Genomic DNA, 69,745 nt, shown 5'->3' on the forward strand with positions numbered 1-69,745 from the left:
AACATCCACGGCCGGTTTCCAGTTTTCATCCTACTTCTTGTTCATTCATTCATTCATTCATTTCATTCATCCTCTCTTCTCTGCCCAGTGAGCATCAGGGTGGCCAGCTGTCTGCTTGGACCTGGGATGCAGAGGGTGTCAGATGGACACAGCTCACTGCTCCCTCCTACACAGGCTCACAGGTCAGCAGGGACCCAGACAGGGCAAGAACACTTTGTGAGCCAAGCCGAGCACCCAGTGACCGGGATGATGGGAAGCCCTGGGTGTGCGCCAGACCCCACATGCATGCTCTCTGCAAATCCCCTTGCCCTCGACGCCGCCGTCAACACTGTCACCTGGTTTCACTTCCTTCTCTCTGGAGACTCCTTCCTGGTCTCTTCCACAGAGACTTCTCCCTGACTCCTTTTTATAAATTGAAATAAAATTCACATAACATAGTATTCACCATTTTAACCATTTTAAAGTGCTATTCTTTGGGTTTTTGTATTTCACATTTGTACAACCATCACCACTCTCTAACTGCAGAACTTTTTCATCATCCCCCAAAACACTCCGTGCCCATCACAGTCACACACCCCCCAGTCCTGGCGACCATGTTCTCATCTCTTCTATGGTAATGAGATGCTCACGTCATCTACTTTGTCTTAGGTCAATTTTACCCACTTATATTTATATTTTAGTATATGTTATATATTTAATTCATATTTTTCTAGGAAGTCATCTCTTTTTTTCTTGGTGTTCAACTTTATTGAAGAGTTATATAAAGAGTTCTATGAAGTTTCCTTAAAAAATATTTTAAATTTCTTGCCATTTTTTAGTCACAACTCTTGTTTTTCATTGTGTCTCTTTTGCTTTCTTTATTTCTTAATCAGGTTTATGACAGATGTGTCTATTTTGTGGTGTCTTTAAAGAACCAACTCGGGGACTTCTGAGTAGTTTCTACCATTTTCGTTTGCTTTCTATTTGTTTTATTTCATCTTTTCTCTCTGTCACTTTCATCTCTTTTTCTAATACTTTCTTTTTTTTTTTTTTTTTTTTTTGTTGAGATTGAGTCTCACTCTATAGCCCAGGCTGGAGTGCAGTGGCATGATCGTGGCTCGCTGCAACCTCCGCCTCCCCGTGCTCAAGAGATTCTCGTGTCTCAGCCTCCCAAGTAGCTGGGATTACAGGCACCCACCATCACGCCCAGCTAATTTTTGTATTTTTGGTAGAGATGGGGTTTCACCATGTTGGCCAGGCTGGTCTCAAACTCCTGACCTCAAGTGATCTGGCCACCTCAGCCTCCCAAAGTGCTGGGATTACAGGCGTGAGCCACCGGGGGTGATGCCTGGCCTCTAATACTTTCTTAAAGTGATACATCGATTCCTTTCTTGTAGTCCTTCTTCTTCAATACTGAATGTATTCAAGGCTTTCTTGCTTCTCACCGAGGAGCTTCCCTTTTCGTGGCTGTCAGATTAGTTTCTAATTCCAGCTTTCATTCTCTTTTAATTCCAAGAATGTCATACAGAGTGATTCCCTTCCCAAATCTCCTCTCCCCCCTGTAGTAACAGCAGCCTTGGTGTTTACTGGGTCCACTTCCACCCAGGATAAAAGCTGCATCTCCCAGCATCCCCTGAGTCAGGCATGGCCATGTGACCATGTCTGGCCAATGGGGTATGAGCAGAAGTGATGGCACCCTCCATGTGTTTCTGCTGGGGTATAGGTGTGGTGGTGAGCCACCTGGGACCATATGGAGGAGGACACCCCGTGAGACTGTGGACCAGCAGCATGGTGAAGCCTAGGTGCTCAGAGGGCACCCAGCTCCCCACCCACCACATAGCCCAGACTTTTGTGTTAGAAATAACAAAAAAGTTATTTTTATTTCCATCGTGGTGATCCACTCTTCTGGTTGTTCTCAGCCATGCAGCTAAACGTATTCTGTAACATAAAAAGTGCCGTTTAAGAGTATATTGCTTACTTTCCATGTAGTGAGGGTTTCTGGGGGTAGAGGAGCAAAAATTAATTATTTCTAATTTTTCTAGAAAAAAATCTACCTTTTCAATTTTCTTAAGGTTTTCTTTGCAACTACAAACATCATCAATGTTTATAAATGCTCAATGGGACTTTGACAAACTGTCTCTATGGGAAGTAGGGGATGTTTTACACATCTATTAAATCGAGATTGCTGATTATGTGGCTCAATTCTCTAAAATCTAATTTATTTATTTATCGTCTACGAAATTAGTCTGATTCTGAAGATGGTACCCAGCATGGGACCATCTGGGATCCTGCTTTTATTAAGTTCTTATATTTCTAAATAACTTGGCTTTTATAGAGTTAGCTGCTGAATTGATTCATGTATAATACAGATTTATTTTTTATCTTAACTCACTACTTGTTCACAATGTCTTTCCCACTTCACGCTTTGCTCTTCACCTTGCCTCCTCTGTACTAAAGCGTGACTTGCTGTCCCACCTGCCTGCTGCTTGGCACCACCATTTTTTTTTTTTTTTTTAGACAGAATCTCGCTCTGTCGGCCATGCTGGAGTGCAGTGGCGTGATCTCGGCTCGCTGCAACCTCTGCCTCCCGGGTTCAAGCGATTATCCTACCTCAGCCTCCCGAGTAGCTGGGATTACAGGTGCCCGCCACCACGCCCAGCTAATTTTTGTATTTTCAGTAGAGACGTGGTTTCACCATGTTGGCCAGGCTGGTCTCAATTTCCTGACCTCGTGATCCGCCCGCCTTGGCCTCCCAGAGCGCTGGGATTACAGGTGTGAGCCACTGAGCCCAGCCGGCATCACTTTATTCGAAGCCCTATCACCGGCCCGTAATCACGCTTCTTTAAAACGCATGCAACGTGTTTTCAGCCCAGTCGGGTGGTCTTTGAACGAGGAGTGCAGCCTGCATCCGATTCCCGCTCTGCCGGTTCCTGCTCCTCCCCATTCTTCCTCCTGCGGCCCTTCTGCGGTTGCCTGGGTTTGCAGCTGGCTCAGGCTTCTCTCCCGGTTTCCACCGAGGGCTCTCTCCTGCTCAGGCTCCCCGCGTGCTCCCGGTGTTCCGATGCCACCAGGCGGCGCTGTTCCCTCGCAGCCTCAGCATCAGATTCCCAGTCCTGCGGGACAGGAACCGGAACACCACCCTCCCCCAGGGACTGGGGGCACCTTCTCCCCACCGCGCCTGAGCCCCCGGGGGCTTCCGGCCACTTACACCCCCAGGCCTGGGAGGTCCGCCGTGGGATGCTTCTCTATCGCATGCTCCTGATTCCACACTCAAACCTCACTTTCCGGTGGCTCTCACGTGGCCTGGAATGTCTCACGGAGGTGGGTAGCCCTGCTTCCTCTTGCTCCTGCCGGCTCTGTGCTAAGTCCATGCTCGTCTGCTCAGAGGAGGGTCGGGAGGTCATCTTCCCTTCCTCCTTGCCAATCCGGACGTGTCTTCCTGTGTGACCCATGAATTCTATCTGCAGAGGCAGTGAGAGAGTGGCTGAGAACACAGACCCATCCCAAAGCCAGGTCTTCTGGTTTCCTTTTTTTTTTTTTTTTTTTTTTGAGGCGGAGTCTTGCTCTGTCGCCCAGGCTGGAGTGCAGTGGCGCGATCTCAGCTCACTGCAAGCTCTGCCTCCCGGGTTCACACCGTTCTCCTGCCTCAGCCTCCCGAGTAGCTGGGACTACAGGCGCCCGCCACCACGCCCGGCTAATTTTTTGTATTTTTTTTTAGTAGAGACGGGGTTTCACCGTGTTAGCCAGGATGGTCTCGATATCCTGACCTCGATCAGCCCGCCTCGGCCTCCCAAAGTGCTGGGATTACAGGCGTGAGCCACTGCGCCCGGCCCGGTTTTCTGGTTTCTACCCCTAGTTGTGTGATGGTGCACAAGTCACTTGACCTGTCTGTGCTTGTGAGATGGGCATAATTCTAATATGTTTCTCCTCGAGGAGAGGAAACAAATTAAACAAGCTCAGACGACATTTAAGCTGTGCCTGGATAGGGAAAACTGTCCATGGGCATCGGCTATTATTATATCATTTGTTATTATTATTATTATTATCCATGCTGGGGTATAGAGTGTCAGGGCAGAGCCCTTTCCTCTGAATGCTTTGTAAACATCAGTCTGTCTTATTTATTTGTTTATTTATTTATTTTGGAGACAGGGTCTCACTATGTTGCCCAGGCTGGAGTGCAGTGGCACAATCTCGGCTCACTGCAACCTCTGCCTCCTGGGTTCAAGCGATTCTCCTGCCTCAGCCTCCTGAGTGTAGCTGGGATTACAGGTGCCTGCCACCACGCCCGGCTAATTTTTTGTATTTTCTTTTTTTAGCAGAGGTGGGATTTCTCCATGTTAGCCAGGCTGGTCTCGAACTCCTGACCTCAAGTGATCTGCCCGCCTCGACGTCCCAAAATGTGAGGACTACAGGCTTGAGCCATCGTGCCCGGCCTTTTTTCTATTATATTTTATTTCCCTATTATTTGCATATGGGGCTACTGGATCTGTTCTCAAAATCTCTTTTCCCACATAACTTCCTCGAGGCAGTATTTTTGCTTTATGTTTCAGGTAATTCCTCCATTTTTTCCTCCCCAACATGAATTCAGAACTCAGAGACACAAGCCTCTCCTCTGATTCAACTCGTAAATGGGCTTTTCCTTTACAAATAATGATTTCTAGTTCCAGAAATTGTTCATGCTGCTGTTGAACGTATCCATCTGTCTGTCTGTCTGTCTGTCTGTCATGTTTTAAGAGGCAGCACCTCTCTGGCCTGAGACCAGTCCCTTGGGGACCCACTCCTCAGGATCTCAGCTCTGGCTACACAGCCCCCTGGCCAGGTGCAGTTTCTGGAAGGCCTGTGGCTCTTCACGGCACCTTGGTCTTCTCAGCTGCCAGGAATATTAAAAGCCAATCATCGGAGCTTATATATAGCCCTAGTGGGTTATATCCCAGAACCAATGGAACTTGAGGAAACAACTGGAGCTGTTTGCAGTGATTGCACTGTGGGTGGCAGGTTGGCACTGGGCTGTGAGACTGTCGTGTATGCTTTGGATAAAGCAGGCACAGTTGTGTGACTTTCTACTTTGTCCTTCCCCTCCTTTGCCCTGAAATATGGGATTCTCTGCACAGGAGAAGGTCATTCTGGTTTGGAATTGGAAGTAGCAACATGAACCCTTTGTGTTTTTTATTTTTCTTTTTGTTTTTGAGATAGAGTCTTGCTCTGTCGCCCAGGCTGTAGTCCAATGGTGTGATCTCAGCTCACTGCAACCTCCGCCTTCTGAGTTCAAGCCATTCTCCTGCCTCAGCCTCCAGAGTAGCCTGCCACCATGCCCAGCTTTTTTTTTTTTTTTTTTTTTTTTTTTTTTTGCATTTTTAGTAGAGATGGGGTTTCACCATATTGGCCAGGCTGGTCTTGAACTCCTGACCTCAGGTGATCCACCAGCCTCGGCCTCCCAAAGTGCTGGGATTTCAGGTGTGAGCCACCACGCCCGGCCTTGTGTTTTCCCTTTAAAAACAATTGGATATCTAGCTCTGTCCATGGACCGGCCTGGAAGCAGTGAGTACCCCTGGAGCAACAGGCAGCGCTGGTGCCCGGGCAGCGTTTTCCCAATGCCATGTCCACACTAGCGTCCAACCGAACCACTGCCAGAGACGCTCTCCAGATGAAAATGAGGTTCGTTCAGGAGTCAGGCATTGCAGTGGAAATACATATGCTGGAGTCCGCTGTGCGTATTCAGGGAGGTAAAAGCACAGAAGCTTTAATGGGGAAGTGAGGAGAATCACATGATTGTTTTGGGATAATTATCGTTGCCACAGGAATCGAAAACATGGGAAAACATGGGTGGTAACAGCCTGAGGCTGGGCAGGCGTCCTCGCAGAAGTGTTTTTCGTGTGAGGTGGTGATGGGCTTTGCTCACGATTGTGGTGTTTGCCGTCTTCTGTGATGGTTTTTTGGGGAATACCATCAGGGCTGTTCCCAGCTGTATTGGTTGGGGTTTTGTTTTGTTTTGTTTTTTAACACAAGTGTCTCCATTTTGATTCTGACAGCTTTCACACTGGAAACCAGGGACTGCAGAAAGTGAGAGGGGGCAGCAGGGCCCAGGCAGGGGGTCCTGCCAGAGGCAAGGACATCACTAAGGACTGCGCAGGTTCTAGCAAAATGACAAGGGGCCGGGTGTGGTGGCTCACTCCTGTAATCCCAGCATTTTGGGAGGCCGAGGCGGGTGGGTCACCTGAGGTCAGGAGTTTGAGACCAGCCTAGTCAACATGTTGAAACTCTATCTCTACTAAAAAAAAAAATACAAAAATTAGCCGGGCGTGGTGGCAGGTACCTGTAATCTCAGCTACTTGGGTGGCTGAGGCACGAGAATCGCTTGAACTCAGGAGGTGGAGGTTGCAGTGAGCCAAGATCGTGCCACTGCACTCCAGCCTGGGTGACAGAGTGAGACTCGGTCTCAAAACAAACAAAAAAGGACATGGAAGTGCGGAAGCGCCCCCGCTGGCTGGATCCGGGGTGGTGTGTGAAGAGAATGCTATCTCCTCGTCTCCCCCTCCCCAGCCCCCACTCTTGCCATAGCCCCCACTGCAAAGCCTTCCCCAAGGCTCCCTGACTGACTCCTTATCCCAGTTTCTACACCGGGGGCCTGGCCCTTGGCCCCTGACATGAACTGGGCTCTGGAATGAGTCCTTCCACCCCACACACCCACTGCAGCAGGCTCTTCCCTAGGCAACGTGAATGGGTGGGGACAGAACGAAGTGCAGGGAAGGCCTTGTGCAGGTGCCCCAAGGGGGGACTGAGACTGAGCGGCCACCTGCACACCCCAAGTCCTGGGCAACTTGCGCCCGCTTTTTCCACACCCACATCAGCAAAGCAGGAAGCAGAGGTCTGCTCCACGGGCCTCCCGGGGTTTCAGAGGACCCCTGCACGGTGCCCTGTATGCACTGGAGCCAAATAAATGTAAACCTTCAAGTCACTAGGCGCATGGGTGAATGTAGGGTTCAGGGGCTCAGGAGGCTGTGAGATGTTCCCCCAAACACTCCAGATCATTCTTGCTCCGCAAACCAAGCGCTGCTGTGCCAGTGCAAGACTTGAGGGCTGTAGGCTGCCTGAGCCCTTCCCATGCCTTCCCCCTAGAGCACACCACACAGCGTCGGGGTGTGCCCACTCCTCTGGGCTTCAGCTGGGAACCCCAAGGCCTTCACCTCAGGTCATAGCTGCCAGGAGGCAATGGAACGAGGCTGAGGATGCTGGTGGGGACCATGCTGTCATTCAGTTGAGGTCAAGGCACTGCTCAGAGTGGATGCCCAGTTCCATGGAGGGACCTGCCCAGGCCTGGAGCTCTGGAAACCAGGGCGGCCGACAGCACAGCCAGGAGCACGTGAAGAGCCACTGCATGGAGATGCTGCCCTCTCCTAGGGGCTGAACCGTGTCCCTCCCACAAAATTCATCTGCTGAAGTCCTAGCCCCAGGTCCTCAGTGTGATCTTATTTGGAGGTAGCATCTTTGTAAAGGTAACTAAATTAAAATGAGGGTCGCTAGGGTCTTATATTAGGCCCTAGCTCAATATAAGAAGAGGAAATGGGGACAGAGACACACATAGCGGGACGATGATGGGAAGAGTGGGGGAAAGATGACTGCCAACGAGCCAGGGAGCATGCCAGAAGGAGCCCACTCTGCTGACATGGCTCTGACGTCAGCCCCCAGGGCTGCGGGAGGACACACTTCTGCTGTTGAAGCGCCAGGTCTCTGCTGCTTTTTGACGCAGCCCTGGCCGGCTCAGGCGCCTTCTCTGCTGCATTCTCTGCTCAGGCTATGGGACCCCTTCCTGGAAGATCCCGGGGATGACAGACTTTCTCGATGGTGAGAGAAGGGACAGGAGAGGGTCCCTGGACCCAAGTAGCATGATCAGGATGAGGGAGGGCCCAGGAATATCCGTGCCCATGGAGCCAGGCCCCCCTGGAAGCCTGTAAGCCTGAGTGTGGTCCCCCTGACCATGCCATGAGGCCCCAGGCTCTGGCCAGCTCTCCTGCCCTCGAGCTCTTGACCCTACCTTGGGGTCACCTGCTGCCCACCCCCATCCTCCCATTCAGCACCCCCGCTTCTCCTCTGCACTCCAGGACACATGAGCTTCAGCTGCAGGATCCAGAGCTCAGCTCCTACAGAGGCTCACACCCTTGGCCCACCTCAGTTTCCCATCTGAAGTCAGTTCAAGGCTTGGTGGTCTGGGAAAAGCCAGCTAGTCCACCTGGCCCAGTACAGATAGGCTGGAGTCTCGGGCCTGCATTCTGGACCTGTGGGCAGCAGGATAGCTGCCCAGGGTTGCCCCGTGGGGCCCAGGCCACAGCTGCCCTCAGGCAACAAGGGTCGGTCCCCAGCCTTCCCTGGAAAGTGCCTTACACAGATCCTCTCATTCCAGTGGAAAGTGGATAAAAACACTTTAATAAAACGGCAGCGGCTTTGTGGGATGTCTGTGGCAGACAAAATCAAGAGCCAGGAGCCCGGGACATGGAGGTGGGCCTGGGTCTCCACATCCGGGCGGGTGCTGGGTTAGGGGCTAGTACTTGAGCAGCCAGCGTGGCCTGTGCGTGCTCAGCGATGTGAAGTAGGACCACCACCAGGGCTTGCTCCCGTCGGCCGAGGGCTGCCTGCGCGCCCGGAGCGGGTCGGGCTCCGTGGCCTCCCCCAAAGAGCTGGCACCTCCCAGCGGGTCGTGGGGCCCAGTCCTCTGCAGCCCATGAAGAAAGTTCTTGGGTCCCATCCCCAGAGGCTGCAGGATGAAGTCCACACGGCCAGCCCTCTTCATCCGGGTGGGGATGATGACTTTCTTGATGACCTTGGCGTAGCCAGGGGCTTGGGCAATGACAATGTGGACACCTGGGGGCAGCAGTCTCCAGTAGTCGCCATCTGGGGCTGTGGACAAATAGATTAAAAATGATTCTCACGAGGACTGCAGACCCAGCCACAGGGTGATGGGCGATGGATATGAGTGGGGAGAGGTTAGCGTGGGAGGCAGGCGCCAAATGTGCACTTGCCTCTGCGTGGGCCTGGAATATCCTTCCCACCCCTTTTCTCTGTCAAACTCTTATTTATCCCTCAAAACCCTGCGTAGGCACCCCCTCTTCTCTGAAACCTTCGATGAGCACTCCCACCCCCCATACCCAACCCACAGTTAGCAAAAGTCCCCCTCTTCTCTGGACCACATCTCTGCCAGGTAACACATATCACAGCATACTGTCATTTTTCATCGGCTGTGAAATCCCTGTAAGGACAGCCAGAGCCCACACAGGGCTGGACACCCCAGCTTATCAATGGGGTATGAGCTTTGGGATAGAAACAAACAGGCTTATGGGTGGAGGTGGCTCTCCCCGGCAATCTTGGAGAAGGAGGCATTTTCCTAGGAATACAGAGCACGCATCCACTGTCATTCAGTAGCCACGGCTGGGCAAGCTCTTCCCTCACCAAATGCTGTAAGGGGACACAGGCTGCAGCAGACGCAGACCCCGGTTCCTGCCCACCCTCCCCGACCCAGCCAGCCTGGGAGGAATGGAGCCAGCCTGCTGAGGGCTGGGCACACTGTGAGTGCCTGAGGGCGCCGGCTGCCACTGTGTGGCATTCTCTTGGCAGACGTGGGCCCCAGGGGACAGCCAGGGACGTGCTCACCGGTGGTGATGTCGTGGCGAATGCCTTTGACTAAGATCCGGGCGTTTTTGACTGGCTTGCCGAATTTGTCCGTCACCACACCTTTGATGCCCCGGTGCACCTGAAGAGACCAAGGAGAGGCCACGGAGATGGCGCGAGCTCTCCCGATGAGCGTGGAGGCCATCAGCTCGTTCCCCATATGCTCCTCAGAGCTCGGTATCTCAGGGGAACCACCCCACAGAGCCCCACTCCGCCAGCCCTCGCTCTGCCATCTTTAACGAGTCAGTCACTCCCCTCTCTGGGCCTCAGTTTCCTCCCTGGCAATTGACCCGAGCACGTTCTGGGCTTTCGAATGACCCTGCATCTCGCCCGAGGCCTGGCTGACTCCATCTCGACGGGCATTGAGCAGAGAACCCTTTCCTGCCACTCTTCCGACTGATCAGCATTCCTTCCCGCCTTCCCAGACACAGCGGGACTCGCTGGTTCCCTCTGAGCTGAGGCTCCCAAAGGCAGCGTGGGCATCGGAGAGGACGAGGACTGAGTGCTCGGACCCTCGCTAGAGCATCGCAGTTTCTTCATCGTACACGCGGATACCACACCCTGCCTTGGTATCGCTCGCCTGGCCTTGGCACGAACTGGCCCTGAACACACAAGCTCCCTGCACGCCCACAGCTCCAGTGTTTTCACCCTGGAAAGCCCTCGCAGAGCTGCCTGATCCTGTCCACATTTCTTCTAAAACAGTTGATGACAAACCACCCACATGTCCCCTGCTCTAGTCAGCAGAAAACAACTTGGGGTACAAGGATGCTGAAGGTCACGTTGAGCGGGACTGGGATGCCTGTGGGGAGAGGAGTCCGTCCAGCGAGGCTGTCCCCTGCCCGGGCCCTGCACGGGGCTCAGCAGCAACAGATCCGCCAGGGAAAGGGCTCCCAGCCAGACCCTGCTGTGCTTCCAGAAACTATGAAAATGATCTTGCTCCTCTTAAAATCAGGATAAAAGCAAAACATTTTAGGTTGGAGAGACTATTTTCCTCTATATTCATCTTTACGTCGACAGTTGTAAAAGTATAACTTTAAATACTCTATATGGAGGGAGGAGTCCACAGAAGCAAAGAGCCTGGGCTCACAGTGTCAGGACGCAGCCCTGGCAACAGGAGCGTCCTCCTTCCCCGGCCCAGGGACGTGAGCCCGAGAGGGGCTGGTTTTTCTCTGGACCAGAGAACCAGCTCTGCCCCAGTGACTCCTCACTTCAGATGAAGCTTTGCTTCTGGGTGCCTCAGTTTCCTCAGCTGTAAAATGTTCATGAGGCCAAAGCAGCTCTGGCTTCTGCAGGACCGATGATTTTAGCAAGCATGTGAACTCTAATCCCACCACAGCTACCCGCACCGTGACCGATGCAGAAACCGACTCGCCTGACACACTCGGCCGGTGAGCTCAGGCCCTGCGGCTCCTAACTGCTGTTCCAGGCTCATGCCCAGCCCTCAGTGGCGCAGGCGGCTTAAAGAGGGGGGTGGGCACCCAGTTTAGCTCCACAAAGCACATGCTAGCACTTATCTCTGTGCCGCAGGGATTTCGGGAACCCAGAGCACATGGAATCCATGATGAGCACATCACAGGGTCCCAGCCCTCCTGACGCGGTGGAGAGGGACTGATGGCCACTGCCCACTGCCCTCTGGGGCTCGTGACCCCCACCCTGGATGCTCTTGTCCACACTTTGCTGCTTAATGGAACCGCACTCCTGAAACAATGTCTCATGGACTCGCATTTAGCGGGAGGGAGAGCGTAAAAAGCAAGGTTTTCCTGTGTGAGAGGTGATGAGGAGAAACTGGACAGCTTGAGAAGCCACCGTGCCCCTCAGCCACCCCACCCTGTGGCTCCTCCTCACCCCCAGATAGCATCTGAGCCCTCTCTGCTTAGAATACCCTCACCAGCCCCTCACCGGGACAATTCCTTCCCTCCCTTCAAAACACAGCTCACACTCCTCCTCCTCCAGGAAGCCCTCCCTGATGACCAGCCACACTGGGGGCCTACCCCAGGGTCCCACAGCCCCAGGCTTCCTCTCTGCCAGCCCTGGTCTCACTTCTGCCTCCCCCAACCCCACCTGAGAGCAGGGGCTCTCCCAGGAGGGTCTCTTACAGGAGGCCCTCACTCAACATCGGCCTGCATTGGATGGATTTTTTTTTTCTGTCCCTGCTCTTGGGCCCAAGGGTCACCTTCACGAAACACGGGGCACATGCGGTTCTCTGGTGAGGAAGGAGAGCTGCCACGCCGCCCCTCCCCTCACCCCGGGTGATGTAGACTCCCACCCGAGGCCTGGCCAGGATCACTATGAAAAAAGCCTCAATTGGCCACGACAGGCTTGATCCTTATCAGGAGGCCGCGCCCGGCTCTCCTGAAAGACGTCCGTCTCAAGAGCCGGCCAGCGAGCTGCCCAGCCTTCCAAGGTCCACGCTTGCTGTAAATCTTCATATCCCAAGACTTCATGTGTAATATCCAGGAGCAATGCCAGCCACATTCGAGGCTCCTTCAACCTCATGTTCACCAGACAGCCACAAAACGCAGTGTGCACAGGCCTGGTGCAAGAGCTCATAGAAGAATGGGACTCGCCAGCAGCACAGCCATCAGAAAGAAACTCAAATGGCAGAATGTTCCATTATTACTTTGTGTGGGGCTTTGTTTCTTACCTATCTCGGCGGCTGCTGCCCCAGGGAGTTCGCTCGATTCTTACTTGGAGGAAGGTTCCTGATTTTTCTAGAAAGGAGGGTGCTCATGGACAGAGGGCTTGGGAACAAGCAGATCTGGGCGACACCAGACAGGCCATGTCACTCTCTGACCCTCTGTCTCCTCCTCTGGCTGTCTCACAGACACTGGGAGCCTGGAGCACGAGCCTATGTGTGGCCCAGAGACCCCAGGCCAGAACCTCAACTCTATCTATAAAATGGGACGGCCCCGTCTGCCGCCCGGCCTGGTGTCGGAACCGTCTGCCCTGTGTGGGTGGGCGCCAACTGTACGGTGCTGCGCCCTCACCCCTCCTTGCTGCTACAGCTCAACCCTCCTTCTGAGGCCTGCTTCTCACTGGGCATCTGTGCTCATATGCAATTTACATGATTCTTGAAAACTCTTGGGAAAAAAATAGCAGAAGTTTCTTCAGAACGCAGACTCTCTTCCGTGTGACGTCCCAGGCCCTTCTTGGGGTCCCCAGCACCCTCGGTGTGAGCCGTGCTGGAAGGGGAGCAGACACGGGCACAGAGTCCCCACTCTGACACTGAGTGCTAGGGAGACCTTGGCTCTCTGGGGCAGCGAGGGGGTCGTTTTAGACACGTTCTCGGCCATCCCCGCTCACCTCCCACTCTGCCTGCTTCTGGGTGACCTCAGCCTCATGATAGTAGTCACCCCTCCGTCAGGATGCCCTGCCCCGCCCCCAGCCTCTGCCAGCCACTTCCTGCCTGTACCCTTCCCTCTGAGGCCCCAAAGCCCTGCCTGAGCCACACAGCTACCCCACTGCCCAGAGCCCTCACTCCCGCGCCTCCTGGAGCACAGAGCCCGCCCCATCCCACAGCTCGAGTCCTCACCACAGCCCCAGCAGCTCTCGAGGGTTTCGAAGGCCCCTTGGGGTTCTAGCATGCTCCCCTCTGCTGGGAGCTCTCCCTGTCCTGTGGTTTGATTTCTCCTACCCTTCTTCAAGATGAAGCCCTGCAGCCGCCTCCTCCAGGAAGCCCCCCGGCTTCCGAGGCTGGGTCAGACGCCTCGCCGGGATGCCCAGGCCCGTGCTCCCTTGTTTAATTGTGGTGCTTTAGGCCCTGACGTCCTTGCTAACAGGGACTCCAACACATGGCACTGCCGCCCCAGCACCCACAGGGCACGCAGAGGAGAGCCGGCTGCTGTATCTCAAGTTGCGCATGGTGGACAGTTAACCCCAAAACAAGTGGTGGCAAGAGGAGCATGTGTGTATGGGGCAGTGAGGCTGCGGGGGCTGCCCTGGGGGCCTGAATTGACCCACCCCACCCAGGCCACAGCTGGACCAGAGCCCTGGACCTTCGGAACTCACCATCTCCACGAAATTCAGGAGTGACTCCTTGTTGTGCTGCCAGAGCGTGTACAGGGCCTCCTCGGGGGGGAACTTCACACAACCCAGCTCTACCGTGATCTCAAAGCAGTTGGTGTGCAGGTAGTTGAAGTCGGACATGCCTGCGGCACAGAGACAGCCAGGACATCAGGGGTGTCAGTGGCACAGAGACAGCCAGGACTTCAGGGGTGTCAGTGGCACAGAGACAGCCAGGACTTCAGGGGCGTCAGCCAAGCGCCCAGCAGGCAGGTGAGTGCAGCAGGTACTCGCCACAGACGCCCCTCCTGCAGCTGAGGAGCTGAACAACTGCGAGGTGGGCCGTATGATCCCCACTTTGCAGATGCACAGATGGAGGCATGAGGCATTTTTAAGGGTCCCGCGACGGGAAGAGGCAGAGCTGCATCTTGAGCTCAGGCCGCTTGGTGGCAAAGTCCACAGGCTTCCCCACCCCCATGCTGTCTCTGGTGAGGTCAGGGATGAATCGGTTTCTAACAGAGAAGCCCACAGCACGGGGCAGCTGCACAGGCCCCTGGCATCCCAGCTGCTGGCCTGGAGACCCCATGGTGACAATGTCCATTTACCCAGACGCTGTCCTGACCAGAGTCTAGGAGGGTGGTCCTATTAGCTCCATCTCCCAGGGAGACCATGGGCCGGGCTAGGGTGGACAACCAGCCACCTGGCCAGCCGAGAAGGCCTCAAAGCAAGCTGGGTAGACCCCAGCCATACCCACTTCTGCCCTCTGTGCCATCTGCTCTTGGAGCTTCTTGTTCAGCAGAAGCCATGACCATCTCCAAGGCAGGCCTAGGACGATGGCACCCACAGGGCTGGCTGTGTCGGGGGTCGCAGGGAGCCCACGCCCTTCTGAAGTTCAAGGCTCCTGAGCCGCAGAGCCTGCAGCTGCTGTTGACAGTCCCTGCCCAGACCCCAGTGTAGCCACAGTCACTGTCTCTCTGGTCCAGCTAGCTCTGGTCCCCGGCGTCATGCTTTCGCAGGGCCGTGTCACGTACAAGAGGGACAGAGGCCAGTCGCAGTGGCTCACGCCTATAATCCCAGCACTCTGGGAGGCCGAGGCGGGCGGATCATGAGGTCAGGAGATCGAGACCATCCTGGCCAACACGGTGAAACCCCGTCTCTACTAAAAATACAAAAATTAGCTGGGTGTGGTGGTGGGTGCCTGTAATCCCAGCTACTCGGGAGGCTGAGGCAGGAGAATCGCTTGAACCCGGGAGGCAGAGATTGCAGTGAGCTGAGATCGTGCCACTGCAATTCAGCCTGGTGACAGAGCGAGACTCCATCTCAAAAAAAAAAAAAAAAAAAGAACAGAGAGGGGCCTCTCCCAGCTCTGCTCCTGGGTGTCTGTTGCAGACCCCAGTCACAGGGCTATGACCGGGGCTGAGGGCCCTCTGCCTGGGTTCTGGAAGGGAGAGAGGCTGCGCCGCACCAGGGAAAGACCACAGGTGCCAACCGTTGTGCAGGAGAGAAAAGTTTTCAGAGCGGGCTGCGAAGGTGGCTTCAGAGTGTGCAAGAAGTGCCACCTTCTCTGCCCACCTGCACGGGAGGAGGGGTCAGAAGGGGATGCCATGTGGGTCCTGGCTCTGCCACCTGTGGCCCTGGGCCTCCAGCAAGTCCTTCTCTCAGCTGAGCCCAGCGCTCTCATCTGTGTTGTGCCAGCATGGAGGGGTGCAGGCAGGGCCCAGAGCGTGTGTGCCCGGTCTGGCGGGTGCCCCTGAGGACACACAGTGGCATGTGCCCATTATATTGCTCCTGTGCAGCCTCCCCAGGGCAAATTTAGCAGATAAAGATGTACACGCTTAAAGTTGGGCTCCAGAGAAACCACAGATACAATTGTAGTATCAGTCCACCCCATGCGGGTTCTCGTAAGCATATCCCACACATTGGAACATCCTTACGTTGCCCTAAAAACAATTCCTCACTGTCTCTCTGGAATTCCGATTTAACTGGAAGTCCAGCATTTCATCTGGCAACTCCACTTCCCTAAATGTCACAAAAGGATTGGTCATGGGTAGAACCATCAAATGTAAGTGTTCATAAAATAAACTACAGAAGCCATAGGCCTGGGTCCTCCACAACAGTCACACAACAGCTTTTCATCAAGACAGAAACCAAAACTCAAGCCAGCCTCCTCTCCACCAGGTGAGGCATTGCCCTGTCTTCTGATCTCTCCAGCTGGATCCCAGCAGCAGACTGTGGAGTTACGCCTTGCCCCTGCCCCACCCAGCCCCCGTACCCCCCACCCCTACCCCAGTCCCGCCCTGCAGAACCCGCACCTCCCGTGAAGCTGTACCAGTCCGCCCCGTTGATGATGCTCCCCCTCTTCAGGAAATTGCCTCCACACCTATTCTCCGACCTGTCCATCATCATGGGGTGGACGTCAGCGTAGGCTCTGGACAGCAGCTTGAACATCTGGAAAGAGACCTGGCTCAGATAAGGAAAGGGTCCCCTGCAGGACGTCCTGTGAGCTGGGGTCAATGAGGGGAGGAGCTGTGCGTGCAAACACCTGCATTGCAGATAGGAGAGGGGAATGGTGTCTGCAGGTAGGAGAGGGGAACGGTGTCCTGCAGAGGACACAGTGTATGTGAAGGCCCGAAGGGTCACAGGCAGTCTGGCACTGCTGGAGTTCGGGGCCAGGTCCCGTGGGTACCTGGGGTAATCACTGAGCCTCTGCACAGCTGGCCGGGTAGTGTGGGCTTTCTCTCCTGAGGTTACACACAGACATGGTGTCCACAGGGTGTGTGTAGCTTGGCTTGACAGTTTATAAAGCCCAGGCTGTTGGAGCAGTGAAGGCAAGGGTGGGCTGCATTTTCCCCGACTTCATCTCCAAAGCCGACTTCTTCTATGAATAATCACTGCTTCATTCCCCACCCCGCTCCACCTCCAGGCTGACCAGCATCATCAGAGGCTGGGACTCAGCCTGCAGGAAGCCCCTCCCTGACCGGCCCACCCTCCAGCTTCCACTGCAGTTGGTAGAGGGATAGAACACAGCTCACGGGATCTGCCACCCTTGACATCTTTGGATGTGTGGCTGGGATACTGGGTCCCTCCCCACAGGCTTCCCTCCCCAGCCCAGAGCTTTCCTGCATTGTGCCCATCCCCCAGGCAGAGTCCACAGGTCCTCCTTTGTGGGGGTTCTCGGCCATCTGTAAGTCCCAGGCTGACCCTGGGCAGAGGCTCCTGGTGGGTCAGGCAGGCGAAGGGCTCCCCCTGCATGGAGTTCATCAGGGCCCCACCAAGCAGGACAAGTCTGTGCTGAGGAGGGGGCTCCCTCTGTCTGAAAGGAGGAGTGGAGGACACTGGAGGGTGGACAGGTGGGGCCCAGTGAATGAGTGAGTGAATGAATGAGTGAATGAGCAAGTAAATGAGTGAATGAGTGAGTGAATTAGTGAGTGGATGAGTGAGCAATTGAAAGAGTGAGGGACTGAGTGAATGAGTGAAAGAGTGAGTGAGTGAAAGAGTGAGGGAATGAGTGAGTGAGTGAAAGAGTGAGGGAATGAGTGAGTGAGTGAAAGAGTGAGTGAGTGAATGAGTGAGTGAGTGAGTGAAAGAGTGAGGGAATGAGTGAGTGAGTGAAAGAGTGAGGGAATGAGTGAATGAGTGAAAGAGTGAGTGACTGAGTGAATGAGTGAGTGAATGAGTGAATAAGTGAGTGAATGAGTGACTGAGTGAATAAGTGAATGAATGAGTGAGTGAATCAGTGAGTGAATGAGTGAGTGAATAAGTGAGTGAAGGAGTGAGTGAATGAGTGAGTGAATAAGTGAGTGAAGGAGTGAGTGAATGAGTGAAGGAGTGAGTGACTGAGTGAGTGAATAAGTGAGTGAATGAGTGAGTGACTGAGTGAATGAGTGAATGAATGAGTGAGTGAATGAGTGAGTGAATGAGTGAGTGAGTGAGTGAGTGAATGAGTGAGTGAATAAGTGAGTGAAGGAGTGAGTGACTGAGTGAGTGAATAAGTGAGTGAATGAGTGAGTGAGTGAGTGAATGAGTGAGTGAATAAGTGAGTGAAGGAGTGAGTGACTGAGTGAGTGAACAAGCGAATGAGTGAATGAGTGAGTGCTCCAGGCCAGAGTGAAGATCTCTCCCTGGTGGGGGTCATGAGACTCGGACTCCCAGACATGAGGTTTGGGGTTGGTGAGGAATGGGTCCAGCTCAGAAGTGAGGCTGTACCATCTGGACTCAGTCCCACAGACACAAACCACGGGCCCAAACACAACCCCACTCAGGCCCTGTGGTTCCACTATCTTGTGGACCACTATCTTGCCAGCAGCCCCTGCACCTGTGGGTGGGGCAGCATCAGCTCAGGAGTGGCCTGCCCCACCTCATAGCAGGAAGCCTCACCGGACTTTCCCATCAAGAATGAATCATGCCCAACAAAGGGTCCATCTGCCCAGGTCACATCTGCTACATTCTACCTGTGTTCTACCTCCGACCTGCCTTTATCCATCAGCTTGACAGGGTGTAGGCTTGGAGGATAGGAAGGTGGGACCAGACTGTCTCCAAAGTTTGCTCCTGACCCAACACACCATGTCACCCTTTCTACCCACAAGGCTTCCCTGCCCTACAGTCCCTCCTCCCCGCCCTACAGTCCCTCCTCCCTGCCCTTGCCCTGGGGCCTCCCTCCCATCACTGGTCAGTCTCTAGGGCTAAGGCATGGAAGGTGGCTGCCGACCACCAGTCCCCAAAACCCTGGGGTGCAGGAGCCCAGGTCTGGCTAAGACAGGCCTGACCTGGGAGGACAGGTGCAGGACAAGGACATCAGAGGAGCTGTCGGTCCAGAGGCTGGGCACACATGGGCAAGGAAGAGACACAGATAAATGAAACCAGGCGGGAGCAGGGAAGCTGGGACTGAATGGGGACCCAGGAACACAGGCTGAGGACCGTGGGAAACCCAGCCCACCCAGCTCCTGCCCCAGGAAGCCCTTGGGAAACTGGCTATGCTCATTCCCACAGCGAGCGTGGGCAGAGCCAGAAAGGGCTTGGCAGGCAGCACAGAGCATGAGCAGGATTCGGGCAGAGGGGCAGATGTGGAGCAGCGAGAGGCAGCCATGGCCAGCCTGCAGGGCCTTGAACACTGCCCCCAGGCACTGGCTCTCATCTGTAGGGCACCATGGAAGTTTGGCAAGAGGGTACCTTGGCACACCCCAGCCAGCCCCTCTCATGCTCCCCCACCAACCCCAGGCCCCTCCTGGGACCCCGATTTCCAGAGATCACTGCCGGCCACAGGGCTGCATGATCACTGCCAGATGATTGATGGCTTGGGAACAGTGTTATTTTCTCTGGCTCTGATGGGACTCATTGGGGTAAACATCCCCCTTGGGGACATCTTCTCACATCTGGTTCTGAGGCTGAGAGACACTGGGCCAGTGCAGAGGGGACGCCTGCCCTACCCTGACAGCTCTGAGGCTGAGACACACTGGGCCTGTGCAGAGGGGGACACCTGCCCTGTCCAGCCATTGCCCCCAAGAGCACAGGGGTGCAAGGCCAGGCCAGAAGTGGAGGCCACCCAGTCACCTCTGGGGGCACTTGCAGAGGTCTGAGCAGAGAACCAGACACCTCACTCCTTGCACCCTTGGTGTGCACTACCTGTAAGAGTCAATGAATGAATGAGTGAGGGAGGGAGTGCAGGGATAAACAAATGAGTGAAAGAATAAGAGTGAGTGAATGAGTGTGTGAGTGAATGAATGAGAGAATGAGTGAGTGACGAGTGAATAAATGCGTGAATGAGTGATGAGTAAATGAGTGAGTGAATGAGTGAATAAGTGAGTAAATGAGTGCATGAGTGAATGAGTGAATAAATGAGTGACAGAATGAGTGAGTGAATGAGAAAATTAGTGAGTGTGTGAATGAGTGAATGAATAAGAGAATGAATGAGTGATAAGTAAATAAGTGAATAAGTGAGTGAATGAGTGAGTGACTGAATGAATGAGAGAGAATGAGTAAGTGAATGAGTGAGTGAATGAATGAATGAGTGAATGAGTAAATGAGTGAGGGAGTGAGTCAGTGGGTGAGTGAATGAGTGAGTTAATGAGTGAATGAGTGAGTGAATGAGTGAATAAGTAAGTGAATGAGTGAGGGAGTGAGTGAGCAAATGGGTGAGTGAGTGAATGGGTGAGTTAATGAGTGAGTGAATTAATGAGAAAGTAAGTGAGTGAATGGGTGAGTGAATGAGTGAGTGAATGAGGGAGTGAGTGAATGGGTGAGTGAGTGAGTGAATGGGTGAGTGAATGAGTGAGTGAGTGAATGAATGGGTGAGTGAATGAGTGAGGGAATGAGTAAGTGAGTGAATGGGTGAATGAATGAGTGAGTAATGAGTGAGTGAGTGAATGAGGGAGTGAGGGAGTGAGTGAATAGGTGAGTGAATGAGTGAGGGAATGAGTGAGTGAGTGAATGGGTGAAGGAGTGAGTGAGTAATGAGTGAGTGAGTGAGTGAGGGAGTGAGTGAATAGGTGAGTGAATGAGTGAGTGAATGAGTGAGGGAGTGAGGGAGTGAGTGAGTGAATGGGTGAGTGAATGAGTGAGTGAGTGAGGGAGTGAGTGAATGGGTGAATGAATGGGTGAGTGAATGAGTGAGGGAGTGAGGGAGTGAGTGAGTGAATGGGTGAGGGAATGGGTGAGTGAGTGAGGGAGTGAGGGAGGGAGTGAGTGCGTGAGTGAATGGGTGAGTGTATGAGTGAGTGAGTGAATGGGTGAGTGAATGGGTGAGTGAATGAGTGAGGGAGTGAGTGAGGGAGTGAGTGAATGGGTGAGTGAATGAGTGAGGGAGTGAGTGAGTGAATGGGTGAGTGAATGAGTGAGTGAGGGAGTGAGTGAATGGGTGAGGGAATGGGTGAGTGAGTGAGGGAGTGAGGGACGGAGTGAGTGCGTGAGTGAATGGGTGAGTGTATGAGTGAGTGAGTGAATGGGTGAGTGAATGAGTGAGGGAGTGAGCGCGTGAGTGAATGAGTGAGTGAGTGAGTGAATGGGTGAGTGAAGGAGTTAGTGAACGATGAACAAGTGAAGGAGTGAATGGGTGGAAGAATGAGCAAATGCAGGACGAATGCACCGGTGGCCCAGGTGTTGCTGTCACCACCCCTGGTCAAGCAGGGTGCTCAGCTTGCTCTCCCCATTCCCGCTGGGCCACAGCACCCGGCTCCCTGGGGCTCCTCTGGGTCTCTGCCTCCACTTTCTCATCCATAGTGTGGGAAGGGACCAACTCCACGCCGTCCCCCAGGAGGTCGTCCTTAGGTTAGGGTGGGTTGGGAGGGTCCCAGCATCATCACGGGTCTCATCGCCGGCTGCTCTACGAACAGTAGGAGAAACTGAGGCCCGGAAAAGGGAGGGCCTCACCTAAGGGCCCAGTGGACGGTGGAGCCAGAACTCCTTCCCCATCCGGAGGAGCCCAGCACGTGAGAAGCAAGCACTACCCCCGGGAAGCAGGACGGGTGGGCAGCATGCGCGCTGCAGCACTGCCCTCTGCCGGCCCCTCCCGGAAACGCACCCCTCTGCGATGGGAGCATTGGGGACCCCGCCAGGTGCGGGGCGGAGCTCAAAGGAACAGCAGCGCTGAGCCAGGGTCCCCACCCCGGGAGCTCCCAGATGGGGACATGTGAAAGGCAGTGCAGCTAGCCTTGGGGAGATCAGGGGAGCGACGGCTCCTGAGGCCGCAGACTTCCAGGAGGAAGGGGCTTCTCTGCAGAGCTGGGCCTGGAGCAGGCGGTGGTGACCGGCTCTGAGTAGAGGTTCCTAGGAGCTTTGTCTTCACTGAGCTCAGGACTGGAGGGGCACCAGCTCCAAGGGGACCGCGCACACCGTCTCCCTCCCCTGCACACACCCCGCAGCCCTCTCACCTTCTCATCGGGTGTGGGAGAAAACATCTTCTCCTCCTGGGGGTGCTTGGAGAAGTCGAAGGGGTAAGACACCACCAGGTCGCCCCCATGAAGGCTGGCCGAGAGCACAAAGGGTATGGTCTGCATCCACTTCATGATTGCCTTCGTCTCCGGGGCCACCTGCCCAAGACAGACGAGGCCGCCCTCAGGGCTGGGCTTCCCCGCCGGCCCCCAGCCATGCCCTGGGCTTCGGCAGCCCTCTGGGCTCCGATGGTGCAGACCATTAACGGTCTCTACATCAACGCACCAGCTGAACTCGGCCCCCATCACTGGGCCCCTGCGGAGATCTAGGCGTTTCCAACGTGAATCTCTGAATCTCACCAACACCCCAGCAAGGAGGTGTTCCCATTTCACAGACAGGTAACTGAGGCAGGGAGGGAGCACCAGGCTCTCCTGTCCTCAGGGAAGGACAACTCCAGAGAGCCTGGAATAACCAGGGACCCCTGGATGCCTTGGTGGAGACCGGCATGGGCAGCAGCGGCTCCTACCTTACCCCACCAGTAGTGCTGGGGGATGGGGATGTGGTCGCTGCGTGCGCCGCGGGTCTCCGCCAGCCGGTAGTACTCGGACGTCAGGTCCGGGAAATTTCGGTTCAGATCCAGATTCTGCGCGTTCTGCCTCCCGCTCGTCCACCCATTGTAGCCGGCACCCTGAAAACACGGCCAACCCCCGACTGGGTGGGGTCAGCACACCCCACCCTTCACCTTCCAGATGGGTCTCACGCTCGGCTGAGGGTCAAAGCCAGGGGCTTCGGTTTCCCCCGGCTTTATGTGATGAGCTCGGGGGCATGCCTGACCCTTCACCTCCTCTCCACCCCGGGGCTCCTTGCTGACGCCACAGCCTTGGGGCCTTCCCTGGCTGCTCCCCATGAGTGGGGCGCCCTCGACAGTCACCTGCTCTGCTCATTGCCCACCTCCCCGAGAGCTCCCCTGACCCCCCGCTGACACACACGGACACCATCGACTCCCTCTCCATCATTTTCCTCTATCACATGCATCACCTTTTTAATACACCTAGAATTCTCAGTGCCTCTCAGTGCCTCTCCCCAGCCCCTGAAGCAGGGGTTTGCCAGTATCGACATCTGCTGAATGCTCCTCTCCTAGAGAGGCAGGAACAAGGCACCGCTAGGATAAACTACTTGTAAATTAATGAATGAGGGGGTGGTTCAGGCAGTGGCCCACAGGATCCAGGCATGTGGGCGCTCACCTCGGCAGCTGCCACCTCGTAGCCGTCAGGGTTCATGGAGGGCAGCAGGTGGATGCGGGTGGTGTTCAGCAGGCGCTGGATGCGGGGGTTACCCAGTAGGTACTCAGAGCACAGGTACTGGGCTAGATAGATGAGCATCTCCCGGCCCGCCACCTCGTTGCCGTGAATGTTGCCAATGAGCTTCACCTCGGGCTCCACTGGGGGCAAATATAGAGACTTGGGGCATCATCTCAAAGCCTGGGGTCCCCAAAGGCATGAGCCCCCCCCCCACACTCAGCAAGGACGACCAGATGGGCTGGGACCAATTCATACTTGTTTTGACTCAAGAATCTCTGTATATAATGAGGTCTCATCAAGGTCATCACTTTCATTAAGCTCATTTTTTATGCCTAGCCAGAATTCTTAGTTAGCATAGCTCAAGAATATGAATAATATATGTTATCATTGATTCATGCAAATTTAACTGACGGTCTCTCTTTATGTTTGTGTAATAAGGCAAGGTGTACATTGGTACTTAGCTGGGAAGGTGGTTGGCCCTTGAGTGGATGAATGGATGGGTGAATGGATGGATGGGTGATGGATGGATGGATGGATGGATGGAAGGATGAATGGATGGATATATCGATGATGGATGGATGGATGGATGGATAAATATATCAATAATGGATGGATGGATGAATGGATAGATGAATCACGGCTGGCTGGCTGGATGGATGAATAGATGATGGATAGATGGCTGGATGGATAGATATATCAATGATGGATAAATGGCTAGATGGATAAATCAACGATGGATGGATGAGTGAATAATGGCTGGATGAAATAATGGATAAATTGATGCATGAATGGATGGATGGATGATGGATGGATGGATGGGTGTGTAATGGTTGAATAAATAAATGGATGGATGGTGGATGGATGCATGGATGTATGAATGAATGGGTGGATGATGGATGGATGTGTAATGGCTGAATGAATAAATGGATGGATGGATGGATAGATGCATAAATAATGGATGGATGGATGGATAAATGAATGGACTATAGGAAGAAGAGTGGACCAGGCCCCATGGCCTTACTAGCTGTGTGACTGCAGGCAAGTCACTCCTCCTCTCTAAGCCTCACATTGCTCCCCTGGAAAAATGATGTCTCCCTCCCCAGCTGCGTGTGGCCCAGGGACATCCAAGGATGAGAGGAAACATCCGTGTTCCTCGGATGCCACATCCCGGGGTATAAATGACCTGGGAGCTTTCTGTGCTGGTTACCTCCCTTGGCCTTCTGCACAGGGGCACCTCTTGCCCTCAAATTCCAGTGCTGTAGGGAAAGCCTCTGCCTCCTGCCCAGAGCATGTTACAGTTGGAGAGGGAACATAGTGAGCCTTGGGGTCCAGGGTGTGGCCAGGTGGCCTCTGGGCCCTGGTAAGAGATAGAGCCTTTGGGCTCACGGTATCCATGCTGCCCAGACCAGTAGGATGAAGACTGGCTGAGGCTGCCAGCCCTGAAAAGGCCCTGAGTCCATAAACAAAGAGCAGGTGCATTTTTCAGTAACTGGTGAGGACCAAGGGTCAAATGGAGGCTGCTTCTAAAATGATGGATTCTGTTTGAGTAATGTGCTCATGGGACAGGTGGGGCTGGGGGCTGAGGCCCAGGCAGGACTCAGACGGACTCACTGACCCCCAGGAAGCCCTGGACTCCAACCCTGAATGCCCTCAGTGACCTGGGGGAGAGGAACTTCCCCACGTGGGAAACAGAGGCCACCCATCCAGAAGGTCTGGGTGTTTGCTAGAACATCCTGGATTCTTAGACACTACCAGCCTGAGTGGCTCTTTGCAACTTAGGGTAGCAAATCATGACAGCAATAACATTTGATTTCCTAATTTGCCCTGCAGGAAGACCCCTCTAAAGGAACAGGAATGCCTAGCATTTTCCATACTGCCCGATCCCACCTCAGAACAGGATCAATCCAAAGCCCGACGGAATGAAAATGGACTTGGAGTTTTAAAATAGAAAAATCTCTTTATTCATAGCATTTTGTGGTGTCACACTCCTGGAACAGTTTGGAAAAGGAGAGGCCGGTGCCCAGGGACAAGGGCTGTACAGACCTGCCTGGGGTCCAGTGTGCCAGGACAAGGTCTTCAAATGGCAAAATGCAGTGCATGGCCACACACTCCTTCTAAGTGCAGAAGGGCCCAGCACTCCTATAGCCTTTGTTTTGCTCCTCCCTGACTTATGCCTGTGATATGCAGGGATGGTGCCCTCCTCCCTCCAGCATCCCAGGCGACTCCCAGACAACCTTACGATCTCCCTGAAAGCCACATCCCAACATCATCTTTTCTGTCTAAAATTTCTTGTTGGGCCAGGCACGGCGGCTCACATCTGTAATCCCAGCACTTTGGGAGGCCGAGCTGGGTGGATCACTTGAGGTCAGGAGTTCGAGACCAGCCTGGCCAACATGGTGAAACCCCTGTCTCTACTAAAAATACAAAAATTGGCCTGGTGTTGGTGGTGCATGCCTGGAGTCCCGGCTACTCAGGAGGCTGAGGCAGGAGAATTGCTTGAACCCGGGAGGCGGAGGTTGCAGTGAGCCGAGATCGCGCCACTGCACTCCAGCCTGGGCAACAAGAGCGAAACTCCGTCTCAAAAAAATTAAATAAAATTTCTTGTTTATGTCTTTTCAGCCACTAGATCAATGTCTCCATTATTATGAAATAACCTAGTCTGCCACCCTAAATTTTGAAGGAAGATGGATATCTGGAGAAATTCTCCTTTATACATACAGTGGTTGCACATGCCCAGCGGGACGTGGCCTGCACCAAGCAGCTCCCTGAGGCCCCCAGCCGTGCCCAGGACCCCAAACACCCCGCCAACTTGTGCACCCCAAGGTGGAGCGGCCCAAGCCCTTTCCCGAAGCGGGGCCAGGCCAGGCCCTCCCAAGGGCACTCACTCAGCTCGTGCTGGCCGGGGCGGCTGGAGAACTCGATGACCAGCAGCTCCCTGCCGTCGAAGCTGCGCCCGATGCTGTAGGTCCTGGCCACGTGGGCGCAGCGGGAGGCCGTCCGCCTCAGCACACGCACCATCTGGGCGTAGGAGTGGTGGCTGAAGCGGATGAAGGTGGGCGGCAGCCCTGAGGGCAGTGCCTCGTCAGCCTCCAGGCCTCCTGGGGGAGCAGTAGGGGGGCTCAGTCAGTGTCAGGCCCCGAGGCTTCCTACCACTGCCTGGGAACGCTGACCATGCACAGCACCCTTAGCCCCCTCTGCACGACAGCCATGCTTGGACATCTCTATCTTTAATTAGAGTTCCCTCCGCAGTGCCTACAGCGATATCTAAGCCAAACGGCACCTGAGGTACGGACACGGCACAGCGCCATGGTTCCTAATGTGACTGTGAATAGACATACTATGGGGCCACTGTGGGAAGTTCCTAACATACGGAGCAGGACAACAGAAAGGAAAAGAGATCTGTGGGGTCCTGGACCCCCCAAGGCAAACCCCTGCTGGGTGTGCAGAGGGGATTTTCCTGGGTGTGTTTTCCATGACAGTGGCACTCAGGCAGTTCAGTATTCTGCTCCGTTTGCTTGGCTAATGGTGGAAACAGGGGGGCTCCTTGTGGTGCCCCCTCCGGCTGCTGTGAGGCTTCCCAGTGTTTCTGTTACAACCTCATCAGTACAACAGTGAGCGCCTGTCCAGGAAGGAAACAGAAAGGGGGATTCTGGGAAGGACTTGGGGGAGGAAGAAAAAAGGGGGCGGGAAGAAGAGGGAGGGGTTCTGGATCTAGAATACGAATGTCTACACCACATACGCACCAGCTTCCCCACCATCCTGTCATCCACTAGAACAGAGGCGCCCTGAGGGCCGCCCCGGTGACCCTCAGCTCTCTCCACCCCACCAGGGGCTTTGCAGCAGCCAGACCCACAGGAGCAGGACGCAGGTGCCCGCAGGCTGTTCCTGGGTCCATAGAGAGTTAATGTGTTCCTCTAAGCTTCTCCTCGCCCTGTGGTTTTGCTTCTGCTCAAAACAGTTCTCCAGGGGAAAGACTAGCAGAGGAAGCCAGCAATTTGGCGGTAGAGATGCCCAAAATAATCTCAAACCCACTCCTTGGGCTTTCCCAGGGCTGTGGGCTTGGCTTCCTTCCTCACCTCCCTGGCCTCCCACGGGCACCTCCACCGCCTCTACAGGGACTGAGCTCTGCAGACAGATGGCTCCCACCTGCTGGCAAAGGGCACCCCCCTACCATTGCATCACATAAGAGCCCAGGGTCCACCCTTCTCAGATTGGAAGCCAGAGGCTGCAAGACATGCCAGGATCAGCCCTGAGCACCTGACATAGCCCGGAACCCGGGGCTTGCTGGAGCCCGGCCCGGGTGTTTGTCTGCATTCCTTCTCTTGCCCTCCTGAATGTCCCAGCACAGAGCCACATGTACAGTGGGTGCTCGGTAGCTGTTTGACGAATGGCCAAATCCACCCCTCCATCCGCGATGGGCTTGGGCCACTCCAGCTAAAGACCCCACCGCTGTCACCCTTCCCGAGGCTCCACTTCCTCTTCCATGGAGCAAGGCTGTCGTGAGACTCGCGTGAGCTAGCACATGTGTGGCACCAGCAGTCAGATCCTCTGAACCCAACCACGAGCGGACGCTGCCCTGCACAGCTGAATGTGGCACACACTGGCCCTAGGCTCTTCAAAGACAGGTTCAGACTCATTCAAATGCAATGAAACACCCACATCCAGGCCTCAGTGGCAAGAGCCACATCCCAAGCCTTGGGGGCCACATGCGGCCAGTGGTGACTGTGTTGGACAGCAGAGAATAGAACATTTCTTTCACACAGGAAGGTCTAATGGGCCAGGACTGCTGCGGATCATGCAGGGTCTCTGGTAGACCCTGACTCGTGAGACAACAGACACAGGGGACTCCATGCAGGGCCCCCAATCAGCCCTGCTGCCAAGTGGCCCTCTGGGACCTCTTTGCACACCTCAGAGACAAGTGGCCCATGGTGGCCCAGGCTTGCCTACTCCTACTGCCCCTCCACTGTTTTATCTGCAAGAGACACCAGAGTGTTTCTCCACAGCTCTTCTCCCTCCTTGAGCTCACAGGGCGGTACAGACCCTGCTTGGAGGAGTCACTCCAGGCCAAACCCTCTGTGTGATCTTCCGGGCCCAGCGATGAGCAATTGTGAAGCTTTGCCCGCCAGGCCTCCCAGGGGACGTAAATGTCCCGCCCACCCTTGACCATGGGTAAGCACTGTGGTTCTAGAGGGTCTGTGTCTGAGGACTGGACCCCCAGGGCCAGCCCTGCACTCTGAGCCTAGGCTCCCCCACACGAGGCCTCCTCATTGCACCCTGGGCGGGGGCACTGCCCCCACTTGGACTCAGCACCCTTCCACCCCAGCCTGCCCCTAAGGGGCTGGAGGCTTCTGCTAGGGGGGCCTGGGCAGCGAGAGGATCCTCCATCTGCACTGAGCCCCCAACCCTTCCTGGCACCCTTTTGTGGGGGAACATGCTGCCTCGGGAAGCAGCCCCGCCCTCTACCAATGCCTGCACTGTCACCGTCGACGGAAAAGGTCTCAAGTTCCTTCCAGTGTGGCTCTTGGTCCTCCATCACCACCTGGACCCCGTGACCACACAGGCCCCCGCCACTTTCCCTTACCCCGAAGCTTCTCCAGCGGGTCGTAGCAGCCCTCGTCCTCTCTCGTGAAGTAGCGGTGGCAGTTGAGGAAGTAGGGCCAGGCCATGTCAATGGCGTCAAAGGCGGGCTGGCAGGCCTCCCGCAGGCCCTCGCAGATGTGCCGGCAGGGTCTGCGCACCCAGCCGCCCTCACACCGGGGGGCCAGCACAGCACAGCCCAGCAGCCGCAGGTCCGGGTTGCACTGGCCCTCCAGGAGCTGGTGTAGAACGCTCAGCAGGATGTACTCGGAGCTGGCCTCCACCACCTCCCGCGACCGGTGCTGAAGCAGGTTGGGGAAGGTGGTGTGGTTGTAGGCGGCATCGCTGCAGGTCCTGAGCTGCAGGTCCACGCAGGTGGCTGGGGAGGCAGGGTCGGCAGGTCAGTCCCTCCCGCAGTGGCCCTGACCGGCACACATCAGACATTTACAAAGGGGACCCCACGCAGGGCCAGGGCCTGCAGGGAGGGGGCACCCACAGTCTGGCAGGGGAGGACCAGGACAACAGCTACTGTGCAGGAATCAGAGTCTGTGAGAGACCAGAGAAGGAGCCTAAGACCAACCAGATTCAACTACCCACTAGCAAGCGAGCCACAGTTGGCTGCCCTGAGCCTCAGCGTCTCCATCTGCAAAGCAGCTGTGCCACACAAGGGCCCATGAAGGCAGCCAGGTGATGCTGCGCTAGGCAGGGACAGGCACAAACCACCCGGGAACCACAGCCACAGCACAAAGACGTCCCAAAGGACACATCCTGCTTTGGGCGTCTAGTGTCTTTGGGGACCCTAATGGGTCAGTTGGGGCTCAGGACTTGGATGAGAAATGGATAACGACAGATGCGGCTCAGCCGGCTCATCTTTGCTCTGCAGCTCGCAGGGATGCCGTAAGCCCAGGCATGGGGTAGGGTCCTCACTGTCGCTGGGCACCTTCCTGCTTCCTCATCACAGCTGTTTGTTTAGCTCCAAATGCCCCATCTCTAAGGACCTCATCGGCCTAGCAGGGCCCTCCAGCCCCCTCGGGAGCAGACTGTGTCCCCACAGCTGCTGGCTCCACGCTCGCACCCCCAGATGGCCTTCTCCTCTTTTCCTCAGTTGGACTTTCCCGATGTGGCATCGCATGGGACAAATCGTGACATTTTGCCACTTCTCATGTCAAAGTCTAGAAATGACAGGATTCTTTCTGCCTCACATTGCCCTGCTCACCACATTTTACAGCCGCGCAAGGTGGCTCACGCCTGTAATCCCAGCAGTTTGGGAGGTCGAGATGGGAGGATTGCCTGAGGCCAGGAGTTTGAGACCAGCCTGGGTAACATAGCAAGACCTCCATCTCTAAAAATAAAAATAAATAAAATAAATAAAAAATAAAATAAAATAAACATTTTACATATGTCACTGACTTTGTACCCGGAATTTTTTTTCTGATTTTTTTAAAAGCCTCCACTTAGAATACACCAGATGCCCAAATCCGTCAGGAGGCGACAATGAAATGTTTGCCCCTTTCAGGGTATAAGCCCTGTCCTCAGCCCTGACCTGAGCACTTCACATTGGTTGGCTCCCACGTCACTTTTGAAACCATCCCACAAGATTCGTTTGGTATTCCTCCTTTCACAAGGAGGAAATCGGGGCCCAGCGGGGGAGGTGACTCCCCCAAACCCCAGACTCAGCAGGGGCCCAGCACAGAGCCAGTGACCACGAAATGCACGTGGACAAGGCCCAAACGCAGGATGTGTGACTGCAGTGGGGACTGGAGAGGGATGGAGAAGACATCTCTGCAGGGGCTGGGGTGGCCATAGCCCGGTGGGAAGCTGGTGCACCTTTTCCTGGCTGGTCTTTTTTTGTTGTGTCTAATTTTTCTCTGGCTGTTTATGAGGGGGTTCTGGTTTGATTAATGGGCTGTGTTATCCATTACCCACTTCTGAAATCACGGGCTCAGCTGCCTAAAGTGCTCTGACAGTGTGGGGGCTGCAGCCCTCCTACAGAACAGAAGCCAGGGAGGTCCCGGTACTGTACCGCTGTCTGCAGCTGGCGGCCTGTGGCATTCACCTGGAAAGAGAGACATGGCACTGTTAGGGACCTGCCTCGCCGTCCTTCACTCACCGGGCAACACATGGCCAGGGCCCTGAGTGCAGGTAGGGACCAGCCCGGGCCACCCTCCGCCAGCTCCATCTCATGGAGTCTTCACAGCAGCCCCTGAGGCAGACGCCACAGTCACCCCCATTTCCCGGGTGTGAAAGCTGCGTCTGAGAGGTCACATGACCTGCCTAAGGACAGACAGTTGGGCGGCAGCAGGGGTCAGTGGCATCCATCTGGCTCGAAGCCCGGGGCTGAGCCGTGGTGCCCACAAGCCTGATGTCCAGGACAGAAGAGCCCTGAGGTGGCATCTGTGAGTGCCGTGGCACAAGTACCTCTACTGCGGCCAACCTCAAGCTTCCCACCGTAAGCCGCTGGGTCCTCAGAAGATTCCGAAAGTTTTAATAGTCAGCCCCCCAGAGCCCTCACCAGCAGTCACTGCTGCACCCGGACCCAGGCCCCTCCCAGAGTCAGCCATGCAGGCTCCGTGCCCCCAAGGACACCGCCAGGGTGTGGCCTCTCCCCATTTCCTGAATCAAGGGCCCTCTTCCAAGAAAAAAGGATCAACACACAAAACCATCCTCGCAATCGTGGGGTTTCAAGGGCCCTTTCTGAAGCCCAGACATGTGAACCCAACAGTAAGGCCTCTGAGAAGGCCAAACACAGCCAACCCTAAGCAATGCTGGCTGCTAAGGGCCCTGTATGAAGAGGGACCCAAGGCTCTGTGTGCATCAAGCAGGGAGAACACATCCAAGGCGGGGAACCCGGCATCAGGTTTAAAGCATCAAGTGGGGAGAATGCGTCTGAGGCGGGGAACCCGGCATCAGATTTAAAACCCGGCTAGTGCCGGGACGGGCCCATGCCAGAGTCCACCTGGCCAAAGAGGGGGCAGGCTGGGCAGTGGGAGCAGCAGGAACCTGGAGAAGGGGACTTGACCCACAGGCAGGACGTGTGGAGTGGGTGCGGGGGGCCAGGGAGAAGGGGGCAAGCAGGCTGGAGCAGAGGAAAAGGCCTGCCTGGCTGTGACTTCACCTCCAGCCAAAACCTGGGACAGAACCTTGAGGCCGGGAGAGTGCAGGCCGCTTTTCGGAGCTCACCCTAGGATCTGGGGGCTGTGAAAACTTGGCTGAGCACATGGCAACTCTCCAAAGGTCAGAGAGACCTGGGCTGCTCTGTGGCCAGGCAGCTCCCACCCTCGGGAACCTCCTGGGACTCGGTTTCCCCACTGGGGACTGGGCAACCACAGTCCTGGATCCCTACACCATTCAGCTCACGAAGCTCTTGTGGGATGGGGACATTTAGGGCACTAGTCCTCCACCAAGCACTCTTAGGAGAGCTCCCGTTTCCACCCTCATCACAGACGACAAAAGAGGTCCACACAGTGCTCTCCGGGCGTGGAACAGGCGTGTGCAGGCGGCCCTGGGGAAGACGCAGCTGCCCTTGGGCTCGCTCTCCCTCCCTGTCCAAGCTGGCAGGGGACATGGACTACGAACCACAAGGGCTGTGGAGGGCAACGAAGATGCCCAGCCCCAGACCACCAGGCCCAGGTGCCAACCCCCACATCACAGCAGGGGGCCCCAGGCAAGTGGCTCTTTTGTGTCTCCATTTCCCCCATTTTACATGTGTTCATTATAATCACTTTGCAGGGATACTGTGAGATGAGATGACCTATGGTCCGAGCCCAGCACAGGATCTTCCGGGGGGAAGAGGCTCCATCAGCTACAGTGTGCATCATTCCTGCGACAGTTTCAGAACAACCCGGAGACAAGATGCAGGAGCCCGTGCTGTGCTAAGTGTGGGAGAGCAACAGGCAAGAGCACTGTTTTCCTAAAGCATCTGGGAGTGGGGCGGCCCTAACCCAAGAGAGGTGCTGCAGTGTGCCCACCTGCCCATCCATGCCCTCAGATGCCCACAACGTGCGCTGGGATGAGCACAGAGGAGCTTGAGTCCCCCTGGATGGCTGTCACGGGCCTGTGGGCATGAGGCTGTCCAGACACCCTCCCTGGCACCCTCACGTGACTCCCAGGCCTTCATGGTCCAGAGCGTCCCCAGACTCCACCAATCTGCAGCATAAATGAGGCATGACACGTTGAACTTTAGGAAAAAAGGAACAAAAAAAAAGCTGGTCCAGGATTCTGCTTGAAATACTGTGCCCTCGCCCGCCTGTCTGTGTGGCTAAAGACAACTGGGTGATGTTGGGAAGAGCAGATAGAAGGCTTGCATGCACACAGGGCCCTGTGTGAGCACCCATCCTGTGCAGGGCCCTGTGTGAGCACCCATCCTGTGCAGGGCCCTGAGTGAGCACCCATCCTGTGCAGGGCCCTGAGTGAGCACCCATCTTGTGCAGGGCCCTGAGTGAGCACCCATCCTGTGCAGGGCCCTGAGTGAGCACTAGGGTGCAAAGCTGGCCGCCAGTGGGGCCACTCTGGCAGCAGGGTTTGCACTCAGCTGACCCGTGGTCTCATCTTGCACTGAGCTTGGACTGAGGCAGGTGCTGCAGCACAGTCAGCTCAAGCGTCAAGGTGATCTCAGCCCAGCACCCCTGCTCCACTCCCTGGGTACCCATCACAGGGCTCTGACGGTGCCCGGCTGGCACTGAGCGTGGCCTGGCCCTGAGCTGGCGAGCCTGGGTGAACCTGGAACTTTGTTTATTCACTCAGCAGACATGAGCGAGTGGAAGAACTAACTTTGACTTGACCCTGGGGCCTCTGCTGGCCTCAGGGAGCTGCAAGGTGAGGTATCCATCCCTGCACCTGCTCCTCCAAAGCCACCAAGTGCCCACACGAGTGACTAGACCATCACACAGGGACTAGACCATCACACAGGGACTGGACAGGTGATCCTTCCTGGCTTCCTGTGGCTTCGAGTCTCCCTTATTCACAGATGAGGGCACTAAGACTCCAGGATGAACCACTGCCCGTGCCTCAGTTTCCTCATGTGTAAATTGGGATAATGATCACGTCTACCTCACAGGGCTGTTGGAGGATCCATCAAGATTAATACAACAGCAGGGTGAGGTGCCCAGTGAATGCTCAACACACAGAGGCTCGGGGCACATGGTGGGCAGAGCAGGACCATCCCCTGTGACCCCCCAACAAGCCGTGCAGCTCCATCGGGGTTTCCCAAGGGGCAGGAAGAGTGTCTGCTGGCTGGGTCACCCCCACTTCCACTGGCCGCCATGTGCAAGGCACAGAGCGGGGTGGGTTTGTTTGCCAGGGCTGCCCTAGCAAAGCGCCCACCATGATTGGGTTAAATCAACAACAGCCGGGTTCAGTGGCCCACACCTGTAATCCCAGCACTTTGGGAGGCCAAGGCAGGCGGATCACGAGGTCAGGAGTTCAAGACCAACCTGGCCAACATGGTGAAACCCCGTCTCTACTAAAAATACAAAAATTAGCCGGGCATGGTGGCACACACCTGTAGTCCCAGCTACTCGGGAGGCCGAGGTGGGAGAATCACTTGAACCTGGGAGGTGGAGGTTTCAGTGAGCCAAGATCGTACCACTGCACTCCAGCCTGGGTGACAGAGAGAGACTCTGTCTTGAAAAAAAAAAGCAACAACAGTTCAGAGTCCTGGAGGCTGGAAGTCTGCAGGTCTGCAGGGCCGCACTCCCTCTGAAGGCTCTAAGGGAAGAACTCTCCCGCCCCTCCCAGTGGCCCCAGGTGCTCTTTGGCTCGTGGCCGTAGCACTCCGGTCCCTGCCTCTGTTGTCATGTGTTCCTGTGTCTGTCTCTGCCCAAATCTCCCTCTTCTTCTAGGGATACCAGTTATTGGCTTAGGGCCTGCCCTAATCCCGTGTGGCCTCATCTGAATCAGATTTCATCCACAAAGGCCCTGTTTCCAAGTAAGCTCCCGTTCACAGGTGCCAGGGATTACGTCATCAGTATGTCTTTTCTGGAAGACACAATTCTTCCCCCAACAATCAGCAAGCCCCAGTGGGTGCTGCTGTGGTGACAAGAGAGTCAGGATGGTCTGGGAGGAGTCCTCAGGGGCTGCAACTGCCCCAAGACCACACAGCTAGTCCCATGATGTGGCTGGGCCTTTGCCAGCTGGCTTGGCCTCCGTAGGCCTCTGGTTTTAGCCCTTACCACACAGGGGTGGGCCTGCTGACCCAAAGCCCACTCTCTGCCTCTCCCAGGCCCCACCTGCCCTGGCAGCCACAGAGCAAAGCCAGGACGACTGTGGCTGGTTAGACTATTCACCATTGCTTCCCCACCCCACCTACCGTGGGACACAGACATCCCCGCATCCCCCTGCAGACTTGCAAACGCACAGCGAGGTGAAAGGCTGTGCCCCTAGAAGTCTCTCAAGCCACGCTCTCCAGTACAGCAGCCATGAGCCACACGTGGCCACTGAGCCCGTCACATGTGGCAAGATCAAACCAATGTGTGCGATGTGTAAAATGCACACCAAATTTCAGACTTAGTACTAAAAACAGTATAAATGTTTCATTAATAATTTTTATATGAATGCCAAAATGCTGGAATACTTTGGACATATTGGGTTAAATAGAATTTGTTATAGGCCGGGCGCGGTGGCTCACGCCTGTAATCCCAGCACTTTGGGAGGCCAAGGCAGGTGGATCACGAGGTCAGGAGATCGAGACCATCCTGGCCAACACGGTGAAACCCCGTCTCTACTAAAAATACAAAAAATTAGCTGGGCGTGGTGGTGGGCGCCTGTAGTCCCAGCTACTCGGGAGGCTGAGGCAGGAGAATGGCGTGAACCTGGGAGGTGGAGCTTGCAGTGAACCGAGATCGTGCCAGTGTATTCCAGCCTGGGCGACAGAGCGAGACTCCGTCTCAAAAAAAAAAAAAAGAATTTGTTATTAAAATCAATTTCACCTGTTTTTGTTACCGCTTTAGTGTGACTACTAGAAAATATAAAATTCCGTGTGTGGATGGCTTTGTGTTTCTGTCGGACGGCGCTGGTCTGAAAGCTGCTTTTGAAACAGTTCTAAGCCTCTTAACCACGAGGTGGCAGCATTTCTTCAACAGGGGAGTGAGAGCCCGTCAGTCCTCCGCCTCCTAAACTGACCAGCGGCTGTGCCTGGGTGAGGGATGAGACCTGAATGAGGTCAGAGAGGTCAGGCCATCTGCCCAGGTCACACAGCAGAGTCGAGGAGTCAGAATCTGAATCCCAGACCCTAGGACATGAAAATTACCTCTGTCCCCAGGCTCCAGTGAGGACAGGGAATCCTCCACCAGGGAAGGGTGAGGCAGAGGGGAGAGAGCACCAGGCTTGCTCTGAGCAAGACCCAGATGGCCAGACAGGGACATGGCAGCCCGGGGTGTGGGGCCTGCACTGCAGCTGACCAGCTCTGCCCACTTCTGCCTGTGGGCTGGAAAGGTCCTTGACTTCCACGCTCATCCGTAAGAGGGGAGACTGGACTGGAGGATGAGTGATTTCTCCCAGAAACACTTGCTGATGCCATGGCTGTGCTCAGCACCTGCCAGGGACGGAGACCAGCCCATGCATCCTGCTGGGTGAGGACAGGGCGGTCTGTGCTGCCTGCGTGCGGAGGAGGAGGCCGCATTTCTTCCTGGGAAAGGGCAGGTCAGGAGAGCTTCCTGGAGGAGGGGGCTGTGGTCTCCAACAAGCCTATGATTCTAGATACTGTCTGGGCTCTCAGGGGCCGAGGGGAGGCCCACCCACAACACGGCACAAGCTCCAGCAGCACCCCACTTGCACACCTGCATGAGCACACACGCAGCGGGTAGAAAAGAGCCCAGAGGTAAGGGGAGGAGCAGAGGTGGGGGGAAAATCCATGCATCAACAGGACGGAAAGGAAAAGCATCGACACCGCGCACTAGGGTGGGGTAACGTGGTCCTGGCACATCCACTCGCAGGGCTCAGGCAGTTCTCAGGTATCCACAAACCCCAGAGAACAAGCGATTCAGAACCTGACACCCTGCACCCTTGAACCCACACAGGGCCCCACTCCTGCAGGAGCCCAGATGTCTGCTCCTGATGAGAGTCCTGAGCACGGTTGGCTAGATGCACCCCCACACCTGGAGAGGCCGTGAGGCCAGGCGGGAGCCCAGGATCCAGCCTCCAGCCTCTACCTACCTGCTCCCCACCCCCGCTGCACACCCCTTGGGTGAGGTCGTGCAGGCAGACCTCCCAGAGGGTCCCCGCGTCCCTTCCCTCTCCGGGCCCCAGATCCCTCCAGGGGACCCACGCCCCCTCCCAGCCCTCAGGGCCACTTCCGGAGACGCAGCCCCAGCTGGGAGAGAGGGAGGGGTCAAAAGTTTGCCACAGCCCAGAGAGACTGCCCCGTTCCTGGAAGGACCCGCGGACCTTGGATGGCCTCTCGCCCTGCAAAGTCCTGGCACCTGCTCCCTCGGACCCACCTGCAGGGCGCCCCTGCTGCTGTGTCCGACAGGAGAAAGACCTCACCCCCGGCCTAGGCACAGGGACCCTCTGCTGCCTGGGGTCCCAGCCTGGATGCCGTAGAGAGCCTCCCTGGTGTCCCCGTGCAGGGGAGAGGTCACCCTACCAGTCCCAGGCCACATGCTGCCCACTTTGGAGACGTTCTCGCCAGGGCCATAGGCGCGTAACCAACTGGAAGAAAGCTCCCGGGCCCCTGGGAAGCGACGGGTCACAGTCCCCGGAGGTTGCAGGGTGGAGGGTGGAGGGTGGGGGCAGGGGACGGCCTTACCGGCGGGGTTCCGCTCAAACTCGCACCCCGGCCGGGCAGCGGCGACGACCAGGACTGTAAGGAGCAGCAGCGGCGGCGGGGGCGGCATGGTGGGGCGGCGGGCCTTGGACGGCCGGCGCAGTGATGTGGCACTCGGGCCGCGCGGGCCGGGGCTCTGCGCTCGCTGGGCTCCCGCCCCCGGCGCAGGGAGGGCGCCCCAAACGCAAATGCCGGAGTCGGGTTACAGTGGGCAGCGCCAGAAGCTAGAGAGGATGCCGCTGGGGGAGGAGAAGGGGCAGGACAGCAGATAAAGGCCTCTGCCTGCCCCGGGCGGAGTGCCCCGCCCCGTCCAAAGGGCTCCCCGCCCCTCTTTGGGTCTCAGTTTCCCCATCTGCCACCTGAGTGCACTGTGGAGCTGATCTGCAGATTCTCTACTGATCCTGCCTAAAACCCCTGGTCGCCTGCACAGGATGCATCTGCCGGTGGAGGGGGCTCTGGCTGCAGCGCTGACCCCAGCAGACCAGGGCCTGTCAGGTGAGGAAAGTGAAGGCATGTCCCCACCTTTTGACCCTTGTCCCTGGTGTGGATGCAGGGGAGGGGGCTTTGCTGGGTGGCTGGACCTTTAGGAGCCATGTGCCTCATGGGTTCCTTTGCCCGCTATACCAGTGCACCAGTAGCAGGCCCCGGAGCCAGCTGCCACTCAACCCTGAGACTTAGGACAAGCCCCTTTGCCCAGAGGCTGGGGTAATGGAGACAGTACTCACTGTGGCCCCAACTCATCGCTGGCACCCAGCGGGTGCTGCTTCCTGCAGGTCATCTGCTCAAAGATGCCCATTTCAACACCCCCCGGGATCTGGGGTGTCTGATGCTCAACCCTGCCCTCTGTCTGCCTGGACTCAGCTGGGTCCTTCCGGAAGCACTTCTGACTGCCCCGGCCAGCCTCCGGCGCCACGGTTTTTGACTTCCCTGTCTGAGCTTTCCAGCCCAGGTCTGAGGGTGAATTCAAACTCCATGCTTTCCCAAGCCCCAGCTGGCAGTACACAGTCCCGGGGAGGGTTTTCCTCCTCCTCCCTGAGAGCTGGGGTGGGGACACGGCGCCTCCTTGTTGTCCCCTGCCGTGGCAAGCTTAGTTCTCACGGACGCTGAGCGTTCAGTCGTGAGTGGCCCACCTGTGAGGGTGTCTCCTAGCACAGCCCTTATTTTGGGCTTTTCCTTCTCAGTGGTACATAAAACAGTGAGACAGTTTAAAATCAATGGCATTTTAGATTTGAGGAAATTGAATGCTAGCTTGTGTCACTTTTTAAGACTCGGGGGGGAGAATTTGGTCATCTTTCCTGGAACCAGCTTCTCTCCTCCACAATTAAGTTGGAAGGGACAGCCTCTAATCCACAGCGTCTCACCCACAAGGGCCCAACCCACCAAATGGTTCCTCAGGGGCAAATCACAAGACAGGGTTAATCGTTCCCAGGGGTAAAGAGGCATCCAAGTCGTCCCCATCACGCCAAATCCCCAGACACTGTCCAGCCAGCCCAGTGCGCAATGGGCCATGGGGACAGGACCCAGCCACACCTGTGCAGTCAAGGTGCGGCCAGAGCCAAGTCTGCAATAACACAGCCCCCGGGGCCAGGTGTGTGGGCCCATGGGGGGCGACCTGCAGGACAAGCTTCTAGGAGAGAAGCCACTTTGTGTCATCAAAAGAGCACAGACTCACCGCTCAAAAGATCTTGAGCCAGTGGCCTGGCCTCCTCGAGCCTGGCAGCTCTCCACTGAGAAACAGCATCACGCCCACCTTGGGGCTCATGAGGATGGGGTGGGGGCAGCATGGCAGCCGGAGGAGCCCGTCAGTGGTTGGAAGCCTGCTCCCCAGCTGGACATGATGTGCGCATGCCGGCATCCCCAGCACTTGCTGCACAGCGGGTACTGGGGATAAAAGTGGGTCCAACCCTGTTCGTGCCCACTCTATCACTGGACGCTTGAGAGAGGGGCGCTGGGGCTGTGAGCGCCTGAGGAGGGAGGGTTGTGTCTGCCTCGGTCAGGTGGAAGGACTTGGCTAAGCAGAGGAGGAGGAAGTAGTAAGAGAAGGCCCAGAAAGGATGCAGGCCCCCTGGGGAGGGGCCAGTAAACTAGGGCACCCAGCACTGTGGCCCAAGACCACGTGGATAGGAGTGGGGAGCAGTGAGGACAGGGAACAGAAAGGGCCAGCAATGCCAGGCTCAGGAGCAGAGACCACAGCCTGGGGACTTCTCAGGGCTTCCGGCAGGAACACAACCTGCTCTTGGCTGCATTTCCAGGAGCTCGCTCTGCTTGGTGGAGGGTTGGTGAGAGGAAGGGCTGCTTCACCAGGGACCAGGAAGGGTTCTGGAGGCTTGGCCATGGATGGGTGCCCAGGTGAGGCAGGAGGAGGGCGAGGGTCAAGCACAGAGGGGATGGAGAGAGGGCTCCTGGCTCAGAACCCCTTCTGGCTGAGTTTTACACCCCATAAGAGCAGGGGGGAGGCTTGGGAGAACCAGATCATGGTCTCAAAAGGACAAGAAGGCAAGCTGAGAGAGAGGACTGTCACTCTGGGCTCCCACAGGGCCTCCCTCTGCCTCACCCATCATGGAATGCTGCAGCCCTCTGACAGATGGAATCAATAAAAAAAACTCCGGTCCCCCAAATAAAATAAATGAGCAGTTATGTCCTGCAAGCTCCCTGCCAGCCTCACAGCCCCCATGGCTCTCTGCTTCCCGCCCACCCATGGGAAAGCCTCCCAAGCTTGCAGCTCCACCGTCAAAACAACAGGAGAAGGCTCCCTCGCTCACCGCACACGGCACAGGGCCTAGCCTGGAGGTCTTGGAAGCCCAGCAGGGGATTGCATGCAAGCCCAGGCATCTAGAAAGCTCTGCTATCCCGGTGATTGGACTGTGGCTAATGCACGGCAGAATTCCCCCCTTTCCATGGAAATGAGACACCCTCTGAATAAAATGTTTATTGATTCACAGCATTCTTGAGACCCAGCATCATTCTGCAACACGTCTAAGTGCACATGAAAAATATTTTTCAAATTAAAAAAAAAAAAAAGGCCACAAGCCTAAGGCAAGGGACAGCCCAGTGTGGGAGCCACATGGGCTGGCAGAGAAGTGCGGAGGGAATGCCCTAAGATGCCTGCTCCAGAACATTCCATGGAGCTTCCGAGGAAGCTTTCCGAGGTGAAACATGACAGCAAGCAGTGCCTGTCTCTAAGAAACAGTGTGCCTCCCTCTAACCATGGTGCCTTCCAGCAGGGCAGGGTGCACGCGTTTCCTTGAGTGGCTCTAAAGTAGTGACCAAGGATTTTAGCCTGGCAGAGACGCAATAACAGAGAGTGTAGGCCCCACTGGCTGGCAGGCTCCTCGCACCTGGGGACCTCCCAGGGACAGGAGAGGGCTCAGCCAAGGAGCTCACAGCCTGGGCTCTGGAGCTTTAAATGGGGACCAACCTGCTTCTGCTGTGCAAGTGCCATCCCTTGTAAGCACAGGGGCACAGGGGCACCGGGGTGCAGCAGGGTCTCGAGTTCATGTGCCCTCTGTGAACCAGGGCATGACGCCCACCTGTGCCACCTCCTGCCTGGAACTCCTGGGCTTGATTGAACTGGCCAGGTCTGTATTTTAATGTTTTTAACTGCTTCCTGACCACATACCTATAGTTGCTATTATTCCAAAAGATAATTTGTTTTATTTGAATTACACTTCGTGTAATTCACACACTTTTAAATTGAATTACACACACTTTTAAATTTATCCTTTTGGGGGAGGCATTGGCGAGTCAGCAAATAACACCTGGTTTTGGCTGGGTGCGGTGGCTCACACCTGTAATCCCAGCACTTTGGGAGGCTGAGGTGGGCGGACCACTTAAGATCAGAAATTCAAGACCAGCCTGGGCCACAAAGTGAGGCCTCCATCTCTACAAAAAAATACAAAAATTAGCCAGGCATGGTGTCCCGTGCCTGTGTCCTCAGCTACTCAGGAGGCTGAGGTGGGAGGATGCCTTGAGCATGGGAGGCAGAGGCTGCAGTGAGCTGAGACTGCACCACTGCACTCTAGCCTGGGCAGCAGAGTTAGACCCTGCCTCAAAAAGTTTTTTAAAAGCATAATAATAACACCTGTGTTTTTGGGGAAGAATCTGTGAAGCCACTTCAGCTGGGTTCTCCACTGTTAATGCCAAGAGCAAGTGACAGCCGCATGTGTCTTTGAAGAATTCAGCCTCTGGAAGGAAAGAATTTGATGTCCACACTCTCCCTGCATTGCTGGCCTTGGGAGTAGGGTGTCATGATACAAGTTCCACGCCTGCAAGAGCCCATGGGTGAAGCCCATCAGAGAGTCCCATGAGGCAGGGGCCTGAGGTCTTGCAGCCCACCCTACCTCTGCAGGGGATGGCCCTGGGCCTTGAAGAAAATAGCAATGACAGAGGCTGAAGAGAGAATCGTGTCCATTCATTCACTCGCTCACTCATTCACACACACACCTCTCCACCGGGTGCCCGTGTGCACTGTGCACCTTTCCCTGAGCTGGGAAATAGGACAGATGTGCACAAAAGTCCTCAACACTGTCCCATGGGGACATTCAATGACATTGATGGTGGGTGCCCCCACCGGGGAATGGCACCCCGTGATTACTAAACTGGGGGTGATGCACACCGCTACTCAGGGATGCTCCACCTTCTCTTGGCTCCCCCAGCACTGCTGTTGGGGAACAAGGGCCCTCCCCATCCCAGGCCACCCTCTCTGGACACCTGGGCCCTGGCTACTACTTCAATCTCTTGACCGTCTCATGTCTAGGATCCAGAGGCCCAGCAGTGGCCTTCGGGGGGAAACAGAGGTCACATGCTCTGATGATATCTTCACCAGAAAAGGCTCTGAGCACACAGACTCCACATCCTCTGCAGTTAAGATGCCAAACCCTTGGCAAACCACGGAAAGGGAGGCAGGAGACAGGCTCCATCTGCGTGCCCACATAGGCAGTCACAGCGGACAGACCTGGAGCTGGGGACCTCTAGGCTTCCAGAGATGGGCACGTCCCAGGAACTGCCCGTGCCTGCTGGGCCCTGACCACAGACTATCAGATGTGAACTCTGGGAGCCCCCAACCAGACTCCGCCCCGGCATTTATCTCCCAAACCTGGGCAATGCCGAGAACAAATCAAAACAATGCTAATAACCAGGTTGGAGAAACAGGTGTCCACCTGGGCTGCAGAACAGACCCTGAGCAAGAGTGACCACCTCACCCACATGAACAGCAGTCACTCACAGGATGCCCACGGGTACCAGATGCCACACAGGGCACTTCCCTACCCACTGTCTCGAAGCATCGCCATGACTCCAGAACAGGGGTGAGGAAGCTGAGGCTCAGAGAGGAAAAGCCACTGTCCTGGGGCTACCCAGTGGCCAGGTGGCCGAGCCCGGAGCTCTCCTCTGCCGCTCCTTCTGTTCACACCCACATCCGGCTCTCTCCTCCTCCTCCTCCTCCTCCTCCTCCTGTACTTCAGCCTCAGCTCAAAGTCAAGCCGCCAGTGTCTGGGGATCCCCAGTGGCATCTCTGTGGCAGGGCCAGTGCCCTTTCCACAGGGCTTCTTAGAAGGTGGGGGTGATGAGCCCTGCCAGGCCCTCAGTGTGTCTGCTGCAGGCAGGAATCATTCTCTGTGTCCAGAGAGCTGTTGTGGGTGGACGCTGGGTGCGGGGTTCTCTTCAGCAGCTGATGCACCATGCCGGCCACATCCAGAGAGCTGTTATGGGTGGACGCTGGGCGCGGGGTTCTCTTCAGCAGCCGGTGCACCATGCCGGCCAGGACTTGGCGGAACGGCCGGCGGAGCAGAAAGTATGTGAACGGGTCAGCCGCCGCCTTGCTGTAGGTCAGGCACTTGCTGAGGATGCCCCAGTGGGCGTTCACGGTGACGAAGGGCACGAGCTCCGCCAGCCTGTTGGGGAAGCGGAGCAGCTGACTCAGCCACAGTGACAGCACCTGCCACGCACTCACACTCCGGGGGAAGGTGCTAGAACCACACTCAAGTACATACCGCAGCCCTGACGCTCACTAGCCAGGGGGCTCTGCACCAGCACCCTGAGCCTCGGGCTCCTCTTCCTAAAATGGGATTACAAGGCCCAGTCCTGGGACTGCGGTGCAAGCCAACATCAGCCCGCACACCACACAGCAGGTGCTCAGTAGGTGGCAGCACCACCACCATCACCAAGGCCTTCTCCCACCATCCTCACACTCAGCTCAGTCCACCCACCTGCACGCACACCTGCCGCGGATACCTGCACACAGAACCAGCTACCGAGGGAGCCATTACCACTACCAGGCTGCAGACCAAGACACCCCAGATGTGAGCTCTGGGAGCCCCCAACCAGACTCCCCTCTGGCATTTATCTCCCAAACCTGGGCAATGTTGAGAACAAATTAGAACAATGCTAATAACCAGGCTGGAGTAACAGGTGTCAACCTGGGCTGCAGAACAGACCCTGAGCAAGCATGACCACCTCACCCACATGAATAGCAGTCACTCACAGGATGTCCACGGGCACCACACACCACGCAGGGTGCTTCCCTACCCACCGTCTCAAAGCATCACTCAGAGAAGCTCGAGGGTGTCTCTAGGACCACCAGGCACACAACTCCCAGAGGAAAGGCTCAGTCTCATATTCTGTGTCTGAGCTCAGTGCTTTTCTGAAATCAGATTAGAACTCAGAGTAGAAGGGACTGGGCTCCGCGTGGGGGAAAGCAGCAGGGGGATGGGCCTCTGGGGACTCTGATGGACCCCTCTGCTCTCAGCACAGCCTAGAGTAGGGGCCACGGAGTCAGGACAAGGCTCCTGACCAGAGGCAGCAGCCTGAGGTGGGGGCCACGGAGTCAGGACAAGGCTTCTGACAGCTGTCCCAAGCGCACATGCTGACCAATGACAGCTGTTCCACCTCCCCATTCCTGGCTTTGAACCAGGGCCCCCAAAGGCCAGGGCTTTCCCCAACAGCCTGGTGATCTCCCAGGCAGTGAATTTCCCAGGATGTCCCACCCCCACTCAGAAGGACTGCAGCCCTGTGATTTACAAGTTTGGCTGGATCACTCATTAGTTTGGACCACCCACAAACATAGCAGCTGCTGGGGTGCAGCAATGGACCAGACTGACTCCCTCCCTCCAGGGCACCCAGTCCAGCGGGATGGGGATGAGGAGGCAGGCAGGCAGGCAGGCAGCCACCTCAAGCTGAGGGGCAGGGCCAGAATGTGAGGACAGAGAGAAGCTGAGGGGCACAGTCAGAGCAGAGGCATCCAGAATCCAAAAATCAGGGCAGGGACACAGATCCAAGGCAGTCATGGCTCTAACCACCTACCCCAGGCTGCGGTGAGGATCCAGTTACAGTAAGTGATAGTCCGGAAAGGGCTTTGCCACCGGCCAGCACATGCACATCAGGTACACTGTCACCCCCACATCCAGGGAGCCCACCATCAGGCATGGACTGGAGACTGGTCACAGCCAACCATCAGACAAGTGGGAAGGAGGGTCCTCCTGAAGGATCTGAGGAGCCTGGCACTTCTTTCAGCCACTAGGAGACTGGGCTGCAGGTGAGTAAGAAAGCCACACACATGCTAGAGTGTCTATCCCGTAGTTAAGCCACGGTGCAGGTGGAAGTCTTCAGAAACACCCAGCTGAGGCTGTGTCTGGAGCCACACTGGGACCAGAACTCATGTGCCAACTACCAGCATTCCAACCAGCCACGACCCTGCGGAGAAGAGGGCTCGCTCACGTGTCCGCTGCTGCTCAACACCTGGTGACCGTATCCATCTGCCCTCCCCCCTCTCCAGTAGACCACAGACTCCACAAGTGAGGCTCTGTATCCCCGCCCTCCTGGTCTCACTGCAGCACACCCCACGGGCTTCATCTGCACCGTGGATTAAGTCAGTAAAACTCAAGAGTGACAACCAAGGAACAAAATAAAAATCCCATGTCCCCCATCTCCTTTACCTACTTTATCCACATGAAGTGGCTCAAGGTGACTTTATTTCTAACCAGATTAAATTCACCTTCTAGATGTCCACAGAAGAGTCTAACAATGCATCCCAGTTCTGAAAACAATTCCCAGGAGAAGAGCTCTGAAATATTTTTAGCAATTGCAGGACAATTGGAATGAGTGCACTACCTTCTAAGGGGCAGCAGGGACAACACGCTTCTGGATCTCTGACTTCCTGTGAGTTAAGCCACCAACTGCATTAGAACCTCGTCCACACACTCAGGATTGAGGTTCTGATTCGGTTCACTCCTATGATGTGAGAGGCACCTGTCAGGCAGGTCTGTCCAAACTGATCCAGCTGTGCTGCTCCCAGGCTCCAGCCCTCAAGACCCCTCCCCCACTGAAACACCTGCCTGGTCTTGCTGACCTGCATCTCCCGCCATCAGAACTGAGAGGAGCCTGTGTTCCATTTGCTTTTGTAACTGCATGACCAGGCACAAAGCCCAGCACAGAGTAGGTGCTCATCAAATGCTTAGTGAGTGCATGAAAAAATATATAACCTCATTAGTGCTATATTGTACCCACATTTTTCACAGAGAAGAGATCCTCAGCTGCACAGATCCCAGAGTTGGTAACAACATTGTGGAAACAATGCTGCAAAGGCAGGCTTCATGACTTTGTTTGGGATTCTTCCTCTTACACTCATGTGTACACTCATAGCTATGCATGCTCACACACATGCTCAGGGCATTGTAAACATGCAGGAAAATAACAGTTACACCCATGAATCAACATAATATCATGGCTGAGTGAGCCAGTCTCACTCATCATTCATTTAAAATTTCAAAACTAAATGCTGGAGCTCTTGAAATTTTAGCACTCACCTTCTAAACGTATGTACATACATGTGCATGTATGAACACACACATGCACATGTGCGTACACACATGAACCCTCACAACATACACATGCATGCATGCACGGGCACGTGGCCACACATACACACAAACATGATAATCAGATAAATAGCTGGTTCCCGGGAGAAGGACGCCACAGTTTCCCCATCCACACTTGCACCCATGAAGTTTCCTAAGAACCAGAGTCCTTTGCTAGGTTTTATGTGAGGAAGGAGGATGCCGTGATCCACAAGAAACCTGGCTCCCTGTCCCTAAGCCAGATGGGATCAGTGGCGCCAAGAGCTCGTGTCCCAAGTGCTGATTCTGAAGAGCTCAGAGGGAACCTGGCAGGCAGAAGAGAGCTGGTGCCACTCAGCATGGGCACTCTGGGGCCTCCCGGGTTCCTGGGACACAATTGTTGCCCCCCCACCCCCCCCCAACAACATATCTAAGCCACCCAGTAACCTGGGAAGACAGGCAGTCATCCTGGACAGGCTGGCAGAGCTTGTAGGGCATTAGATAGCAACCCCAGGAGGACCCTACACAAACAGAGCCAGAATCCTGGTACTATACTCCCTGCTGGCTCCCTCCCCTGGGGTGGGGACCTGGGCCCCTTGAGGATGAGGGCCATGGACCCCTCCCAGGAGTGTCTTCCTTCAGGGCATCCTCCTGCTGCAGCTCAACACATAGGGTGGAGACCTCCCAGACAGCCTGAGTGCTGCAGGGGCCTGGCCAGAAATTCCATGGAGATTCCAAGAAAGGCAAAACATGATAGCAAGCAGTCACCATCTCTAATAAACAACGTGCCTCCCTCTAACCATGGTGCCTTCCAGCAAGGCAGGGTGCACACATTTCCCTGAGTGGAGCTAAGGTAGTAACCAAGTGGCCGAGTGGTGACCCAGGAACCCTGGAGGCAAAAACTGCAGACTCCCCTGCCCCTTAGCACAACACTGTGATGATGGTACCAGCAGGCCCTTTACACACACTCTTTCCCAAATTACCTGTGACTCCAGATAATTCTGACCTGACAAGCACTCAGGCCAAGGTCTCCAGGAAAGAGAGGAGTAAAGAGAACACTCACATGGCGGTGTTACTGGCCCGCGGCTCCAGCTGGAGCTTCCACCCAGACTCCCGACTCCACGCCCAGGAGATGCGGAGTCTAAGGCCTGAGTTAGTCCCAGGTTGCCTGATTTTGAAAGCTTTCTAGGTTTAAAGAGCCAGGTGCTGATTCACAGACCCCATATCTTCCTGTGCCTGGACAAGGAGAGTCTCCTCATTTACAGGACAGGTTGGGGGCCAGTGCCACCTCCCTCTCAGGGTCTTTCCCAGGAGCTGAAGCACAGCCCTGAGCCTGTCAGATGTGGAGGAGGGTCCTCTGGTGGTGGCAGCCCTCCAGATATCTGGCTGGGAGACCTCAGAGGCCTACTCAGCTGAGGCCAAGCCTACCCAGCTGTTCCCACGACAGGAGCCGGACTGCCAGGACCCACCTGGTCACGACATACGGGGCAAAGCAGATGAGGAAGGTCGCAATAGCGATGCCAATCTTCCTGGTAGCGCGGTGGCGGCGCCGCTTCTGCTGGATGAGGCAGCGCTGCCGCACACTGTGGAGACAAAGGACGGTGGTCAGGATGATGGCAGGGTGGGGACAGAACCCAGGCCCAGAGCCCAGGGGCTGAAGTGAGGGCAGACAGGAGGGTTTCAGGAGGATGTTTAGCCTGGAACCTGAGGAGGACAGAGGAATGGGGGAGAGAGAAAGAACAATGGAAAGGGGTAGGCTTGCTTTTTTGTAGGTGAAATAAAGGAAGTCTGGAAAGAAGCGCCAGCTCCTCCTCCTTTCCCTCCGGCTCATCCTTCTCCACACAGAGGCAACTGAGGCAGGCCTGCTGCTGGAGGGGCAAGGCTGGGGCCCTCAGGGAGGGAGAAGTCACCTGGCCTGCCCGCCCCAGAAGCAGGAGAGCCTCTTGGGTGTTCTGTAGGGGGCCGAGGGGGAAAGGGGAACACCTACAGGAGGTAATTTGGAACAATGGCGACACCAGCTAGAGATTCAGGAGACAAATCCTGCCAAGTAGTGAGCAGAAAGCATGGGGGATGGACCCTGCTCAAGACTTGAAGCCCAAGTCCATGCAAGGGCACTGGGTCAGCAGTGGGCAGAAACAAGCAGATGCCTCAGACTCACAGCCACGCACAGAAGGGGTGTGTCTGGCCGCCCACAGCAGAGCCCGCGGAACCCCTCCCGGAGACGCACACCCCACCGCTCTGTGCAAAGCTACCTGTGCACTGTGAGCACATATCCCAGGAGGCAGAGGCCCCTGCAGTGTCTGCACCAATGAACCAACAGGAAACCCCTGCAAGCAACGCACAGGGGCAGTGCTATGGCTGGTGAGCTCTGGGCGGAGTAACGGTGGTGATGCCCACAAGCTCCTCAAACCAACTGCCCAGGGAGCGCCCAAGTCCCTGGCCTGGGTCGGTCGGCATGCACTGGGCCAATACCTGGGGTGCAGGTCGGCGAGCAGCACGAGCGCCTTCATGGTGACGGTGTCCATGCGCTGGCAGTGGCTGCGTGCCACCCGGTGCACCTGGAGCGAGGTGAGGCAGAGCACCGCCAGCGGCAGCACGAAGCCCACGGCATGGAGCGTGGCGGTGAAGGCTGCGAAGCGCTGACGCTCAGGCTCAGGCGGCAGGCGCAGCGTGCAGGACGCGAAGGCGCTGCTGTAGCCAAGCCACGAGCAGCCAAGTGCAGCGCCTGAGAAGGCCAGCGACTGTCCCCAGGCACAGCCCAGCAGCAGGCCAGCATAGCGCGGTCGCAGGCGTCCGGCGTAGCGCAGTGGGAAGCCCACGGCCAGCCACTGGTCTGCGCTCAGCGCCGCCACGCTCAGCGCCGCGTTGGACGCCAGGAAGGTGTCCAGGAAGCCAATGGCTTGGCATGCGCCGGGCGCCGACGGTGTCCGCCCGCGCATCACACCGAGCAGCGTGAAGGGCATGTCCAGCGCCGCCAGCAGCAGGTGGCCCAGCGACAGATTCACCAGGAGGACGCCCGAGGCGCGAGTGCGGAGCTCAGCGCTGTAGGCGCAACAAAGCAGCACCAGTGCGTTGGATAGCAGCGCCACGGCCAGTACCATCACCAGCAGACCCGCCAGCAGCGCCTCGCCGGGGTCCATGGCGCTAGCAGCTCTCCAGGCACCCTAGGGTTCTCATGGCTCTGCTTCGGGCGCGAGCCTGGGAAAGTGCGGCGATGGAGTGGCTGAGCGGCGCGCCCACGGCTTCCGGGAGGTGCAGAGCCGGCCGGCAAGGCCCAGAGCAGCGCGAAGAAAGAGGCGGCAAGTGCAGGGTCCAGGGCACATGGTGGAGGTGGGGGGGGTGGGGGTGAGGGCGTCGCTCTGCGGAGCAAGAGCAGCCCGGGGCCGCCCTGGAGGCAGCGCAACCGCGGTGCTGTCCAGGGTGCTGAATGAGCTCACCGTCCCGGCAGGACCGTCCTGAGGCTGAAGCGAGGCGCGGGGACGCGGGGGCGCGGGGGCGCGGGGGCGCAGGGGCGCAGGGGCTAGGGAGGTCTCTTTGCTAACACTGTATCTTTCCTTCTTCTCTTCTCGTGGCGTGGCAGGATGGGACTCTGCGCGCTTCTGTTCTGGGCCAGGTCGGTCCCTGCCCTGGTCACACCTCCAGCCGAGCCTCCCAGCTCTGGTTCGTGCGCAGTTGAGACACCAGCGAGAGCCACTCAGTGGATCCTAGGCTGCACAGCCCTCGCCACGCCTCTCCCTCCAGGCGCTGGCACCAAACTGGAGCGACCTGGTGGCTTATACGGGCTGTAGGGGCGGTGGGGGCGGGAATGAAGTGGCGAGAAGCTGTGCAGGCGGGGCAGAGGGAGTGACGGGGCAGGGGAGGGGGCGGGGGCTACCCTCAGGACTTCCTCCCATCCCCCAGCCTCAGCCCAGGAACTGACTGCCTCGACATTTGCTGAAGAAGAGCGACAAGAAGTGGAAACAAGGTTGAGAAAGGCATGGGGGAAGGAAAGAGAGGAAGAAGAAAAAGTGAAGAGGAAGTGGGGGGAAGAAGAGGGAAGAGGAGAGAAAAGCAACAGAGGGAGACAAAGAAGGGGGCACCTTGGGAGGACCCACCCAATGCCTGTCCTTCGCCTGGCTCCTGGAGCCCTGCGGTGCGAGGTGCATGCCTCTCCCACCTCCGCCATCCCCTGTGGTGGCTTCTGAGCCTTCTCACTCAGTGGGAATCTTTCAATCCGTTCGTGGCCAGTTGGCAGGACAAGGATATGGTGAAGCCTCCTGGAAGCTGCTTCTTCCAGGAAGCTTTTTGGCATTTTCTCCCCAGTGGCAGCCACAACATGACAGAAATGAAGGGCAGACCATTGCCCACCCGTCCCCACATTCACCCTCACCTGCAGGCTCTGCCAGCCCTTTCTGAGGGACAAAGGGTGGCTGGTGGTGTGGAGGCTCAACCCGTGGGCCTCTCTTGTGCCAGTGCTGCAAAGTGGCCAAGGCAAAAGCCACAGGTGCACAAGTGGCCTGCTGGGGCACCCCCGGCTCTGTGCCTTGGGCACACTACTTAAACCCCTTGGGCCTCACATTCTCATCTGTCACGTGGGGATATTAATAGCCAGCAATAGCATCTGCCTCTGGTGGTTGCTGTTAGGGTTAAATTGGCCAACATGCACAAAATGCTGAGAACATCCCAGCAGGCAGTGAAGGATCAGAACAAAGTCAACCTTTTTTAGGGGGTCCGTCTTATAGCTGGGCAAAGGAAGTTTCATTCAAGTGTCTGTGCCAAGTCCCCATAACTACAAACCAGGAATGCCGAGATTCATACCTCAGTCCTTCTGGCTCTAACTCCAATGTCCTTGTCATCCAGAGAGGCCATCACACCAGCTCCAAGCCATTGCCATCCATCAAATGCAGCGGCTTTCTCTCTCCCCATTTCTCCCTGGCACCCCCACAAACCTGCTTTCAAATTTTCACCAAATTAGACCTTGCCTGAAGCCAGAGCAGCCACGTCAAAGTTTTTCTGACATGCCCAGGAAGAGTGGGCCACTCGGCAGCTTCTGCAGGTCAGGCAAGGTCGCAGGGGAATAGCTTGGACAAAGTGATTGTGATAGTGGGGGCTTGAGAGCAGGGGCCTCCCCCAACCCCTCCAAGGCTTCTGAGAGACCGTGTGCAGCTCTGGGGAGCAGTGGAGTTGTCACGTGGCTTCACAGGGAGACTTTGGTCTAGACACTCACAGCAGCCTCTGTCACCTCTCAACTACTCCAAAGGGAGACAATTCCACTGGCAGGGGAGCAGAGAGCATCTCTTCTGAGACATGAGTGTAGGGAAGCTCCACCAGCCTGTATTATGAAAGGCAGGCCATTCGCTCATCTGCAAGGATGTACTGGACAAACTGCATGAATGAGAAAATGTGTGCGGTGAGATCTCTGGACTCTGGTGAGAGCACCTTGATAGGTCTAGATCTGTTCTGTTTGCTGCTGTCCCCACAGCCCTAGCACTTCTGGCCTCAGATCTTGCCAGCCTGGCTGCCCCCCTTCCCTGGGTTGTAGGGGGTGGTTTTGAACCCTGTGGTCTTATCACCATAATATCAGTTAATCTTCTTACACTCAAATCTCATTCCTGATGAAAAATTTAAATCCTCTGTAGAGTGAAATGCTGGACCTAATCCTTTTATCTTCCAAAAAGAAAAAGTATATTTAAATATTAAATATTTTCACCACTTCTTTAAAAAGTAAAGCAGTACTCCTAATTATGTAATCCTGCCCATTCTTGCTGAGATACGCATTGCAATGATAAAGTTCAGGATTAGTTCCCGAAGGCTCCTCCCCTGCCTAGTGATAGTTCATGGTTCCCCACTGCCTATGAAATTCCTTAGCAGCCCCTCCAAGTCTACCTAAATCTGGTCTCAGCCACTCATGCTGGGCCCTTTGCTGTTGCTGTCACTCACACACACAGACACACACACAGACACACACACACACATGCACACATGCAAGCACGCACACACTCACACTATTTAGCCACATCTCCATTACTCATCACCCAGCCACTTAACCCACATTACCTGACTTGTCTGTGTTGCTGACTTGGCCTGAATGCCCTCTCTGTACTTTCCTTTTCATCTACTCCTCCTCTAAGACAAAGCTCTGCTAAGCCTTCCCATGTCAGCCAGGGAGAGTCACACCTCCTCAGAGCACCTTCCGAGACTTTCACCTCAGCCCCAACAGAAGTGCTGGGCTGAGATGAAGTGCAGAGGCTGAGATGCCGCTGCTGCTTAATTAAAGTGAATGGCTTGTTTCCTTATCTGAAAAATAGGGGCAGGAAGACCCATCTTCGAGGGGTGTGGTGAGAATTAAATAAGGTTACATTCAATAGGTGTAAAAGAAATAAGCTTAGTACTAAAACAAGTTTAAATAATATCAAATGAGCTCAGTTAACCATTATTCTTTTCCCTCTTTTCTCATTTTTCCTCCCCAGTTGCATGTAACAAGCTGTCAGTGTATATCTGTGGAAATGAATTTGTCATTAGTGATAGCACTTCAATATGATGTAACTGATACAATTCACTTATCTTGCAAAATAAGCTTGCTATTTCTCCTGGGGAGCCAGGGTGGTTGTGTTGATCAGATCTGACTTTGTCCACATCTTCTCTCTGCTCAACAAAGTGAAGGAATCAAGCCTCATGTGATCACCACAGTCTGCTGTATCCAGCACGTTCTCTTGTACACACTGGGTGCCTAGTACATCCTTGCAGATGAGTGAATGGCCTGCCTTTCCATAATGCAGGCTGGCAAAGCTTCCCTGCGCTCATGTCTCAGAAGAGATGCTCTCTGCTCCCCTGCAAGTGAAATCGTCTCCCTGTGGAGTCATTGAGAGGTGACAGGGGCTGCTGTGAGTGGCTACACCAAAGTCTCCTTGTGAAGCCACCTGCCACCTCCACCACTCCCCAAAGCTGACACACATGGTCTCTTAGAAGCCTTGGAGGGGCTGGGGGAGCCCACAGCTATCAAGCCCTGGCTGCAGGAAAGCATCTGGAAGGAACAATCTGGCACGTTAACAAAAATGATTGTTCATAGACAGGCGGAAAATGGAAAGGAGGAAGATGGAAAGACAGGGAAATGAATGAAACTCCAAAAAACAGGAAGGCAGAAAGTGTGTGATTCTATTCCCCTACAGCATAGCGCTGTGCGGCCATTAAAAAGCAGGTGTCAGCTGGGCACCATGGCTCATGCCTGCAATCTCAGCACTTTGGGAGGCCAAGGCAGGTGGATCAGGAGTTTGAGACCAGCCTGACCAATATGTTGAAACCCCGTCTCTACTAAAAAAAAAAAAAATAAAATAAATAAATAAATAAATAAATAAAATACAAAAATTAGCCAGGCATGGTGGTGTGCACCTGTAGTCCTAGCTACTCGGGAGGCTGAGACAGGAGAATCGCTTGAGCCCAGGAGGCAGAGGTTTCAGTGAGCTGAGATCGTGCCACTGTACTCCAGCCTGGGCAACAGAGTGGGATTCCATCTAAGAAAGAAAAGAAAAGAGAAAAGACAAGACAAAAAGGAGAGAAGGAGAGAGAGAGGGAGGGAGGGAGGGAGAGAGACAGAGAGAGAGAGAGAAAGAAAAGCAGATGTCCCGAGGAAAAATCCCACTGTGGATTGTTTAGTGGAAACCACTGAGAACACTGGGGCCTCTGAACAAGGCGTGGAAGCACCGGGTGCTGATGTCAGGCCGCCAGTCATGGTCACCAATGGCTGATGGAGCTAGGAGTGGTTGGTTGTTTTTCTGTGTCTTTACACTTTCCTGTCACTTTTACATTTTCTGTGAGAGCATGAAATGCTTTGAAAATCAGAAAATCACTCAGGAAGAAGAGCCTAGATCAAGCGCTCCATCTGGAGGCCTCACCATCATGACTGGATTTAATTTTGTTTTCCTGCTTTGGAGCATCTTAGTTTTGTAAAATCCCAGTAGAAATTATCTTCCCAGGAGGAGGGAGGAAATGTGGAGGGGGGAAGAGAGAGAGAGAGAAAAGGAGAGAGAGAAAAGGGGAGGGAGAGAGGGAGGAAGAGAGGGAGGGAGGGAGGGAGGGAGGAAGAGAGGGAGGGAGGGAGGGAGAGAGGGAGGGAGGGAGGGAGAGAGAGAGAGAGAGAGAGAGATCACGAGCATGGAATTCCTTAGAATAGCAGAGAGGTAGGAAAGTATTACAGCTGGCAATATTATCCACACACTTAGAAATCACACTTGCCCTCAGCAGCAACACATTCCCACTAATTCCTCAATGAAACACGGAAGGGTCCCTCAGTGCCATGGAGCTGGGACCTGTGACTGCAGGGCAAATCAGATCTGTCCCTGTCTTCTGGGAGTTCACAGGCCAGGGGCCGAGGGCAGGCCAGAAACTGGGCATGACTCCTCCAGGTATGACTGAGGCTGGGGGAGGCTCCAGGCTCTGGGGGACCCTTGGGTGGCACCTGACCCAACCTGGGTCTCCCCAGAGCAAGAGAATTTTGAAGGACAGCAGAGTTTGACAACAGGGGACGAGTAAGAGATTATCAGACAGTAAGAAGGAGGAAGGAGTCGGCGGGAAGCAAAATTAAAGGTTGTGGACTACAGCCAGGGCAACCCCTAAAAAACCCAGAATGTCAGGCTAAGTGAGTTGGAATTTGTCCCAGAGGCTGTGGGACGTCAGCAAAGACTCCTGGCAGGGGCTGTGTCCCGATCTTTCAGTCTGGCAGCCCTGGAGGTCTTTGGGGTCTTGGTCAGTGCAGCCTGAGCTCCTGCTGCTAAGAAGCTCTTAGCTGGGAAGGACCAGCTCTGCACTGGCCCCACGCTGTGTGAAGAACCCTCCAGAGGAGAAAGGGGTTTGTGGGGGCTGGTCCTAGAGTCTCAGCTGAAGGTCATGAAGCCGCCCGGAGCCCTGCCTACTTGATCACCTGGACAGGGTCCCTTTATCCTCAGAGAAAACCCTGCAGCCGGGGCATCATGCTGGGCCACTCACCTGGCTCCTCTCCTCCTGAAGCACCTGCAACTCTGGAAAGCTGTTCCCAGAGGCAGCCCCAGTGCAGGGAGCCAGCCGGGCCCCTTGGGCTGCTCTGGCCCCAGGGGTGGCCCACCCTGGCAGGCCTCCTGCAACAGGAGGCTGAGAAGGGAGGCCCCAGCCGCAGCCAGATGGAGGACATCAGGATGGAAAGAATCTGCAGCCAAGGTAAGAGTGTCTCCTGATGCTTGGAAGAAAACTCTAGCGCTAGGAAGGAAAAGGGTTCTGGCTGAGGAGCCATTCAGGCCTGGGTTGATTCTGCACCTTCTCTTCTGAGCAGTATGGCCTCATCCTCCCTGAGCCTCAGTTCCCTCATCTACAGCATGGGAACTCAGGAGCTTCCCCACAGGGTTGGTATGAGGATTAAAAGAGGCATGAATTGCTGGGCACAGTGGCTCACGCCTGCAATCCCAGCACTTTAGGAGACTGAGACAGGCGGATCACTTAAGCCCAGCAATTTGAGACCAGCCTGGGCAACATGATGAAACTCCATCTCCAGAAAATCATATAAAAATTAGCCAGGCATGGTGGTGCACAGCTGTAATCCCAGCTACTCAGGGAAGTGAGGTGGGAAGATCACTTGAGCCCAGGATGTAGAGGCCGCAGTGAGCCAAGATCACACCACTGCACTCCAGCCTGCGCAACTGAGCAAGACTGTCTCAAAAAAAGAATTTTTTTTTTTTTTTTGAGACAGTCTCTTTCACCCAGGCTAGAGTATAGTGGCGTGATCTTGGCTCACTGCAACCTCCGCCTCCTGGGTTCAAGCAATTCTCCTGCCTCAGCCTCCTGAGTAGCTAGGATTACAGGCATGCACCACCACGCCTGGCTAATTTTTGTATTTTTAGTAGAGACAGGGTTTCGCCGTGTTGGTCAGGCTGGTCTCGAACTCCTGACCTCAAGTGATCCGCCTGCCTCAGCCTCCCAGTGCTGGGATTACAGGCATGGGCCACAGCACCTGGCCCCAAAAAACATTTTTTTAATAAATAAAAGAGGCATAAGTGTCACCACCTCGTGAGTGTCACAACCGCCCCCACAGAGGTCACCCGGAAACGCTGATGCACAGACGATGCCACCCATGGTGCACTCACAGAGGGGCTGCAGCCAGGACAAAGGAGACCCACGGGCATCCTTTCATCCACTTATTCCACAAGTGCATGCCCCTCTTATGCGCCAGGGCTGAGCCAGGAACCGGGAGGTTGATGGCTGCCTCCACACCCAGGGTGGAGCAGAGGCCTGGAGAGAGGGGTGCAGGTAAGGCGCAGCAAGCCACAGAGGAGAGACTGTCAGCTCTCACTGGGCAGTCAGAACGGCCTAAGAGACAGGCTCTCCCCTGGGTTCAAATCCTTCCCCTCTTCCCCTCCCCCGCTGCCTCCTGGACGTGTGTGGCCTCAGGCAGGGAAGGTGACCATCTTTCTGCCATCTTATTATCTTTAGTGTGGGAAGAAACTTCTCCTGTCTCTTATGGACCCCTAGGCACAGTAAGTGTGACATTTACCATGAGAACAGTCAGGATTCTCACTAGGTGGAAGGTAAGGGAAACCATGGTGTGTCTTTAAGTAGGAATCAAGACATGGAGGGGGCCCTCCATGGCCACAAGGGCCCACTGCTTGCTTGGGGCTGAGGCTGTGGGTCCCCACAAGGTGCAGCCCCTCCACCTAGGACATGGCAGGCCCTGTCAGAGCAGAAACCACCTGCGTCATGGTTCCAGGGAAGAAGCTGGATGGTGGACCTAGGTGGCACACACCTGTGGTCCCAGCTACTCTGGAAGGCAGGAGGATTGCTTGAGTCCAAGAGTTCAAGGCTGCAGTGAGCTATGATTGCACCTCTGCACTCCAGCCTGGGAGACAGAGCGAGACTGTGGCTCAAAAAGAAGAAAAGAAACTTGGTTGAAAATGTGAAGAAAGAGGTTGGGGAGAGCATGTGTGAAGCTTCCCAGGAAGGCTTCAACCTGAGTTTAGTCTTCATGGGAATAAAATTTTAAATAAACAGTCCAATTGTTCATTTGTTCATTCAGGAAATGTTGGTTCTAGGTCTGAAGACAAGATGGATAAAACCAGCGCTTGTCACATGACATAAACATGTGAAATGCACCTCTGAGGAGCCTAGAAGGAGCCCATCACACACCTGGTCTGGACAGGACACACAGCTTGGGCACAGGCAGTGCCACCTTTGGCAAAAATGTTTCCAGACATCGCAGGTAACGGTAACACAGTTATGACCTCCACCGGGAATCATTCTTGTGATACTGGGAGCAGCCAACACTTACCGGGGAGGTCTTCCCATGCGTCACCTCCTCCATCTTCCCAGCAACCCGGTGAGGTGTGGATTCCACCTGCCCAGTTCCTGTGAGCCGTATCTACTCACTATGGCTTATATGCAATGACTGGATGAAGACGCAAGGCAAACACTGTCAACAGCTCTTAGAGTGCATTGGACATTTCACCTGCTTAACCCCATCTGATAAGCACCCAAACAATGAGGCAGGTTTTTTTCTTCTCAATTTGCCACTGGAGAAACTTGCCCCCAGAGAGACCAGGGGGCTGGCCTGGGGCCACAGAGCTGAAAGGAGCCTGAACCACCCCCACTGTTGGACTCCAAGCCCTGGACCCTGCCCTCTGGCGCCAGCTGGAATCCAAGCAGTCATTAGGCGGGCCCTGCCCACCCTCCATGCTGGTGGCCAAACTGGGAATTCCAGTTGCTGAATTGCAGCTAAGTTTCCTGGAGAGAACTCAAGCTCTCCCTGTCACTCTGCCCAGCACCCATTATTTCTGTTTCAGCCACTGTTGGGCATGTCCCCCACAGTTTTTCAATTCTTTGCCTGACAGATAGAAGGAGACACCCCAGCCAGAAGGCCTGTCCCATGGCCTCCATAACTGGCCCAAAGAGGACACTAGGACAAGGAGGCGGATAATTAAAACCTAGAGTAAAATGACTGCATGAGTCAGGCCTAATTACACTCTGCACTGTGGCTGGTGACTCAGGGGTGCCTATGGGAGACAGAGCACCAGCTTCTGCAGCCAGCATCTGGCAAAGCGGTCCCGACCCTGGCTCAGACACTGGGTCACTTCATGACCTTAGACAAGTCACTTCATCCCTCTGCACCTCAGTTTCCTCTTCTGCAAGACAGCAGGAGCCATCTGCTTAGATTGTCGGAGGTGGCAGGAAGAGATAAAACAAGTTGGAAGCAGCCCAGGCTAAGCATACAGCAGGTGCTTATTAAGTGTCCCATGGTATGGAGCTGCAGCCAAGCATACAGCAGGTGCTTACTAAGTGTCCCATGGTATGGAGCTGCAGCTGGGCTGCCTCAGTCACTGAAGGTCAAAGTCACCAGTGGAATTTGGAGATGGGTCACACTGTTGAGATGGTTCACTGGATGCATAAAGCAACATACTCAGCCCCTTGGTTACTGTTATCTGTAATAGCTAAACTAAAAGTCAAATGAAATGTTGGGCCTGGGGTGGGGAGCCTTGAGGCTGGACCAAACTCAGATATGGTCTGTCTGGGCTCAGATCACCAGCCTCAAAGCTATCCACAAAAGGAAAAATTAAGCCAGGGCAGCAGAAAGTACCTCTGAGACCTGTGGGTACCAAGAAGACAGTCCATGTGGAGAAAGGGAAAAACCAACTAACTATGAAACCCAGAGGGTGTGGTGTCAAGGAATTGTTCCATTTTACAGATTGGTATCATCAGCTTCCTGTGAAACTTTTACTAAAACGGGTTGTGAGAGTAACTACTTCATGGACAGTATCTTTCATTTTAAATGCTACAGAATGAAAGGGCACGTTTGGGTTGATGCAGGACCCACAGCTCACTATTGAACACTCCCTGATCAGTATATGTGATCCAGCTACACAGGAGGTTATGCCTGAGGGAACGGCCGTCCTATCCGACTAGATGAAAGCCACCATGCAGTCTGTTTACCCTGAGAAGGGGACTGCCCAACTCTTCCTATAAATGCCAAGTGGAGCACCCCAGATGAAGCAACTGATATGCTTTGTATGCAGGCCATGTAGGATTGGCTTTATGATGACCAGGATATCCACCCATAGAATATACCCATTACCCAGGTCATGGTAAATGTTGTGGTTAAAGGGGTCCCTTCTATGTGGGTACCCCAAGTGACATTACTCTTGCAGAATCAAACAATTTAAGAAGTTCTCTGAAATTTGTTGTTGTAGAGCCAGGTGTGGTGGATCACACCTGTTATCCCAGCACTTTGGGAGGCCAAGGCGGTTGGATCACTTGAGGTCAGGAGTTCAAGACCAGCCTGGGCAACATGGTGAAACCCTGTCTCTACAAAAGATAATTTTTTTAAATGTTGTTGCAGCTTTCTTTCAGATCCTAATAAAATATGAGGATAATTAAGGTTTAAAAAATGGAAAAGTCAAAAGCATGCCAAGTTTTCTAGTACTCCAGCTGGTTACATATGATGGTCTGTTCTTGTGCAGATTTTAAACTGATAGGCAAATTTCATCAAGAAAAATTCAGAGCACAAAGTTGGACCTGCGACTATAGGGTTCCTAAGTTCTCTGCTTACTGCTCTATTTTCTTTTCTGCCTGCTTTAAATCTGCCTTTACCTTTCTACTGGTATTGAGATAACAACAAGTTGGCATCTTTTTTTTTTTTTTTTTTTTTGCATACTGGTGAGTTTGTATTGATATCTCATGGCTAGAGTTCTGAAGTAAAAGCTACAGGATCTTTGTATATATGTATGCGTATGCTTAGATGTGTTTATGTGTATGTATGTGTGTTATGGCCACAAGTTACCAAATTGGCTTAAAAATAAAAGTACTCATAAATTAAGTAATAAGCCCTAGTGCTTTTCAAGTTAATGTGACTTAAGTAAATCTTTTATAAATAAGCTGGCTTTAAAATTATTAGTAAAATAAAATTAGAGATGTCTTCATAATTATCAGCATACCTTATTGTTTAAATTCATTGATCAAACAGTTTTATATTTATCTCTGCTAGATACTATAAGGTGTCAAGGTTTGGCGTGAAGATTATAAAACTATAAATCCAGCCTGAAGCCAAATGACCCTTGAATAATTGTTGATAAGTAAAGTATTTAATATTATTTATTTAATGAAAACAGCTAAATCCTGAGTTATTGGCAAAAATTCCATTTATTTAACCTTAAGATTCACATTTAAGTAAACACCTGATATTCACAGGCTATAAAAATGGTTAAAACAGGAAAATAACTTTAAATAATGACCATCCCAGTTTTCATAAGTAATCTAAGTAAACTATTAAAAATAATAACTAATTAGGTAAATGTAATAGAATAAATACCTATAAGTAAGCTGGGTGCGGTGGCTCATGCCTACAATCCCAGCACTTTGGGAGGCCGAGGTGGGTGGATCACCTGAGGGCAGGAGTTCGAGACCAGCCTGACGAACATGGTGAAACACTGTCTCTACTAAAAATGCAAAAAATTAGTCAGACGTGGTGGTGCATGCCTGTAATCCAGCTATTTGGGAGACTGAGGCAGGAGAATCGCTTGAACCAGGGAGGAAGAGGTTGCAGTGAGCCAAGAATGTGCTACTGCTCTCCAGCCTGGGCAATAGAGTGAGATTGGATCTCCAAAAAAAAAAAAAAAAAAAACACAAACTTATAAATAAATTTACATATAATTAAAACTCTACAGTCATATTAAATATTCATTAAAGTTTTTTAAAAAATTATATTACAGTAAAACATTTTTCAAAAAAACGTGTTATTAAAAGGAAAATAATTTTTGTTTAATTCAAAGGTTATTTATGAGATGAAGTAAAAATAACCAGTAAAAAAGAGAGATGTAAAGAAAGTTATACATATATGGAGGCATTTTTGTCAAGAAAGTTTAAAAGAAAAATAATTTTATACGAGAAAAAAATTTTGTATGATAAATTTTTGTCCTGAAATAAAATGACTGTTTAAGAAAAAGAATGTTTAGGATAAAATGGGAGGTCCAAGCGTATCATAAATGTTTGTGCAAGTCCTAATAAGGTTTATAAAAAGAGAACTTACATATATGTGTGTGTGTGTGTACATATATATATATATAAAAACTTTGTGTGATTAAATTGGCTATAATTAAAAGGAGATTATGTATAATAGTGTTTCTACAGATTAGGCCTTGATATTAAAAGTGCACTAATGCACAGTGGCCAATGTGGTGAAACCCCGTCTCTACCAAAAATACAAAAATTAGCCGAGTCTGGTGGCAGGCCCCTGTAATCCCAGCTACTCAGGAGGCTGAGGCAGGAGAACTGCTTTAACCTGGGAGGCAGAGTTTACAGTGAGCTGAGATCCTGCACTGCACTCCAGCCTGGATGCCAGGAGCAAAACTCTGTCTCAGAAAATAAAAAAATGCACTAATACACTAAAGAATTGGCTAGAACAAAATTTTCTTAAAGTATTGATTTATTCTTAATAAAATTGCAAGATATTTTAATTTTTAACCCAAAAGTTCAACTTTTATTGCATGTTGCTCATAAACCAAAAATAAAATTCTAAGCCCCCCAGCTGATGGACCCCCGACCCCTAGTCAGTGAAGGGCATTCCAAAGAAACCTGAAAAACTAGCACAGGCCATGATGAAAAGCGGGTTGGACATGCCTCATAATACTCTCCTCCCTTTGGAATTCAAGCACTGCTAACCAGCGTTAACATTAAAACAGAGACTTAAGGAAGACAAAACAGACTCTTTATAGCAATAAGACACCAAATTCCAACCTGACTCTAGCCTAGCATCACATGAGAAATAGCAGGCCCTGGAAGAAACTCAAGTATTTTACCACAAAATGCATTCCTTTGACATATTTTGAAATCGCCCTACAAAGCTGTCTCTGGTGGAGAAAATCTGCATCCTGCAGAGAATCCCCTCCCTTCCCAGATCTTTTCCCTGATCCAGGAGAGAATTAGCTAAGAGTCTGGCACCTTTTCATGTCTGATCAGAGCTCTGGAGCCTGCTACCTGGAGGCTTCATCTGCACCATAAAAATACCTTGGTCTCCACAATCCCTTAGCTTAACACAGACACTCCTTTCTATTGATTCTAGATCTTTAAATCATAATCCTAGCTGTTTAAACCAATTGCCAATCAGAAAATCGCTGAATCCATCTAGGATCTGAAAGCCCCCACTTCCAGTGCTCCTGCCTTTCCAGACTGAACCAATGTATACCTTCTATGTATTGACTGACATCTGCCTATAACTTCAGCTTCCCCTGTGAAAGGAAATTAAATTTTGGGACCCCCAAGCTCATTTAGCTAAAGGGAAGACTCAAGCTGGGAACTTGGTCACGCAAACCTGCCTCCATTTTTTGGTTCCTGAATAAGATGGCTACAAGATGAAAAGCTACCAGCCTCCCCCATATTTTGCCCACAAGTAAATTCCTAGTGAGCCGTTAAAACTTCATCATGGCAATGCAAATTGATAGCTTATCTTTACAGGTGTAGTCACTCTGGCCCCAACCCCACCGCCAGACCAAATGCATATCTGATTGCTCCCCTACCCCATTTTGTCGGCGTTCTCTTATGTAAAATGCACGTTCCCCACATTTTTCCTTCACCCCTTTAATGTGAAAACTGTGCTTCTCAATATCCCACCCTTTCTTCTTTAAATTTGGAGCCCTCAAAATCATCTTCAGAGAAAGGCGTAGACCTGTCTCCCAGGCACATCCTTAATGTTGGCAAATAAATCTACTAAAATGATTGAAACTCGTCTCGTCATTTTCTTCGATTGACACCCTAAAATGCATAAAATCAGACTGTAACCCAGCCACTTCGGGCACTTGTTCTCGGTGCCTCCTGGGGCTGTGCCAGGGATCATGATCCTCACATTTGGTTCACAATAAATCTCTTTAAATATTTTACAGAGTTTGACCCTTCGTTGACATGCTATTTTCAGCTTTCTCTCCCCTTCAACTTTTTTCTCAACTCCTCTCATTTTTTTACTCAGATTCTAACTATTGTTGTGATCTGATGCTAAAGATGTTTTATCTTAAAGGTCTAAAGGGAATTTTTTTCTTTTTTTTTTTAAGACCAAGTCTCGCTCTGTTACCAGGCTGGAGTGCAGTGGGGCGATCTTGGCTCACTGCAACCTCCAACTCCCTGGTTTAAGCGATTCTCCTGCCTCAGCCCCCCAAGTAGCTGGGATTACAGGCATGCGCCATCACGCCCAGCTAATTTTTGTATTTTTAGTAGAGACGGGTTTCACCATGTTGGCCAGGATGGTCTCGATCTCCTGACCTTGTTATCCAGTCCGTCCGCCTCAGCCTCCCAAAGTGCTGGGATTACAGGTGTGAGCCACAGTGCCCGGCCCTAAAGGGTATTTTCTTCTACTATAACATTCTGTACTCTTTGCTGTTCCTGTCTAAATCATTCTATGAAACCCAACACCTTCTCTTATGACCCAGGACACACTCTTCCTGTGTCTAAATTAATTCAAGTACCATTTTCAGTTTTGACTTGCAAGGCCATCTAACTGGATTTCCCATAGGGAAAAAAGTCACACTGCAGAAGGTGGGGTTTTTGTTTTGGCTTCTGGTAACTGGCCTAACAAACATATTTTATGTTTTGGGGTTTGTTTCTCTGTCACCCAGGCTGGAGTGCAGTGTTGCAATGAGGACTCACTGCAACCTCCACCTCCCAGGTTCAAATGATCCTCCCACCTCAGCCTCCCAAGTAGATGGCATGACAGGCACATGCCACAACACCCAGCTAATTTTTGTGTTTTTTGTAGATGTGGGGTTTTAACATGTTGGCCAGGCTGGTCTCAAACTCCTGGGCTCAAGTGATCTGCCCGCCTTGGCTTCCCAAAGCTCTGGGATTACAGGCATGAGCTACCACGCCTGGCCATATTTTATGTTTTATTGAAATAATTCCTATGTCATCATGAGTAAGTTTTTTATTTGCTTACTAAAACTGAGATTTTAAAAAAATTATTATATCCGTGTAACTTTCTGTATTGCTTATTTATTTTGAGACAGAGTTTCACTCTTGTTGCCCAGGCTGGAGTACAATGACCAATCTTGGCTCACTGCAACTTCTGCCTCCCGGGTTCAAGCAATTCTGTTGCCTCAGCTTCCCAAGTAGCTGGGATTGCTGACACGTGCCACCACGCCTGGCTAATTTTGTATTTTTAGTAGAGATGGGGTTTCACTATGCTGGTCAGGCTGGTCTCGAACTCCTGACCTCAGGTGATCCACCCACCTCGGCCTCCCAAAATGCTGGGATTACAGGCATGAGCCACCAAGCCCGGCCTTGTATTGCTTTTAAAGTCCTTGTGCTGTTAAGTTACAAGGATTTGATGGCTGGGTCCACCAAGACCTGCTAAATCTTAAACAGTGACAGCAGTTAAAGTCTCATCTTCAGACCCAGGAGAAGATGATAATCAAAATAAGCTACATTTATGAGACACAGGGCCAGAAATTAAAACCGTTCAACCTCTCAAGGCCAAGGGACTATCATGGAAGAGGTGGACGCGTGAGATTGTAAAGACAAATTTTGAGAGATAAAATTTAGTTTAGAGTTTCTCTACAAATTAAACATTAACATCAAAGGCACACTGATATAAGACCAGTATCTGGGCCTCTGTGTCAGATTAACAAGATTTCTGGGAGCATTAACCCACTTTTTAATAATAATAATAATAATAATTGTATAAATAGTGGGGATTAGTTTTTTAAAATTAAAAAGTAAAAAATTATAAAAGATTATAAAAAGGTTTATAGAAGGCTGGGCATGGTGGCTCACGTCTGTAATCCCAGCACTTTGGGAGGCTGAGGCAGGTGGATCACGAGGTCAGGAGACTGAGACCATGGTGAAACCCTGTCTCTACTAAAAATACAAAAAATTAGCTGGGCGTGGTGGTGGGTGCCTGCAGTCCCAGCTACTTGGGAGGCTGAGGCAGGAGAATGGCGTGAACCCGGGAGGTGGAGCTTGCAGTGAGCTGAGATCGCACCACTGCACTCCAGCCTGGATGACAGAGCGAGACTCCATCTCAAAAAAGAAAGATATAAAAAAAAGATTTATAGAAATTATATCTTATGGAGAAAATAAATAAAAGATTTGTTTATTTGATTAAATTTGGCAGGATAAGTGATATATTCATGTAGAGGTAAAATTTGTTTTTCTCTCTTCTGAACCAGATTTCTGTGTAACTGTCCTTTGAGAAAAATAATAAAAAATAAAACAAACAAACAAACAAAAAAAGGGGGTGGGGGGGCCAGGAGAGAAAGAGAGAGACATATTTAATTGACCTCATGCTGTCTTCATCAGGTTGTATTGTTTGGGAAAGTAAGGCTCCTCTCAAAGAGTAAAAGTTTTTGCCTGTTTAAAAAAAAAATATTTGAGTCAGCACTATATCTAAATAAATGAATGATACAATGACCTGTGACCCTGTTTTGTGTTATCAAGAGTTTTAAACCTTTGCTGTTTGACAAGCTTTCCAGAATTAAATGATTAGTTCAGTCTTTGTGGTCTCATTAATTATTTTGATATTAGGTGCTGAAGTTCAAAAGGGACATATTCAGCTGATTTGGTATGTTAAAATCATACAGGAAGCATTGTTGAGTATGAAATGGTATTTAACTTTCTTTGGATTATATATACATATATATGTGTTATTAGTATGTGTTCCAAAATTGTACCAGATTCCTGTGATTCTGGTATATCTTAATATATGTTATCAGTAGCTATTATGATTATTATGTTAAATTGTTGTATGCCACAGAAATAACCAAATTTCCTTGTCAATTGTGTCTTTAACTATGGCTGTTCTAACACTTTTGACATCCACAATTGTTTTACTTTAATCCTTTCGTAGCGTGGTTTATAATCAGCTATAGAATTCTGAGAGGTTCTCTGATAACTTTAAAGATTGTGCCATTGGAATAGAGAGAAAAACTTCCAGGGTTCTCATGGAGAGCTGATGTATTCATGAGGTTTCCTGACCCAATACCGAGCAGAACAGGAGTTAATTGCATGGACTGAACTAACAGTAGATTGAAATAATCCTTTTTTTTTTTTTTTTTGAGATGGAGTCTCACTCTGTTGCCCAGGCTGGAGTGCAGTGGTGCGGTCTTGGCTCACTGCAACCTCCGCCTCCCAGGTTCAAGCAGTTCTTCTGCCTCAGCCTCCCGAGTAGCTGGGATTACAGGCGTGTGCCACCAGACCCGGCTAATTTTTGTACTTTTAGTACAGGTGGGGTTTCACTATGTTGGCCAGGCTGGTCTTGAACTCCTGACCTTACGATCCGCCCGCCTCAGCCTCCCAAAGTGCTGGAATTACTGGCATGAGCCACCATGCCTGGCCTGAAATAATCTTTTATTTATTTTTTTTTACACTGAATCTCACTCTGTCACCCAGGCAGAAGTTCAGTGGCACAGTGGCTCACTGCAACCTCCTGGGTTCAAGTGATTCTTCTGCCTCAGCCTCCAAAGTAGCTGGGATTAAAGGCACCTGCCACCACACCCAGCTAATTTTTTTTCTTTTTTTTTTTTTTATTCTTATTAGAGTGGTTTCACCATGTTGGTCAGGCTGTTCTGGCACTCTCAACCTCAGGTGATCCGCCTGCCTCGGCCTCTCAAAATGCTTGGATTACAGATGTGAGCCACTGTGCCTGGACTGAAATAATCTTTTATGACTCTTTGTTTAAAACATTTGATTATTTTTGTTTTGTTTTTCTTCTTTTAAGCTATTTACACCTTTAAACAATTAAGGTAAACTTTTATGAGCAAAATTTAAAACATAATTCCTTTTTCTCTACTTAATTTCTCCGAAATTTGAAAACTATCTGTCGGTATTCTTAATCTATGGCAATATAGTTATTTGCATAGGTTCAATCAGAATTTATCTTATAGCAGGACACAATTGGAGACACTGGTTATTTTATCAAGGCTTTGCTTAGAATGGCATCTTCAGATTGCCTTGAGAAAATGAAGCTGACCTACAGAGCCAATAAAAGCCCCTTGGAAAAACTGGCCTCATACCTTGTCCTTTACAGGGTCCTGACCTGTGGTGGGTAAGAATGTCACTTTCTGACAGGCCCAGGATCGTTTTCTTGGGACCTTGAAAAGAGAGGAAGTCACCCAATTCATACAGGTATCAGCAGGCACAGATAAATCCTTGGCTGGGCTCAAGCCTTTTGGAAAGGTCTAATCTTAGATTCCTTATGAAAAAGTTTCCAGCCAAGCAAAAATTTTTTAAAGCCTATACGGCAGATAATTCTTGCTGCACTTTATGCAAATAATCAAGCTAAGTATAATAAAACTAAAACGTAATTTTACAAATAAATTGGTCCTACTATGATTTTGTCTCTAACAAAATTGGGGAATTGGAAAGAGAAAAATTATGTTTCAAGAAAAACTATAGTAGACTTGTTATTGGATTGTAGCCTTGTCCAGGATTTTTCAATTTTTATTATTTTTCTACAATTTGGACTGAATCCTAAAACTTTTCCTGGCTACAAGTCTCCAGAATAATATTTTCAATTTTTTTATTTCTTTTCATTGTTTTCCTTTCCATTTTTTCCTGATTTAGAATGACAAAAAATTAAAGCTGTGCCTTTAAGCCCTGTGAACTGAAGCTAGACAAACATTGGAAGAAAATAACAGCAACCTATTTATATATTAATACCTAAGCTACTTTTATCCCTGCATACTGACTGACATATGGACTTCAGAGGCGTATGGCATGGCCTATGTCAGTTTTCCAGGATTGTTTTCCTTTTTGTTGTTATTCCTCCCATTGTTTTTCTCTTTTCCTCCCGTATTTTTCTTTGTGAGACTCGAGACTACACAAACTACTAAAAGTCAGCTTTCCTAACCACCTGGGACCTAAGCCATCTCGGAATAAACCATCCTAGCCACAAGAGACCTCAGACAAAACCCAAGACCACAGACTCAGTTTTCTTCTAAGATGCTTTCTTTGAAAGATTTTTTTTAATGGGGGTGGGAGGAGAAAAGTGAAAGGAAAATAAAATCTTGGAGCACAATTCATTCTGTCAACTGGAAGAACATTAGTCTGAAAGCTCCACCGTGCAAGAGGCTGCCTTTCCTCTTGTTCCTAAGCAGATAGAGAGCTACAGATAAAAAGTTATTTACACAGAGAGCAACTCTATGAGCACAAGACAAATACCTAATTGACTATTTCCATACCTGCTCCCTTTCTCTTGCAACATAAGGATTCACTAATGCAACCACACCCTCCCTTTTTCCCCTCCAGCCTGCTTCTCCCTTTTAAATATTGAAGCCCTCAAAATTATTTTTGGAGAATGGCACAGACCGCCCACTGTTTTTGTGAATCTGTGTTCTTTTCTTCTGAGCATGTCCTTAACCCTGGCAAAATAAAATTCTAAATTGATTGAGACTTGTCTCAGATACTTCTTGGTTTTCGAGGATGATAGCAACAATGGTGAGGGTGGCGGTGCTGATATTGGTGGTGGTGCTGGTAGTGCTGATGGTGGTCACGAAGGTGCTGCTGGTGCTGGTGGTGATGATGATATGCAATAACAATGAGGGCGATATGCACATTTAATTGTCCTCACCGTGTCCCAAGCCCCATGTTAGGAGCTTTTTTTTTTTTTTTTTTTTCTCTGTCACCCAGGCTGAGTGCAGTGGCGCAATCTCAGCTCACTGCAAGCTCCGCCTCCCAAGTTCAAGCAATTCTCCTGCCTTAGCCTCCCAAGTAGCTGGGATTACAGGCGACTGCCCCTATGCCTGGCTAATTTTTGTATTTTTAGGAGAGACGGGGTTTCGTCATGTTGGCCAAGCTGGTCTCGAACTCCTGACCTCGTGATCCGCCCGCCTCGGCCTCCCAAGTGCTGGGATTACAGGCGTGAGCCACCGCGCCCAGCCTAGGCACTTTCCTGTATTACCCCATGCAGTCCTCTCGCCAAGCCTATGCAGTAGATATTGTTACTACCTCTATTTTGGAAGAGAGGAAACCAATGCCTAGGGAGGATGAAAACCTCACCCAAGGCCCTGCCTGTGGCCACTGGTGGAACTGAGAGACACGGCTGTTTACCTCCACGGGCTGTTGCAAGAACGCCTGAGGTTAGGTGGGAAGGAGGCTGTGTGAAACGCCAAGCCCAGAGGCCTTTCCTGAGGACTGTCCCAGAGAAGGGGAGGAGGGTGAGAGCAGGAGGCCCCAGGAGGGGTTCAGATGCTTCCAGCAAACAGAGCAGAAAAGCTGGTTCTTTCACACCAAACAGACTGACTCAGAGGTCAGAGCAAGATTTGATTCATTGTCTTAACATCCATCATGCATCACTCAATAAACATATACTGAGAGCCCCACACAGAGTGGTGAGTCTTAGGGAAATCTTCCCGGCTGTGCCAGCAAGCCAGGCTGGCTGCAGAGTCCTGGGCTCAGTGGGCCCCTCTTCGCCCCCAGACAGCTCCTTCCCCGGCAGCCCAGCCCCTTCCCAGGGGTAGCTCACTCACCTCCAGCCTCGAACCTGAGAGAAGCCCGGGCCCGGTGGAGAAGCGATTGTACTTACCTCTCTCCAGCTCCATGCACAGTACCCCGTGTTGGTAACTGGACATGGGCTGCGGTGGAAGTATTCACACTGTGGAACTGACAAACATTTCAAACCAAGGCTTCTGTCCTGCGGGGCTGGTTATTCAACATTTACCAACACAACACTGTCCAGGCCCTGACCCTCCCCCTAGCTGTGGCCTCTGCAAGGCCAAGTCTGGGGACCCTGAGGCATGGAGGAGGGGTGTACGAATGGCCTGCCTTAAGCTGCTGACGGTTTTGAGGCCCCACATGGCCCTGCA

General features: G+C 53.1%; 2 protein-coding genes across 6 annotated transcripts; both read right to left on the reverse strand.

Annotated features, from left to right (window-relative positions):
- Positions 1 to 8,379: 8,379 nt before the first annotated feature.
- On the reverse strand, positions 8,380 to 38,099 carry CPZ (carboxypeptidase Z). Of its 4 annotated transcripts, XM_063663475.1 has the most exons (12): positions 37,872 to 38,099; positions 37,129 to 37,385; positions 30,409 to 30,441; positions 28,390 to 28,764; positions 25,694 to 25,906; positions 22,752 to 22,948; positions 22,034 to 22,195; positions 21,507 to 21,665; positions 15,954 to 16,089; positions 13,648 to 13,787; positions 9,622 to 9,721; positions 8,380 to 8,871 (listed from the first exon to the last, which is right to left on the reverse strand). In XM_063663475.1, the coding sequence occupies exons 2-12, from the start codon at positions 37,214 to 37,216 to the stop codon at positions 8,516 to 8,518; spliced, it is 1,959 nt and encodes a 652-aa protein (XP_063519545.1). In that variant the 5' UTR covers positions 37,217 to 37,385; positions 37,872 to 38,099; the 3' UTR covers positions 8,380 to 8,515. The 4 variants fall into 4 exon arrangements, with proteins under 4 accessions (XP_063519545.1, XP_063519546.1, XP_054342386.1 ...); XM_063663476.1 differs by lacking the exon at positions 22,034 to 22,195 and having other exon boundaries at positions 37,872 to 38,016; XM_054486411.2 differs by lacking the exon at positions 37,872 to 38,099 and having other exon boundaries at positions 37,129 to 37,518.
- A 2,008-nt stretch (positions 38,100 to 40,107) lies between these two features.
- Positions 40,108 to 51,262, reverse strand: GPR78 (G protein-coupled receptor 78). Of its 2 annotated transcripts, XR_010125846.1 has the most exons (4): positions 48,450 to 51,262; positions 47,447 to 47,560; positions 42,415 to 43,037; positions 40,108 to 41,411 (listed from the first exon to the last, which is right to left on the reverse strand). XR_010125846.1 is itself a non-coding variant. In XM_054486491.2 (3 exons), exons 1-3 carry the CDS (start codon positions 49,115 to 49,117, stop codon positions 42,728 to 42,730), a joined length of 1,092 nt encoding a protein of 363 aa, XP_054342466.1. In that variant the 5' UTR covers positions 49,118 to 51,262; the 3' UTR covers positions 42,294 to 42,727. The 2 variants fall into 2 exon arrangements, 1 of the variants encoding a protein (XP_054342466.1); XM_054486491.2 differs by lacking the exon at positions 40,108 to 41,411 and having other exon boundaries at positions 42,294 to 43,037.
- Positions 51,263 to 69,745: the final 18,483 nt, after the last annotated feature.

This window comes from Pongo pygmaeus, chromosome 3 (genome assembly GCF_028885625.2).
Source record: "Pongo pygmaeus isolate AG05252 chromosome 3, NHGRI_mPonPyg2-v2.0_pri, whole genome shotgun sequence".
NCBI classification, from domain to species: Eukaryota; Metazoa; Chordata; class Mammalia; order Primates; family Hominidae; genus Pongo; species Pongo pygmaeus.

Coding starts and splice junctions, on each gene's coding strand:
- CPZ (XM_063663475.1), bottom strand. CDS start 37,216: ATGCCGCCCCCGCCGCCGCTGCTGCTCCTTACAGTCCTGGTCGTCGCC. Junction 30,442..37,128: donor GTTTGAGCGGAACCCCGCCG/GTAAGGCCGTCC, acceptor CTCTCTTTCCAG/GTGAATGCCACAGGCCGCCA. Junction 9,722..13,647: donor TCCTGAATTTCGTGGAGATG/GTGAGTTCCGAA, acceptor TGGTCTCTTCAG/GTGCACCGGGGCATCAAAGG.
- GPR78 (XM_054486491.2), bottom strand. CDS start 49,117: ATGGACCCCGGCGAGGCGCTGCTGGCGGGTCTGCTGGTGATGGTACTG. Junction 47,561..48,449: donor CTCGCCGACCTGCACCCCAG/GTATTGGCCCAG, acceptor TTGTCTCCACAG/TGTGCGGCAGCGCTGCCTCA. Junction 43,038..47,446: donor GCCCCGTATGTCGTGACCAG/GTGGGTCCTGGC, acceptor CTTCCCCAACAG/GCTGGCGGAGCTCGTGCCCT.